General features: G+C 41.0%; 1 protein-coding gene across 1 annotated transcript; it reads right to left on the minus strand.

The window, feature by feature from the left end:
• Window positions 1-3,511: 3,511 nt before the first annotated feature.
• Window positions 3,512-58,916, minus strand: LOC127194287 (pyroglutamylated RF-amide peptide receptor-like). The gene is made up of 6 exons (XM_051151594.1): window positions 58,580-58,916; window positions 16,732-16,890; window positions 10,175-10,236; window positions 6,400-6,635; window positions 4,791-4,888; window positions 3,512-4,068 (listed from the first exon to the last, which is right to left on the minus strand). Exons 1-6 carry the CDS (start codon window positions 58,914-58,916, stop codon window positions 3,704-3,706), a joined length of 1,257 nt encoding a protein of 418 aa, XP_051007551.1. The 3' UTR covers window positions 3,512-3,703.
• Between the last annotated feature and the right edge of the window lie 13,173 nt (window positions 58,917-72,089).

Genomic DNA, 72,089 nt, shown 5'->3' on the forward strand with positions numbered 1-72,089 from the left:
AGGATGTGGGGAGAGAGGAACACTCCTTCATTGCTGGTGGGAATGCAAACTAGTACAGCCACTTTAGAAATCTATCTGGTGCTATCTCAGAAAAATGGGAATAGGACTTCCTCAAGACCCAGCTATTTCCACTCCTGGACTATACCCAGAAGATGCTCCAGCACACAACAAGAAAATTTGCTCAACCATGTTCATAGCAGCTTATTCATAATAGCCAGAACATGGAAAACAGCCTAAGTGTCCCTCAGTAGAAGAATGGATAAAGAAACTGTGGTACATATACACTATGGAATACTACTCAGCTATTAAAACAAGGAATTCCCGAAATTTGTGGATAAATGGATGAGCTAGAAATGATCATAATGAGTGAGTTAACCCAGAAGCAGAAAGACTTAAATGGTATATACTCACTTATATCTGCATACTAGCCCAAGGGGCATGTCCCACGAAAGCCTTCACTTACAGAAAACTCGGACAGAGGGGAGGACATCCTATTGGGATTCTAGATGAGAGAAGCATGGGAGAATGGCAAAGTAGAAGGATCCAGAGGGTCCTAGAAACCTACAAGTAGAACATTATGATAGGCAGATTTGGGCCCAGGGGTCCTGCTCAAACTAAGGCACCAGCCAAGGACAATACAGGAGGTAAACTTTAAACCCCTTCCCAGATCTAGCCAGTGGTCAGAATATTCTCCACAGTTGAGTGGAGAGGTGATATGACTTCTCACGTACTATGGTGCCTCACATTTGACCATGTCCCCTGGAGGGGGAGACCTGGTGGCACTCAGAAGAAGGACAGCAGGTAGCCAAGAAGAGACTTGATACCCTATGAGAATATATAGGGGGAGGTAATCCCCCTCAGGAACAGTTATAGGGGAGGGGAATAATGGGAAAATGGGGGGGGGGGGAATGGGAGGATACAAGGGATGGGATAACCATTGAGATGTAACAAGAATAAATTAATTAAAAAAAAAAGAAAAAGAAAAATTTCCATATTAGCAAAATTGTTTAAAAAATATTTCTTGGATTGGCAAGTGTACACCATCTATTAATTTTCCACTATTTTAATAAAATGACATGAACATCCTGAACCTATGATGGTTCTCCCAAATTAAACATCCCCAATAATCCAGTCGATACATAAGCTAATAGTTGTTGAGAGAAAGAATATGTGGAAAAGCATTTGATTTTCTTAGGAGTCAGACACTTTCATAGGATAGACACAACTTTAGATACTCACTACAAATACTTTAGACTTGGCTCTGCACTACTTGGAAAATGTTTTCTGCTATCATGTTTGAAGTAGAAATCATCTTCCAGACATGGCCAACAAGTGCAGGTAACCAAAGTCAGTGATTTAGAATTATTTTAATGTTTAGTGTTTAATAAGCCACTGCCATGCAACAGGATAGCAAAGCATGGACAACATAGTCCATTCCAAAACAAAGAAACCAGCCCCCCTCTCTCTCTTTGATTTGCTAATTTTCCTGTCATATTGGCTTTTCTCCTGCTCCAGCACCACACATTATTTCATTTCATCTTTTCCATGCATGCTTTTTCAAAACACTGACAGTCTGTACTGAGGAACCAGTAGCCTGGGTGGTTTTTGTTTCCAGGTCTTAAAGCTTAAACCAGAAAGCAACCTGAGTGTTCTTGGCTATTTTTTTTTTTTTTTTTTTATCAGCTGAGAAGAATTGAGGTTGGAAGCTGAAGACAAAAGAAACACTCAAACTACGAGGCTATGTCTAGGCTTTGAAAATATTAGATGCTGAAGGGGAAAGCACTGTGTTGTGATGGTGGCCTCTGAGTCTGTGACATGTGGAAGTTAGAAGACCAAAGAGGTTTGAAGGAAGAAATCTAGATAGATAAGTCTATGGAGAATCCTCACCCACCTCTTGGCGCATCCCTGGAACAGGAACGTTTCACAGGGAGAATTCAGTCATACCCTCATCAAGATATTACACCATATAAGGAAAGGTCTTTCATTCCACTATAGTTTAATCTCAAATATTTCTGTATTAAAAACATTTCTTATACATATACTATATTATATGTTGACCCCTCAGTACATGAGGCCCCTCAAACTATTCTTTATTTCTATGTGAGGGGAAAGTTGGGCAGAGTCAAGACAAGACTCAGAGTAGGAAAAGTGGAGACTGGAGACGTGCGCAGGACAATGCTTCAGAATGCAAGACTGCTTTAGCCTGTAAAATACTGTTCTGGTTGTGTCTCATTTAGTTTCCATGGTGACCTCATGAAGTAGAGCAGGTATTGACCTCACTTTGCACAGGGACAAACAGAGACTGGAAAAAGAGGTAAGAGCCCTCTCTCCCTGCAGTCACCACAGAAGTGATCACCTAGGCTACAAGGAACTCCAATCCAGGTATTGCTGGGCTGTACCCATGCTGGTTGCGTCTCTGTCTTCTCGGACTTGCTGGCTTTGGTACAGGCTTCCTTTGCAAGAGAATGGGGCATATGTTCACAAATTTTGGGAATTCCTTGTTTTTAATAGCTGAGTAGTATTCCATAGTGTAAATGTACCACAGTTTCTATATCCATTCTTCTACTGAGGGACACTTAGGCTGTTTCCATGTTCTGGCTATTATGAATAAGGCTGCTGTGAACATGGTTGAGCAAATGTTCTTGTTGTGTATCTAATGGAGTGGAGAGTGGGGACTGACTTTCAAACGAACTCTGGTGCTCCATATTTGACCACGTCCCCTGGATGGGGAGGCCTGGAAGCACTCAGAGGAAGGATAGCAGGCTACCAAGAAAAGACTTGATACCCTATGAGCATATACAGGGGGAGGAGGTCCCCTTCAGTCACAGTCATAAGGGAGGAGATTAAGGGGAAAAGGAGAGGGAGGGAGGGAGGAATGGGAGGATACAAGGGATGGAATAACAATTGAGATGTAATATGAATAAATTAATAAAATATATTTTAAAAATGGGGCATAACTTCAACAGCCATGCTGTGTGATGCTCAACTATTAAATGAATGTTGTAGGAAGAAGATGCATTGTTAACTGTCTCCTCCAATTTAGCAATGCATAGCACATCACATCACAGTGGCCACACAGATGAAAATTACTAGTCAACACACTGAATTTTATACAAGATATTTAAAACTACACACTAGGGTAGCTGCTCTTCCAGAAGACCCAGGTTCGATTCCTACGATCCACGTAGCAGCTCACAACCATCGATAACTCCAGTTCCAGGGGACTGGGTGCTCCGTGCTGGCCTTTGTGGGCACCCAGACATGCATGTGGTACAGAGGCAAGTATGCAGGTCAATCACCCACACACGTAAAATAAAAACTAATTGAAAGGAAAAAAAAACTCCACTTAGTAATCATAAGGGTGGTCCAGTAATTTTTCAAAACTGTAGCTCATATGTATTTTTCAATGGAAAATGTTTTGTCATTATCACTAGTAAGTATAGTTGTTGTAATTGTTTTGGCTTCTTGAGACAAAGTTTCTTGTAGCCCAGGTTGTCCTCAAACTCAGCTGAGGGTGACTTTAAACTCCTGATGCCCCTGCCTCCACCTTTCAAGTGCTTGGCAACGTTTTTAATATGAAAGCTCTCTGACATTTTCACAAAATAATTTTTCTTTCGCTTACAGTATGACAACAGGTACTGGTTCTGAAGACACTGTTACAATTAATGTCCATGTTTACAGCACAGTTCTCGGCAATTTATAGCTAAAGAGGACAAGATGCCACTTGAGATTTCTTCTTCTTCTTCCTCTTCTCTGGCTGTTCACACCACTTGACATGGATGTTGCTGTCCCCTAATGCTTCTCCTTTGGTCTCTACAGGGTTCTCTTCCCCAGCTAACTTTGCTCTCCTCTGCATCACCATAGCTCCTGAACTTCTCCGCCTTCGTGCTGGAGAGAGAGTTTCTTTCACTATGCAATAGCAAACCGCAGACACAAAATTTTTTTTGAAGTTTTCATTCATAAGTGCATAAACAATGGGATTACAGATGGAATTGAAAAATCCAATTATTTGCACTATTGCAAAAATCATCTTGATTGTGACTTCATCGTATTCCTTTTCAAAATTACCTGAAATAAAGTAATACTTTAGAATGCTTACTGGTTTTATTTTTTTTAACTATAAAATTCTACTGTGTGCATTTAAAAGATTTGCATTTATGCAAATGATTAGTGATATAAAACATTCTTGTGTCTACTTTGAAAAAAGCATCTGGCATCTGAATAAAAGTACTTTTGTAATATGTACTCAATCACCCATGCATTGCCTGGTGCCTAGTACATACTGTAAGGCTCAAATAATTTCAACTCAATAATACCAAGCCTCACATACCCAAAAAGCACAGATACTCTTCAAATATTCTCTTGCATTCCAGAAACAATCATACTGAGTCCCAGCGAACACATAAAGGGTCACTGCGTCTAGGCATCTGACTGGACTCCTAGGTGCATTTAATTCACAAAGTGCAAGCCTAGAAGGCTCTTAAGGTGTCTCTCCATGCTAGACAGCTTAGGGAGGGGAGGGGCAAGATAGGAGAAACTCGAAGAGCTGGTCTTTATCTTTTGTAATTATCAGTGACTTAGTCTTAGTCACGCACAGTCTCCTACCACATGATGACTTGGTGTTCTGTAACACACAAAGGCAATGTTCAATATTTGACATTTAGTTATCTAAGTGATCAGCAACTGGTGGGAAATATATGATTTTCCACGTATTCCAGTGGAAAATGAACTATGAGAGACAGAGAGAGAGAGAGAGAGAGAGAGAGAGAGAGAGAGAGAGAGAGACTCACTGTATTCAATCATCATGTGAACAATGTGGAAAGGTGCCCAGCACACAGCAAAGAGAGCCACCACTGTCACCATCATGATCACAGCTCGCTTCTTCTTCCTAGTCCCACAAAGAAACATTGCATTGGTTAACTCTGTCCTGGCAAATGTGTTAGGTCGACAGCAGATGCATAACTGTTTAAGCCTACTTAAGCCTTGACAGGAGGGAGTTCCTGAGGCTGTTTGTGGGCAGATTGTCAGCTCTCCATCTTTACAACCTTCATACCTCTCACATCCCTGTGATCCATGCTCAGCATGGGTCTGGAACTCTACAAGGATACAGACTTATGGTATGTCTTTTATTTTCCCAATAAGCTAGTGGACAGAGGCAGAAACTGGGCAAGAGAGAAGTTTAAAGCACAGTGGGGGTGGGGTTAATAAATGATGGATGCCCTTTGGATTTAAATCTAGGAGTGTTCTTCAGTGACATGGATTTCATTCACTGGCATGTGCTTAAAGCAGTCCATATCTCTGATAACTAAACATCAGTACTTATAAAATATGGTGAGCCTCAATGGGAGCAGGGACTGTCTCTGACTCTATTCACTGACTCTGGATCCCTCCCCCCTAGCTGGGCTGCCTTGTCAGGCCCCAGTGGAAGAGGACGTGCTTAGTTCTGCTCGACTTGAGGTGCCAGCTTGGGTTGGGTACCCCTTGGGGGACCCCCCTATTGTGAGAAGGAAAGGAGAAAACGGGGGCATGAGGGTAGGACTAGGAGGAGAGGCGGGAGGGAGCTGGTATCAGGCTGTAAAGAGATTAAATGAAAAAAATATGGTGAGCCTCAAGGATAGAATTAAAACTTTATAATACAGTCAACCACAGATTCAAGCTAATTTTCTTCATTCTTCAAAAACTAGATTTACTTCTGGTCAGATCTACACATTGGCTTGGTGCTTTCAGTTTCAAACATACAGACTCATCGACTGTCCTTTCAGTCTGGTAACTCTTCCCCCCCACCCCCAAGTGGTCTCCTCGGTCCTGGGGCTCCAGTGTATAGTCAGAGGAAAGTTTTCTTTATACAAACTGGGCACTAGAGGTCTCTGCGTACTTGTAGAATTAAGGAAACCCCATCAACTCACCACCAGGCAAGGTGCTGCTTGTTTGTTTTAACAGTCATTGGACAAAGATTTTGTCACGGGAACTACAAATACCTCAGTAAAGTGTGTCTTGAAATGGATGCTAATAAATAATATGAGATGGCACTGCCTTTGAGTTAAAATACAAAGTATCAATTATAGCTATCTAATATAAGAAGCATTCTGGGGTTTCAAAGGATTTTCATGCTAGCTCATGACATTATTCTTAAGTGGTGGGGATACAGGGCAATTGTCAATGTGAGCTCTTGTACTTGTGGCAAACTCAGGGTCATCTGAAGCAAAGTTTCCTGAATATTCCTAATGCTGGTGGCAGTGAGGAAGGGGGACAGGGGTCTTGACTCCACCCCACAGCATCATGGTTTCAAGTGAGGCCAGGATCTCTCGAATGAATTACAAATGATGCTCGGGCCACCGTCCCTTCCAGCACAACTAACAAGACATCTTTAAACCCTGGTGGATACCTTAAGAAACAGACCTGGCTATTTTGAACATTTCTTTTCCATGAATAGTCTGGAGCACGGAGCCATCCCCAACTCTTTTCTTGATCCAAAGCTCGTAGCCGATTTTCCCATAGAGGGCGAGCAGTAGGACGAGAGGCAGCAGGAAGAGGATGATAAGGATGAAAGTAGTGTAGATCTTCTGGTGCACGGGGCTGCTCCACTCCTCCAAGCAGCAGATGTGTTCTTTTTCGTAGAGGAAGTCATACTTAATCTTTACAGTAAGAACAATCTAGTTACAAACCCCAGAAACCAGGACCCACAGGGCAGCGCGCAGCCCAGTGCCATTGTTCCACTGGGACATCTTTAAGAGCTCCCGCACAGCTGCTGAGGAATTTCCAAACCTGAACCAGCTTCAATGGTTATCGTGTTATAAATCGTAGCTTCTCCCTGGGCCACTGAGGCTTCGAATTTTGCACTTTGTGATTTTAAACGGAATGCAGGACTGTGCCTGCTGTGTTCACTTTTTACCTTTCTCAACTTTTGTCTCCACTGGATGCACGCTTTCAGTTGGCTGAGAGAGTATACATGGAAAAAATAGTGTGCATCATATGCTAGGCAGTTTAATTATGGATTCAGCTGATGCAGTTGCTTCCTCACTTTCTGATGAAGAGGACTGGGCAAGCATCAGTCTTCTTTAAAGTAAGAGGAACCTGGCCATATTTCTACCATCATCTCATGTCAGAATCATTAGATTGTAGTGATAATGGGAAGGCAGCTAGTAGCTTTTTGGGTAGGGGAGGGGGCGTTTATAATTTTTACTCATTTATTTCTTTATTATGTGTGCCACAGCACACATGTAGAGATCAGGGGACAACTTTCAGGAGTTGTTCTCTACAACATGTGTCTCAAGAATCAAATTTAGCTTGAGGCCTGGCCCTCCGAGCCATCTCCTAGGGCCAAGGAGATGTCCTCTGAAGTGGACTCTGTGCTGAAGTGAATGAGACACTGCATTTAAACTATTACAAGGCTACAGATATTTTTATTGTATTTGCTTAATAACTGGCTTTTGTGAGTATTCCAGTGGACTCACCTTCTGAGTTCCAAATTCACTGTTCTCAACAGCGATAGGTAGCATCAAATGCTAAGAGGCTCCTTTCAGAGCCAAGTCTTATCTCTACGACAGGAATGAAAACAAGAGACCGTACTGAATCTCAGCCACTGTGGAGTTTCAGATGGCATACTTCTGCTTAGAGTCCCTGCAAATTCCATCACCGATCTTCCACACCAATTCAAAAGTTACGATAATTTGAGCTATGATCAGGTCTTACTGATGAGTAGAACTACGATTGACAGCACTTAATGACAAATAAGCTTAATGAAAGCAGATGTGAGAATGAAACTATGCCTGACTCTATGTAGGCAAAGCCCACAAGGGTCAGTGACCACAGCGGCCCTGCTGCACTGGCACATTCTAAGGCTCAGTGCTAACCTGAGTCTCCAGATGCCAGAGACAAGCAAAGGGTCCCCAAGCACATCCTAAGATGGAGTCGTGGCAACTAGTTTCAGATTCTCATTGTCACGTTTTTATGGCCATAAGGATCAAACTCCTGGCCTTGCACACATTCAGGACAAGTGCACTATGGATGGATTGAACTCCTAACCTGATTTTGTTATTTCTAAGCAGACATTCCTGTAATCTTCCACTGTTTACAACTGTGGCTGGGATTGAGCTCTGTCTATATTCCCACTTCTCTCACCATCTACTTCAACTCAGCCAGCCATATCCCTCATTCAAGCTAAGCCTTGCTGCTGAGTACAATTCAGATGACTTACTTCACTAAAGCCGCAGTGATCCAGGCATCATAAATCCACTGGGTGGGACCTCTGCTTTAACCCTGTCCTGTTCAAGGCAGTCTAGAACTAGGGAAATGTGACGGTTTTGATGAGGACTGGAGTGATGTGAATTCACATTTTTATTCACTGAGGGGAAAAATAAGGACGATTTTAATTACATCCTCCCATCTCCATCCCTGAAGATTGTGAGTCAACTCACTCCTGAGAGAGCCCAGATAAAACAGAGGAAGACAGAGCCATGTGAGCGGCTGGCTTTGATGCTGCCTGTCGTCCAGGAACAGGCTCAGGCTTCCACATTCAATTGCATTCTCTCTAATAGAGTTTCAGGATGAACGCAGTCCTGGGGTGCACATTAATATATTTATTTCAAAACTAAACTCTGACTTCTTCCTGACAAGGAACAAATCTAATGTGACTACTGTTTTAGCAATGAGCATGGCTTTGCCTATTAGATCAGACAGGCACACTTTCTTCAAATTAAATGATTTATACATGTAGAGTATATGATTAAAGATTTTATTAAAATGATAAATCCTTTTTATTTACGTGGGCAGGGAATGAGGTCCAGGAGTGAAAACTAGATTTTTGTCATTTATAAAATACCCTGCTGTAGGGATGAGTGGCACCAGAAGAAGGAACCAGCCATGGCAGCTGTTGGAGTGAGTAGTGGGATAGAGACCGGAGGTACATTCAGAATCTCAAAGGTGTTATCAGGAATACCAGGTGGAAAGAATTAGCCCTGGGCCATACCTATGCCACTACCAAAACATCTGCTCAGTCCTCTCTCCTCTCTTTATTGCCCCCTGAGAGAGATGCCAAAGTCTAGGGAGGAAGTGGCAAACCCAGGAGCCTATAACCATCTCAAGATAGAGCAAAGCCAAGATTTTAAATTACTCCAATTTTAGTATGTGTGCTGCCAGAGCAAACATCTAGTTTTAAGTGACCGTGGCACTAGCCTGGGCATCTTCTAGAAGAGTGGATACTGTTCTTTTGAAAGACAGAAGCCACAAGAATTTAATTATCTATATGACTTGAGGTATTACAGGGCCTGCTCAAAGTTTCATCCATCCGTATTTCAGATGACATTCTCATAGGTGGCAACAGAGTAAAGCTACTTTCTGCTCTCACAGAGGCTAGTTCACTAAATATATTAGGGACACACACACACATACACACAATTGGGACACCTTTTATTTTATTTATCCTTGTGTTTTATCTAGCTGGGCTAGCATTCTAACATCAGGATAGCAGCCTCACGCTTAGGCTACTCTCCTAAATGTACTTTGGAATCCTAGTTGAAAGATATGGCATGCTCAGGAAAGCTCTACATTTGCCGTCTCTACTTAACGAAGTACAAAGGAACACGTTGCTTTATAAATTACAACCCAGGCCTTGTGATGGATGACCTACTATGTTTGAAGTCTGCTGCCTCTATAACACCCACAAGCCATGCTATCACGCACCTCAGCAGACAGACTAAACTGTCGGGGTCCGCCTTCCTAACCTGTCCTTTTGTAGTAAATGCCTACAGGTGTTGGGAGATTCTCACAAAAGCTGTGGGAATTGAAGAAAGAGGGAGAGACTCGAGAGCTGGACATGTTTCTAATTCGTATTTCAGTTTGCCAACGGCTATGACAACAGGAGTATCAGCCAGCAAGAGGACAGCCTCTTACAGTTTTAAGTGACTTAAAATAAAAGTCAAAACCGTCACTGAACTCTCAAATATAACAAGACTAGGGTACTCTAGGAGGAAGACATTAAGCTAAGAAAATGGAGAAGGTCACTTTGGAACTGACTTCTTTGTAAATTTAACATTGAATATTAGCAATGCAATATCCAGTAGACTTAGATAACAGAAGAAAAATTTTAAACATGAGGTCATGTAAATTCACCACAATATTCTCAAAAGAAGGACAAATGAGGAAGGATGAGAAAGTATTTCAGGCCTGAGTCTACCTCGAGTCGCTGCACATGCCACATGGGTGATCCTATGACGATGGCCACCAGCCACACCACACCTGCAAAAATGGGACAGTTAGCAAACGTGATAAAGCTTGATAAACTGTATGTATGCCTAATTCTCTAACTATCAAGATGTCTGCTCTCCAGTGGCGTTCCTCTTCTCTGCCCGCGAGGGAGAGCAATTATTTGTGGTCATCCTAAAAGTGTGCGTGTGAGGGTGGGGACATGGGGGTGGTAGTAGGTGTGGGAGAGTGTGGAGGTGGGGGTGTATGTGCATGTGCATGTGCCCCTGTGTATGTGCGTGTGCTCCTGTGTATGTGCGTGTGCTCCTGTGTATGTGTGTGTGCTCCTGTGTATGTGCGTGTGCTCCCGTGTATGTGCGTGTGCTCCTGTGTATGTGCGTGTGCTCTTGTGTATGTGTGTGTGCTCTTGTGTATGTGTGTGTGCTCCTGTGTATGTGCATGTGCACCTGTGTATGGCATGTGCGCCTGTGTATGTGCATGTGCACCTGTGTATGTGTGTGTGTACCTGTGTATGTGTGTGTGCTCCTGTGTATGTGTGTGCTCCTGTGTATGTGTGTGTGCACCTGTGTATGTGCGTGTGCACCTGTGTGTGTGCTTGTGCACCTGTGTGTGTGTGTGTGTGTGTGTGTGTGTGTGACCCTAGAGCAGATCACCAGGTCTCCTGATCTAGCACTCTCTATGCTATTATACGGAGATAACATCTCACTGAAGCTGGAGTTCACTAGTTTCAACTACACTGGCCAAGAAACCCCAGCCATGCTCTTGTCTCCCTGGTCCCAGTGCTGGGGTTAGAGACATGTCTGGACATAGCTGTCTTTTTATGTGGGTGTAAGGTATCCAAACTCAGGTCCTTGTAATTGCACAGCAAACACCTTTTCTTACCCACTGAGCCAGCTCCCCAGATCCCCAGCTCCGCAGCTCCCCAGCTCCCCAGTTCCCCAGCTCCCCAGCTCCCCAGATCCCCAGCTCCGCAGCTCCCCAGTTCCCCTGCTCCCCAGCTCCCCACCTCCCCAGCTCCCCTGCTCCCCAGCTCCCCAGCTCCCCTGCTCCCCAGCTCCCTTGCTCCCCAGCTCCCCAGCCCCTATGGCTTTTTAGTGTTAAAGACTCTTTTATATGACTGCACTGCCTAGAAGGAAAAATCCAAATTCTATACTACAGCTTGACCACATCCTTCCAACAGAGCATGTCTTCCCACCTAGACCCACCTACAGGGGAAGGATTATGTGGTTCATTGCCATTCCTGTATCCCAGAATGCCTTGCCCTGTCCAGTGTCCATCTGTGGGATTGTTTCCAGAATAACTCAGAAGTCACGTTCCCTAAGTGACTTGAAGGTTGCCATCATTTCCAAATGAACTACTTCTTTAGTGAGTTTGTGCCTACCACGTCATGACTCCTATTCATGTCTTCTCAGCCTCCCTCAAGTCCTGCAGGGCAACAATAACCCACTTCCACTTTTTTCTTCGAGTGAGAATCTAAGAAAATTTTTAGCCCTTAGTAGGAGCTGATCCATGTTTGTTGGACTAATGAATAACTTCCTATAATTTAAATTTATTTGTGTGTATTTGTATGTTGTCTGCATGAATGTCTGTAAACCATGCACATGACTGATGCCTGAGTCCAAGAGAGGATAGCAGATGCCCTTGGACTGGCATTAAAGTCAGGTAAGCCACCATGTGGGTGCTGCGAATCAAAGTCCAATCCTCTGAAGAAAAAAACTAGCCAGTGCTCTTAACCACTGAAGTGTCTCTCCAGTCTTGAAATGAATAAATTTTAAACATATTACAGACCACCTTCTATCATTTCTTATTCAAGTCTAATACATACATATCATTTTAAAAGATTCAGTTTTATTATTTTTATTTATGTGTACGTGTGTGTACCTGTGTGAGTGAATACCTCACGTACCTATTCAGGTCCTATGGAGGCCAGAAGAGGGTGTCAGATTCCTTGTTGCTAGAGTTACAGGCTGTTGTTATTCATCTGACCTAGAACTAGGAATGGAGACCGGATCCTCTCAAAGAGTGCTATGCTGTCTTAATCTATGAGAAATCTCCTCAGCCTCCAAAGCATGTATCTTTCCATTAACCTTAAAGTTAACATTCAAGAAAATGAGTTTCATTATTGACCTTACATTATTTAGGCCTAGGTGTCATTACACATTATACTCCCCACCCCCCCACCCCCAGTATTCTATTCTCACTCCAGCTGTTTTCCTCCTACCCTCTTGGAGGGGGTATCCACAAATAGGATGCTGACCTGAAGTCCTTCAGGTATATAGAATGCAGCTGAATGATATATCTGGAGCATGTGGTAGCTTTGCTTTCTTGAGAAAGCTACAGACTGATTTCCCTAGTGGCTGCGCTTTCACATCCCACAGCAGTGATGTGCTCCTCATATTTTATCTCATATGTAGAAACAAGAAAACTGTGTGTATGTGAGAAACAGAAACACACACAGAAAAAAAAATATGGAAAGAGACAGACAGAGAGAAAAAGAGTGTGGGGGTGTAGCTATGAAAGGATCTTAACATGATCATTAAATCTTACATGCATTTTCATGCAAATGTCATTACTTAAGTTTTTATGACTAGAAAAAAATGCCACTTGTAACTGTACCATATTTTCTTTATCCTTTCATATGATGATGGGTAGCTGTGCTATTCCTATTTCCTACTTATTGTGAGTGAAAGCAATAGTTGTGGATGCATGCCTCTGGGATGTTGACTTAGAACCCTCTGGGTATATAGAATGTAGCCAAGTATCACCCATAACTGGTGCCCATGGGAGTTCTATTTACATAGCAGCTAATTTCTTTTTCTTTTGAGAAAGCTTCACACTGATTTCCCCAGTGGCTGCAGTTTCACACTCCTCAGCAGTAACGTGCTCCTTTATCCACCTCCTTGTCAGCATTTGTTGCATTTTTTTCTCCCTTTATGATGGCCATTCTGAGTGGGGTGCAATGGAATCTCATGTCATTTACAATTTCATTTTCTTCATTGCTAAGGATGGTGAGTGCCTTTTCAAGTATTCATTGGCCATTTGTGTTGCTTCTCTGGGGGAACTATTTATTGAGTTCTTTAGCCCTTTAATTGATTGACTAACTTTTCGAGTGTTTAACATTTGTAATTATTTATATGTTTTAGACATCAAAGGTGCTTGCTGTTGATCTGATAACCTGAATTTGAGCCCCAGAACTCACACAGCGGAAAAAAAGGAACTGATTCCTGCAAATGATCCTCTGACTCCACGTGTTTGTTGTGGCATGCACACACAAGCATATACATGTATTTGCATGCATGTGTGCATGCACACATGCACAAGCGCACACACACACACACACACACACACACAAATAATGTGATGAAATAAATAAATGTAAGAAATGACTTTCTCATGTACTATGGTGCCTCACATTTGACCATGTCCCCTGGAGGGGGAGACCTGGTGGCACTCAGAGGAAGGACAGCAAGTAGCCAAGAAGAGACTTGACACCCTATGAGAATATACAGGTGGAGGTAATCCCCCTCAGGAACAGTCATAGGGGAGGGGAATAATGGGAAAATGGGGAGGGGGAGGAATGGGAGGATACAAGGGATGGGATAAACATTGAGATGTAACAAGAATAAATTAAAAAAAAGAAAGAAAGAAAGAAAAGTTTAATTAAGTGGCTGTAGCTGTGTAAGTTTTATCTGAGTCTTCCATTGGTCTATCTGCCTGTTTTTCTGCTTGCACTGTGTTGTTTTCCAACCTTGTCTCTGTAATATAATTTGAAGTTAGCTATTGAGCTGCCTGTAGCACTGGGGGTTTTTGCTCAAGGTTGATTTTACTCTTCAGTGTCTTTTGTGAATGTGAATTCAAAATGTTACTGGGATTTTAATGGAAATTGTACTGTGGATCGCTTTTGATAATAGAAGCCACTTTCACAATATTAACTCTGTCAATGAATGAGCATGGGGAACTGTCCCACTTCTAGTGTCCTCTTCAATTTCTTTCTTCACAGTTCTTAAGTTCTCATTCTAGAAGTCTTTCACTTCCTTGGTTAAGCTTATTCCAAGACACATTTTTTTGAAGCTAGTGTATGAATGGGGTAGTTTCTTCTGATTTCTTTCTTGCAAAGTTTGTTATTTGTGTATAGAGAAGCTACTGGTTTTGTCATCACCTTACTCAGAATCTCAAAATAAAGTTTTCTTGAGCACTAATACATGGCACCATTTACTTACTTAGAAAACAGGTATTAACTAAAACCAATACAAATAAGCAAAGCATCAGAGCGTTCTTTCCAAATCTCTGGTCCTTCGTGAGTTTGCTGAAATGACTTTAATTATGTGCCATCGGCAATGTGAAAACAGATTAACTACTAAGGGCCATTTCGGTCTATGAATCTCAGCAGTATAAGAGGAGGACACATTTCTGGTTGTTCTTTCTCTTTTTATTTGGTTTCATTTAGAAAACAGGGTATTACTTATAGCCATGACTAGGGCTTACCAGTAGGACAAACACAGATTGACATTACCCACAGAACATCACCATCACTCAATGATCCAAGACAATTCTGAGGGCTTTTCCATCTTTCTGTGTGTCTCTGGCTCCACACCAATAAACCCAGTTGTTCTACTCTGGTTGCATAACACTATCTTATGTCCAATCATTTTTACAATCTAGCAAATTCCAGAGGGATTGAGTCAAATTGGATTAAGCTCATTATCAACCATACTGGGTCCCTGACCTTCCAGATACAGAAACCTTAGGGTAGAAGAGCACGCCATATACACTTTGTTACATTACCAGGATGAGGAAGCCTGGATCCCTTTCCCTCACATAAGCTGGGGATCTAGGCAGTTACAGGCAGAAGGTACATGGGCAGTGACTGACAGGAATGGTTCATGGTGGAAAAGTGACAGGGAAATGTCAGGAAAGAGCGCAGACCAGCCCACACAAGGAGATCCTGGTTTTCAAAAGTTGCTGTTTTCTCTGAATTATTTTAGTTGGAACAGCTTTAACTGCCTGTTACTGTCTCCGCTCTTACAACACTAAGATTCGCCCTACTTCTCTTCCTTTTTAATAGCATTCCTTCTCCACATATTCCTTACTTTAAACTCTTCCAACATCTATACATTGGTGTGGAATATTAGAACGTTGTTAATTATTAGAAGCTCAGAGATATTTGAATTATTTTTAGAGAACATATGACATAAACTTCACAATAACTAATGAATTCTTCTGCCAAACAATTTGTCCGCTCACTTCCAATTGCTTAAAAATGAATTTGGGATTGCAACGACTTCAGGGGTGCTTTCTCGAATTCTCCATTCTGATATTGGGTGCATTTCTGTAACTAAAATAACTCTGCTTATTCCTGTCACATGAACGTTAGTAAAGCTTCTCTCTTTCACTGTCACATTAACTGCTCACTGTACCTCCGGGTATTTAGCTGTCACAGATTCAAACAATAATGCACATCGAGTTCTTGTCATCAGTGAACAGCAAATCCCCCCATTCTGCTGGGCTAGGCTTTAGGACACTTCCTTGAATCTGATGTTTATCACGACACACTCCCTGGGGACGGTTATAGTAAGCTGAATGTGTAGGATATTCAAACATTGTGAGGATGAAAGAATTTGTCTTTGTCAGGCCTCTCTAGGACTCTACATAGCATCCAAGGACCCAAGGACCTTCTAGGGGCATATACTGAATATCTGACATTTCTCAGGAAAGCAGTTTGGTTTTCCAATTTCTTAAAAATCACATCCCTTGTGCTCTCTTACGAAATCCACTTGACCTTGTAAGCTTAAAACCAACCTCAGAGGAGCAGCCTCCTAGTCTAATGAATGTTACTGTGGCAATGTCCCTGATATGTTATCATTGACTAGGTGAATGCAATGTTTACAAGCTTAGGGTGTAAAGTCAAGAATACTCAAAATGATAAATTTTCTAGATTAAGATAGGAAGGACGGAACCAGTGAGGTATACTCAAAGGAAAAGCCTGGACCTCTCAAGTCACATCCTAATACTTACACGTTATGAGAAGGTACTCTTAAAGGAGCATAGATATGGTTGGTTCTGTAATTCGAAAGGGCATTAGCATAGAGTTGGCATACCTGGTGGTCTTACCTAGTGTTACATTTTGAATTTGAAATGTTCATTAAAGGTTCTCATGTTAAGGTCTCGGTTGTCAACTGATAGACTTGAGAAGTGAGGCCTCTAACTCCAAAGGCAGATTAATCCATTGATAAACTTGACTTGAATGGTCTACTAGGAGGCAGGTCTGGATGGAAGGCATAGATCACTGAGCATATGACCCTAAAAGGCATTCTTGTCCTTAGACCATTGCTTTCTGTCCCTCTGCCTCCTGTCTGTCATGAGGTTAGCCACTCTGCTTTGTCACATGCTCTGTCTCACCACACAAGGGCCCAGAAACAGCAGAGCCAACAGACCATAGACTGAACCAACCAACAACGATGAAGCCATTCTTGTTTAAGTTCTTCAACTCAGGTGCTTTGTCACAGTGACACAGAAGGACAAACATACCTAGCATTGTGAAAGCCCTTTGATTGGTGTACTGCCGCTTCATTTTAAAAGGATGGACAAGTCCCTGGTGCCTTTCCACGGCAATGCAGGTCATAGTAAGGATTTCTGTCACAATAGCAGTGCATTGAACAAATGGCACCATCTTGCAAATGAAGGCACCTATGGCAAGGAAAGAACAAAATATTTTATATATATAAATAATGATACTCTGTCTCTTTATAATTGGCAGAATTAATTAATTCTGAGCCTCTGCACAAGGCTTCATAATTATAACAGTGGTACAGATACAGAATAATTAAAGAAGTGTGTTTGGGCTTGTGCCTATTTTCTCAGTCTGAATTTAAAGTTCAAACAATTATGCATGCTAAAACAATGAGAGAACAGACCCTTACCTAGCTACTGACAAAAGGCAGGAAGGCGTTCGTGTGAGCAGGTAGAGATGGTGGGACATATCTGCAATCCTAGCACTCAGGAGTTAAATACAGAAGGGAGTTTGAGTCCAGTCTGGGTTACATAATGAAATCTAAGTCAGCCTGGGTTACATAGTGAAACCTTGACTCAAAAATAAAATAAAAGACAACAGTTACTCTTGTTCTGGGAGGTTCTGAGCTGCCCTTCCCTGAAGCTGCAGGGTCATCTGTTTCCTTCCCCCTTTAACTTCTCTGTGAAATCATAACAAGGGAACAATTGTCATCCAAGTGTCAAAGTGCAGCTTTTATTTTTTATTTACCTTTGGCTCTCTGATTAAAGCTTTATATAAGTCTTTTTAACTCTTTCGTTTCGGCTGACTGTACCTCCTCTGGTGTGGCTGGGCAACAAGCTGCACTGTAAACACACTTCATTCAGTTTGTGTGATATGTTAATATTTGAATATGTTCCGAAACATGTTAGATATTTACCTGCTTTGCCTATACCATTTGAATCGTAAGCCCTATTCTGCCATATCTGCTGTTCTTGGTGTCTGTGATGGCCAATCTTGGTTTTCTACTTGACTAAATATGGAATTAAGGAATAAGGAATTTCTGCTTAATTTGAAGTAGGAAAATCCACTTCTAGTCAAGTGCTCTTAGGTAGGAAGACACACTTTTATCTCGTCTGCTGAAAACCTACATGAGGACATGGAAGAAGGAGGCTTCTGCTCTTCGCCTGCTTTCTTTTTTCTTGAATAAGACACAAGTCCACTCCTTCACTGGCATTAGAGTCTAATCCTTCCAGCATATGCTGAAAAGCAGCTGAGACATCCAGTCTCATGGACTGAACAACTACTGGGCTCTTGGACTTTCCATTCACAGCCACCCATGGTTGGATCAGCCTGAAAGTCATGCTAATAAATTCCCTTTTGATACGTACAGGGAGATTTATTTCCATAAGTTCTGTTACTCTAGAGCACCATTTCTTAACCTGTAGATTGTGACTCCTTTAGGGTCAAGTGACCCTTTCGCAAGGGTCTCCTAAGACCGTCAAAAGGGACAAATATTTACATTCTGATTCATAACAGTAGCAAAATTACAGTTAGGAAGTAGCAATGAAAATAATTTTGTGGTTGGTGTCACCACAGCATGAGGCTCTATAGGGTCACAGCATTAGGAAGGTTGAGAACCCTTGCTCTAAAGAACCCTGACTAACACAGCATCTGTCTTTCTTGCCTCTTCCTAATTAATTGTTAGTTGTGATCAGAGAACCAGCAAGTCGTGGAGGAGACCGGAGAGGTTCTGTAGCTCAAACTCGTGCCACACTGATTCTGCTTCTTTAATGACACTGGATTCCTGTAGTCACCTTCTCAGTGAGGCCAACCCACTTTAACACCAGTATTTTAAAGATATATTTTTTTATCATTCTTTGAGAATTTCTTACAAATTCTTCTTGTCTCCTTTCATAAACACTGTGCCAAGTTGTTCAAAAACACTTCCAAGGTGCCGCCTGGCTTGCACAAACCCACCTGAGGCCTTTGCCTGACATTGCTTTCTCCGTGAAATGCTCCTTCTAAAATAGCTTCCTCACATGATTCACAGAAATCTCTCAAGCATCATTATGATGATTAATTCTGTATGTCAGGTTGACTGGAATAATGAATACCTCAAACAGCTGGTAAAGCACTATATCTGAATGTATCTATGCAAGTGTTTTTGAAAGAAATTAGCCTTTTGATATGTGAACTAAATAGAGCCAGCATCTGCTGAGTTCTTAAATAAAAAGTAAGGTGGAAGAAGGCAGACCTGCTCCCTAAGCATCAGGTAGGTTCCGAGGCCCTTGGGTTTGGACTGGAACTATACCACCAGATTTCTTGAGCTTCCAGACTACAGAAAGCAGATAATGGGACACCCCAGCCTGAACAAGAGTGTGAGCCTGCCCCTCAAAATTAAAACTCTCTTTTTATTTATATATTTATATATCCTATTCATACTGTTTCTCTGGATAACATTGGACTCATCTTCACAATGAGGCCAACCACTTCAACATCATATATATATATATATGAGAATATATATATATATATACATATATATATATATATACATATATATATATATATACACACACACACACATTTGTTTTTGTTGTTGTTTTGTTGTTGTTGTTGTTGAATATTGAGTAATTTAGGTTGCAGTTTGACAATGTGTCCATTTAGCAGAGTAACAGCAGTAAGATGACCCTGTGAGCTCTCCAACCATGGGTTTCCAGTCAGATTTGAACTCATGAGCATGAAATTCAACAGAGAATAGTTGGTTATCTGCATAATATCTGTGCCATATGCTATCATGCTGGTCACTTACAATGAAATTTTTAATGAAACTCTGTCCCACTCCAGTGCCATCTCTTCTCATTCTTTTAAAAATATTTTGTCATACATCTTTTGATGTTATATAAATGCATAGTAATAGGTGAATGATAACATATATTTTTATTAATTTGTTTATTATCTATTTAAAAACTCTGTGCTCATAATAGTTATTTGTTAATTTTATCCACTCATGTATCCCTAATATTTAGAACATCTCAATAAGTGTTCCAATTGAGGACAGTGACTAAAAAGAAGCTCTCAGTGTGCAAAGAGATCCCATTTAATTTGGGAAGGTCTAATGGAAGAATGTGGTTTTTAGTTCCGATCACTTCTAATTTTACTTTCAGAATCTCAGAACAAATCAGGAAATTTTTCCTCAAATCATGTATTTGGCTACCCACAGATTTCTGCCATTCATGGTTTTTTTCTATTTAACTCAGATGTTTTTCACTTGATACCCTTTTCAGAATGTTTGTGGTGGTTTGCATGGAAATGGCCCCCATAGGCTCATATGGAGTGGCACTATTAGGAGGCGTCATTTTGCTGGAGTAGGCCTGGCCTTGGAGGATGAATGTCACTGGGAGTAAGGCTTTGAGGTTTCAGATGCTGAAGCCAGGCCCAGGGCCACTCTCTCTTCCTGCTGATCTCAATGACCTCTCCAGTACCATCCTTCCCACCATGACAATAATGGAATAAACCTCAGAATTGTAAGGCAGCCTAAATTAACTTCTTTCCTTTCTAAGAGCTGTTGTGTTCATAGTATCTCTTCACAGGAAAAGAAGTCCTAACAAAGACATCTTTAAACTCCCTGGACAATTAAATTCAAGTTAGAGATGGCCATGGCAGAAATTGGGAGACTTTCTTGTGTCTCAAGCCTGGCCACCCTCACCTTCAGTTGTTACTAGCGTACATCAACCTTTTGTGCTAGACTTTCACATTATTGACTTCTGAGGACGCTGAAGTCAAATTGAAACAAATTACGTCTGCTGAGTGGAAACTTTCATTAATTGACTCCCCGCTGATGGTTAGTGAAGTACAGACCTGTAGAGGTAACTGTAGACATCACTCCTTTCCTCATTCTGTTTGAAACTCTAAGCGACAACCTAAAAGCCACCTCTATTCATCTCCTTGTTACCGGGTTTCAAATCCCAGTTCTGTTCTAAGGGAAGGTCCTTCATCGTCCCAGATGCTAGGTTAAACAGCAAGTGCATAAATTAATTGACTAGCAGTGCTCTGAATGTTTCTATGTTTGGGCACCCATTATCATGTTAGTGAATTAACTTACCTCCAAGCCTATTGTGAATGTTATACATGAATAGAGGACTAAACTTTTAAACCCATTTTTAAGAAAATTTTGATCAAACTTTTTTCTACTCTTTTGATCAACTTATTTATTGAAAAAAAAAATGTTGAGAGGGTTCAAGGATAAAGGAACAGCCAGAAGATAATTCTTATATTATAAACACATTAATTATCAATATCTTTTAGGAGTAAGTACCCAAATAAATCAGAATATTTGTTGCAGTGTACCTTTTAGTAAATACATTCATTTTATCTGTGATGCTAAGATTGTGTAACTAACACAATGTCCCGATACTAAAATGCACCCAGATCTTGACTTACATGACTAGCCACTCTGAGCCTCAATTTCATTCTTTATAAAAAAAAAAAAAGTGTTACAACCAAACTACTAGGTATTTTCAAAAACATGAACTGCCTACCTCTTCTTGACCTCAACCTTCTTGATATAATTATCCCAAGACTTTAGAACTTTTGCTAATATAGGAGGAGAGGGAAAAAGCTATGTCACAGGAAGAAAAATCTTTCTGAAGGACAAACAGGAAGGCATGAGAGGAGGTTAGCAGGCCTGGACTTTTGCAGAGAAAATCTAGTTTCCTGGAGCCAGGTGGAGACATGGCAGGCTACCATAGAAAACTTGCAGCTGGACATGAGCTCTGGAAGGAGAGATTTTCCTGAATTTGTAGAATAAAACAGAAGCTGTCTACTGCATTCAGAGTACACACATGCTGGGTGAGAATAGAGAGTGAGATGAAATAAGACATTGCCGGAAAGAGAAAGGGATTCTTGAACTGGGGGAAAAGAGGTAGAGTATAGAGCAGAGTTCCAAATGTGACCCCTCACGCATTGCTCAAATCCCGTGTCCACCTTGTAGATGTTACCTTTTGCCTGGAGAGATGCTCAACTCGCATGTACATGTGCCTTGAGAATGGAAGTGTCTGTATCATTATGCCTGTAGTAAAACAATTGCTTGCTGTGTGACCATTACTATGACAGATATTCTTGTTTGCTCTTCAACTTCTTTTTATTGCTTGAAATAAGACTAGTATTCATACACAGTTGTAAAAAAAAGAGGTATAGAAAACCCTTTTGTGTACTTTACATAGTTTTTTACATTGACAATATCTTACTAAACTTCAGTTCATTACAAGTAAAATCTATTGTTTTGATCAGTTGCCCCTCCCCGTGTGTGTGTGTGTGTGTGTACATGCATGTGTATGTAGGTGTTACCTGTGGAGGTTTGTGAATCAATATCTCTGTAGTGAAGACTCTGAACAGTTCCAATACCACAGCATCTTGTCTTAGGTTCTTGTCACAACTATTGTTGACGTCCTTCCTACCTTCATCACTATTTATTCTTAATTCCTGGAATTATTCATTTATAGTTCATTATATTCTCTAATTCCTGGAATATTCACTTATATTCTCCTAAACTTGACTCTTACAAAGAAATATCACAGCCAGGTATGGTGGCACATGCCTTTAATCCCAATATTCAGGGAGGCAGAGGCAGGTGGATCTGTGTGAAGTCGAGGCCATCCTAGTCTACAAAACTAGTCCAGAACAGACAGACGCATTATACAGAGAAACACTGTCTCAAAAAACAGAAACAAACAAAACAAAAATCATATACATAAGTGGAGTCATTAGTAATGACAACTTTCAGGAAATTCCCTAGACTCACAGACACCATTGCATTCTTTAATAGATTATTTTGTTGTTGTTCCTTGTTTGTTTGTTTGTTTGTTTTTTCATTACTGATTAGTGTTCCACAGTGTATCAGTGCCACAGTTTATGTAACTCTAGTCACTGCAGATCTGGGAAGATTCCAGGTTTACTACAAATAAGTCTATTTTGAAACTGGAGTGCAGATTTTGGCATGAATCCAAGTCTTCACTTATTTAAGGTCAATATCCCAAATCCATTTCTAACCTTGTTAATGACTGTACATTTCATTTTAAGAAAAGATGCTGCATCTTTTCCACAGTGGATACGTCACTGTGCATTCATTTCTTTGTTTCTTGGTTTATTTTTGAGATTGTATTTTAATTATAACATCTCTTCTTTTTCTTTCTTCTCTCAAACCCTCCCAGAAACCCTCTCTGCTCTCCTTCAAATCCATGGCCTTTCTTTTCATCAGTTGTTATTATATGAATATATATAGTTGTATAAATATACATATTCCCTAATATAACCTGTTGAGTCCATACAATGTTACTTGTATATCTGTTTTCACGGCTGACTATCTGGTACTGGACAACCAATTGATGTGATCTTGCCTAGGGAGAGCCACTTCTCCTGCTCCATGCTTTACTTAGTTGCCCATAGGTTTTTCTGTCATGTTGAAGACTTGTCAGCTTCTCCCCGTGCACATTACATGTTCATTAGTGTCCTATTTAGTTCACATTTGAGTGGTCATGTTGGTGAGATTTTTATAGGTGTAGCTTTCGATATAACTGTGTACATCATAGCAAACTCTCTAAGCCTCTGGTTCTTATACTCTTTTCACTTCCACAATGTTCTCTGAGCCTAAGGTGTGGGAGTATTTTAGATGTTTCCATTGGCATTGGGCTCCACAACACTGTGTATTGATTGGTTTTGTGTATGTCAGGGTGGTGGAGAGCCAATCCCTGACACTATTAATGATACTCTGCTATCCTTGCAGACAGAATCCCAGCATAATTGTCTTCTGAGAGGCTTCATCCAGCAACTGATAGATGTTGTCATGTGCCATGATGAGTTGGTACCCATTGCTGGGACTTCACCTTCTCTGAGGAGGAGGGGAAGGGAAACAGGGAAAGGGGGTGTGAGCGTAGGACTGGGAAGAGAGGAGGGAGGGGTCTGCAAATAGGCTGTAAAGTGATTAAATAAATAAATTAATGAAAAAAATTTTAAATCCCAAGAAATGGAGACATATATACAGACAGACAGAAAGATACACACACACACACACACACACACACACACACACACACACACACACACACAATTGGAAACCAAAATAGAGAAACAAAAGACAAGTAAAGTTAAAGAAAAAAGTCTCAAACAAAGCATTGTAAGACAAAACACTTTAATACATGCTGTTGAGTTTATTTCTGTCACTTATTACTGTTCATGAGGCCTGTCCTTAAGTGTAGTTTATACTCCCAGTGAAACTCCATTGGAAAAAACTAGTTTTCCTTTACAAGTAGTAAAGTTTTTGGGTTAGGAATGGAGACATGAGTCTACATCCCATCTCAGCACTGGGGCTCTGTGCTGTCCAGTTTTATGTCAACTTGACACAAGCTGAAGTCATCTGCAAGAAGGGAATCTCAGGTAAGAAAATGCCTTCATAAGATCTGGTTGTAGACAAGCCTATAAGTCATTCATTTTCCCAATTAGTAGTTAATGGTTTAGGGCCCAATCCACTGTAGGTGGTGCCATCCCTGGGCTGGTGGTTCTGGATTCTATAAGAAAGCAGACTGGGCAAGCCATGAGGAGCAAGCCAGTAAGCAGCACCCCTCCATGCCTCTGCATCAGCTTCTGCCTCTAGGTTCCTGCCCTGTTTAGGTTTCTGTCCTGACTTCCTGTGATGATGAACATTGTGATGGAAATGTAAGACAAACCCAAGTTATTTTTGGCCATGGTGTTTCATTGCAGCAATAGAAAACCCCAGACAGACTCACTCCGGCTTAGAAGTATGCAGGCTCCATGTGTGTTCCCCTCTGTGAATTCATGTGTGTGCCATTCCTGTTGTGTCTGGAAGGCATTATTGTCTTGCGGCCTTCCATTCCTATTGGCTTTTTACAATCTTTGTGCTTCCCTTTGACAGAGATCCCTGAGTCCTGAGAGGGAGGCACTGATGAAAATGTTCCACTTAGGGCCTGAGTGTTCCAAGGTCTCTCCCTCTCTGCACCTTGTCCAGTTGTGTGTCTCTGTATTAGTTCTTATCCACTACAGGGAAAATTTATCTGATGTTGGCTAAGAAAGCCACTAATCTATGGCTATACAGAATGTTGTCAGGAATCATTTTATTTCTTGTTACATTAGCAGAACAACAGGCACTGGTTTTTAACTAGGTCTATGCCCTAGGTAGTCTGGTTCTTGGCCAACCAAGCTGTGTCAGGGATGGGTTCCACGTCAAACAGTGGGCCTTAAATTCTATCAGACCCTTTTGTCTGTTGAAGAACATTAGGTTCCTCTGATTTCCTAGCTATTGTAAACAGAGTGCCAATAACCATGGTTGAGCAAACATCTGGACTAGGATGTCAAGTCCTTTGGCGTATGGCAAGAAGTGGTGTAGCTGGTGACTGCAAATAAGGTGGAAAAGGCCAATTATTAGATCCCAATTTGTCGATTCATTTAGTGATTTACTGACAGCACTGCCTGTACTGCTTATTTGCTAGTCATGGCTTCACTTGCTGCCTGAAACAGAAAGACCTGGAGAAATGGCTGCAACGTTGCGTCATTGCCCTTAACAACCTACTGATCGCATGTGTGCCTCTGTCACATGGAAGATTGATTTCTAGCTTCTTGTGGATTTTCCATACTGACTTGCAGAGGAGCTGCACCAGTTTGCACCCCTGCTGTCAGTGAGTATGTTTCTTATATACTACTCTTGTTTTCTTGTTTTTAACAAGTCTTTTTCAAGTACCTTCTGAAAACTGAACAAAGTAAGCTATTTGAAAATAGCTATTGTGATGGCATAGTCAATATTGCCTTCTATAAAGGAGCATGCGGAAGACATGGCTTTACTGCCTTTGGCATGGACTGCCAGTGCTAATGTGTAAACCTTGTCACTCCATTTTTTGTTTCTCTATAAATATCCTAGTGTACTACCAGGAAGCCTTTATCAATTTCTTTACTATTATAATTCTGAAATAAAGGCATGCCAAAGAATATTTCTTTTCTGTTTAATTTGGGGTTGTTTGTTTGCTTTCTCATTCTTCTTGGTCCTGGTGTTCCTTTTTAATCTGGAAATTAATTTTCTTCACATTTTCATGGCTTTCCTGTTGATCATATCCTTCTATGTCTAAAGAATAAATTCCTTTATATGGAAATTTTGCCTTTTTCTTACAATTCTTTTCTTTGTGAATACTTTCAGCAGCTGCACTTTAACTGTTAAGCACCTTCTCTTGCTCTTGAAAGTATTTTGAGGGAAGATTGCTTCTGATTTACAAAGTCACTATATTCTTAAAGCAAGTAATAGCATGTCACCTTAGCAACTTGTCTCTGAAAGTGCGACAGTCTATATGAAAGTGTGCTCTGATCTCTTAAAATGTCATATTCCTTACAGATTACACCAAGTGTCACCAAGACACAGGAAGACTTTCATTTCATATGTAACATTTTAAAAATAGTTCCCTGTATAAACTGACAACATGACCATTTCTTGGTATGGTTAAAGGGAAATTTTTTTATTATCAATATGAGAGAGAGAGAGAGAGAGAGAGAGAGAGAGAGAGAGAGAGAGAGAGAGAGAGAGATGTCCAGAAGACTGGGCATGACCAGGGCAATCTGTGGAAGAGGAAAGAATAGCAGAGCATAGAGAATAAATAAAACATAGTGAGGGAAGCAGGAACTGAGCAAGAGATAGATAGATAGATAGATTGATAGATAGATACATAGATACATAGATACATAGATAGATAATTGATAATTGATATAGATAGATAGATAGATAGATAGATAGATAGATAGATAGATAGATAGATAGATGATATCAAGGATGGCAGGCTTATAAAAAGAATGAGTAGCTGGAGAGTAGGAAGCCTAAGGGCTGGAGAGAGTTTAGGATAGGGGAGCAGGTGAGAAAGGTTAGGATACTAGCTTGGGCTTTCAAATTTGTAACAGGTATTTGTAATGCTGAGGGAGTATGGCTCCAAGCATGGGCTTCGATATGCTGATGGGCCTCACAGGTAACCATCTGTTCCTTCAGTCTTGATGAGGACCTTTAGATGGATTTTCAGGAGAAGCAGCTATCATTTCAGGCTGCAAAAGTAAGGTGCTGCACTTCATTTTAGTCTCACATTCATGCTTATATAAAATTTGCATAGTGTTACAAGAAAAATGAAGCAATTGTGGACCACCAAGCTCAGGGACAGGTTTTCCCCTCCTGCCATGTAGGCATCAAGTGCTGTCCATTGGTTTGATGCATTGCAGGTCATCACTGTGCCTAACTTTTGCAGACCGATGTTCTAAACAAAGTTGAATATCTGGTTTCCCAGCATGACACTGAACTATTCTTTAACATCTTTTCTGGCTCCTTTAAAGCCAGTCTTTTTACTAAGTATCAATTGCAGAGAACATCTCACACTGAGTCAAATGAGGTAGCACATCCTCCTGTATCATTAACCCTAAGCACAGACCTCCCTTTGAGAGCACCAGGCATGTTTTCCAAAGCAATTACTTGTGATCTTGATGTTCTTCCAACTTCATTTGGAAGACGGCTTGAGAATATTCATATATATATACATAATTTTGTTTAGAATGTTTTATTAAGTTTGAGGGCACCTTTTTCCTTTTTATTTATTGTGTATGTGGATGTGTGTATGGAAGTTATAGAAAAATTGAAGAAATCCATTCTTTCCTTCCATTCTGTGGGCCTCCAGGGATCCAACTCAGGTCACCGAACTTGGCAGAGAGAGCCTTTACGTGCTGAGCCATTTTGCTGTCTCTATTTTTTCTTATATACTCATCAAGACTGGGTGACACAGTCATCTCAGGAGACAACAAGAATCCCATGGGAAAAAATATCAAGTGAGGAGACATCTATTAAAATATCTCATTAGTTTGAGGGGGGCCTCCGGGCCCAAATCTGCCTATCATAATGTTCTACTTGTAGGTTTCTAGGACCCTCTGGATGCAGGCGGTAAACTTTAAACCCCTACCCAGATCTAGCCAATGGTCAGAACATTCTCCACAGTTGAGTGGAGAGTGAGATATGACTTTCTCATGTACTCTGGTGCCTCACATTTGACCATGTCCCCTGGAGGGGGAGACCTGGTGGCACTCAGAGGAAGGATAGCAGGTTACCAAGAAGAGACTTGATACCCTATGAGCATATACAGGGGGAGGTAATCCCCCTCAGGAACAGTCATAGGTGAGGGGAATAAGGGGAAAATAGGGGAGGAGGGAAGAATGGGAGGACACAAGGGATGGGATAACCATTGAGATGTAACAAGAATAAAGTAATAAAAAAATAAAAAGAAAAATAAATAAAATAAAATATCTCATTAAAGTAAAATTGCAAATTAATGTTTGCTTCTAAATTCCCTTCCAAAACAAACAAATGAAGCCTCTTCCTTCAGGTTTCATTTGTCTGTCTTGCTCTGCTTCACTCTGAAATTGTCTTCCTATGTTCCACAATCCCTGGTTTTCCTTATTAGACAGCGGAATGGGAAACCCGGGAGAACGATTCCAGGGATTAACATGTAAAGGGCAGCTCCAGTGAAAGGTCTGGAAGTCTTTCCTTACCTAGGCTTCATTCAACCAAAAGAATATGCTCAGAAAAACTTACATTGTACGAACTTAGGAGAAATGAGTACTAGATTCATGACCCATAACAGATCAGTACAGATCTTGACTCAGCACACTGAGGTCCTCACGTTGCCTTCTTGGATCCTGCTCTCCAGGCCCAGACAAGCCTGTACCACTCATGCATCTAAGAGTAGAGCGAGGACATGTCTCTCTGTGGCTGCTTGCTTGAGAAGCCAGTTCTACACAGATGGACCCACCATGACGACCTCACAGATTCCAGAGCTGGAGGTTTTCAGCTGGTGGGCCTGCAGTATTCTGACTCTCTCCTCAAGTTCTCCATTATAAGAAATGTCTCTGTGCTAAAAGACCAATTCACCAGAATAAAACTATCTATAATAGTAGCCTCTAATTTTTTAATTTAAAAACGAAAAATGCTATTTAAAAATAATTGAATTAGCCTTCTAGTTCCCGTTAGTGACCAGAAATTATACCATTCAAATAATGGACTAAAATGAGTCCCTGTTAAACATTAGGACAATAATACAAAAATTAGAAATAATGGTTTCATTATGTTCAGAATGTTAAAGTAGCCCATTGTGCAATAATGGGTGGGAATTACTTTTCACTTCTTTTTTTTTTTTTTTTTTTTTTTTTTTTTTTTTTTTTTTTTAAATACTGGGAAATGAACAGAAATGCTCAGAGTAAGCATTAGAAAGAATTTGTTTAGTCAGCAAAATGTAGTATAATGTGGCCATCAGAAATGCCATTAAGGTACAGGAATATATAGGGATTTTATGCAGCTCATTATGTGCCCTTACTAAATGTACAATTCTCTGTCTTGCAGAGAACATCTGACTGATGGGAACTGCAGTACTCTTATTTTGGGCTACTGTTAGCCCTGGAGAACAGCCATTTCCTGGCCACCTCAGAGTCAGAACTAACATATTGTGTCTAATAGAGAAAAAAACCTTTAACTGAACAGACCACTTGCTTCCACCCATCCAAATGCTAAAAATGTGGTCTTGGACTTCGAGCGAACGCTCCCCCCATCTTGATTGTGTCCGTCACTCTGATGTCTATACGGATACATTTTAAATTTGCCTTTATTGACTTCATCCTATAAAACTTTAAAACTTCATGAAACAAATTTCACATTGGAACATGAAATTGGGGATAACCTAAATCTTTGTCCCTGGGCCATGGTGACTCAAAATGGGTCCAGAATAAACTATCTCTTCTTCTCTGTAAGATGGGATCTGTGGTTTGGGGGTTGACAGAATTAATGTTGAAAGTAGAAGAAAGACTAAGTAAATTAAAATGCTAATGAGTCAGGTTTCTTCCTATGCACAAAGTATTTATTTTCCCCAGTGTAAATGCAGCAGGATTTCCCCCCTCCCCCTCTGGAGATGCAACTTTGAGTGAATCGAACATTTACTACAACAGACAGAATGTCCTCTATGACAGAAATAGTAAGGGTTAGGTCCCAGACTCCAAAAGGCAGTCCCACTGACTATCTCAAGATGCCAGTCTGCTTCCGCTCTTGCTGACACAGTTTTAGGTGAAGACAGAAAAGCCTACACTCAATATTCCCCCAGAAACCCATGAAACGGGCTTCTGTCTGCCAAGGCATCTGGTTTTACATACAAGCTCCACACTAACCTCCAGGCTCCTTCCATCTCTGTGGATGAGCACCTGTAAGGTATCAAAGGTTCACACTAGCCTGCAAGCTCTGCTCCTTCCCCACTATGCCAGGTTCCAGGCTGATGCAGCTCTTGGCTTCCTCCCCCAACCTCTTCTCTTTAAAACTGGCAAGGTTGTCTGATGCAGATAGCCAAAACACTAAGAATGTCACATTTATATAATTCCTGATTGCCTTGTGGTTCTTCTTGTTGTATGTAATTTATTTTATTTATATGTAATAATAGAAATGTATATGTAAAAAAAGAAATATAACTTTTAAAAATGATTTTTAAAACTGGCAAGTCTTTCCCCTGTTTCACTTCTCTTTCTGTTCCCAAATGGTAACCATGGCAGCTCTGGACTCTCTGGTAATTCTATTTCTACCACACAAGAGATAGCCATGCTGTGGTTCCCTGTTTACAATAAACCTTTTCTTTCCATGATCACATGTAGTAGTTACCCTGGTACCCAAATCACAAAAAGACCTAGCAAAGAATGAGAGTTGCAAACCAATTTCCCTTATGAACATAGACATAAAAATTGTTAATAAAATATTTGCAAACAGAATCCAAGAACATATCAAAAAACCATTTATTATGATCAAGTAGACTTCAAAGATGCAAGTATGGCCCAAAATACATACATTAATAAATGTAATCCACTATATAAACAAAGTGAAAGAAAAAACACAAACTCATCTTATTAGCTATATAAAAAATTTGACAAAATCCAAGAATCCTTCATGATAAAAGTCCTGGAAAGACTAGAAATACAAGGCATATATTAATATAATAAAAGCAGTTTACAACAAATCCACAGATGACATCAACCTAAATGGAGAGAAACTCAAACCATTTCCACTAAAATCAACAAGACAAGGTTGTCCATTCTCTTGATCCCTAATCAATATAACTCTTAGAATAATCAACATGAAATTTTTGCTAGAGCAATAAAACTGAAAGAGATCAAGAAAATACAAACTGGAAAGGAAGAAGTCAAAATATCTTTATTTTACAGATATAATTGTATACATAACTAACCCTAAAATTTTACTTGGAAACTCCTACAACTGATAAACACTTTGACCAAAATAGCTAGGTACGAAATTAATTCACAAAAATCAGTAGCCTTCTTATATATTACAAATGGACTGAGAGAGAAATCATGGAAACCATACCTTTAACAACAGCATCAAATAATATATAATATCTTAGGATGACTCTAACCAAACAAAAGACCTGTATGATAAAAACTTCAAATGTTTGAAGAAAACAATTGAAGACAATATCAGAACATGAAAAGATCTCCCATGGTCATGGATCTATAGGATTAACATAGTAAAAATAGCCATCTTTTTATTCAAAAAAATTTTTTTTAATTTTTGCTAATTTATATTTAGGTCTATGGTACGTTTTTTCTTTCTGTTTTTTTTTTTTTTTATTCAGATTACATTCAAATTGTTATCCCCTCACTTGTATCTTCCCATTCACCCCCTCCCTCCCTCTTTAATCCTATTCCCCTCCCCTAGACCTATGACAGAAAGAGACCTCCTCTCCCACCATATGGCCACAGCTTATCAGGTCTCATCCAGATAACCAGCTTCCACTTCCTCTGTGTGTCATTGGGCCTCCCCACAAAGGGGAAGTGATCAAATTGGGGGCACCAGAGTTCATGTCAGAGTCAGTCCCTGCTCTCCTCACAACCATGGAGAATGAGCTGTCCATTGGCTAGATCTGAGCAGGTGGTCTAGGTTTGCTGCATGCATTGCCATTGGTTGGTACAACAGTTTGTGCAGGCCCCCTGGGTCCAGATCTGCCAGCCTTGATAGTCTCTTTGTGAGGCTCCTAAACCTTCTGGGTTCTTCTATGCTCCATTCTTCCATACCACTCTCACCTGGAGTCCATTCCCAGCATCTGTCCTGATAATCTTACCAAAAGCAATCTACAGATTCAATGCAATCCCCATCAAAGTTCCAACACAATTCTTTACTGACCTTGAAAGAGCAATTCTTCTGAATCTGAGAATTGCTCTTTCAAGGTCTGTACACCACAACTCTTAGTGTTGATGAGAAAGTCTTCAACAGAAGACTTCATACCTTCACTCATTTCAGGGGAATTTGATGTATCAACAATCATACAAATACTCATTCCAGTAATCTGATGACTTAATATCTGAAATAGAAATAAAGATGATCAGAAAGACTTTGTAATTCCAATGGATGAATTTGGTGCATGACTCTTTGCCTGGAACATTCTGGGTGTTGAGTTAGTTCGAGTTTCACTACTTTGTCACAGAATTCCCCCAGTAGCTACCAAAGGTTTATATTATCACCCTGAACTGTAAATTGCAATGTTGTTTAATTTATTTGTTATACTTAGTTTCATTCCTTGGTTTTTGTTCACTTTTAATTTCTTATTAAATTGATTTTATATGTTAAAAAAAAGAAAGAGCAATTCTTAACTTCATATGGAAAAAAAAACTCAGGATATTAAACAATATTGAACAATAAAAGAACTTCAGGGGGCATCACCACCCCTGATATCAAATTGTACTACAGACCTATAGAAATAAAAATGAGATAATATTGGTATAAAATCAGATACATTGATCAATGAAATCAAATCAAAGACCTAGTCATAAATCCACACATCTACAGATATCAGATTTTTTATAAAGAAGACAGAAATACTCACTGGGCTGGGCGGGGGCAGGGGAGGGGGAGACAGCATCTTCAAAAAAAATGGTAGTAGTCAAATTGGATGGCTGCATTGAGAAGAATATGAATAGACTCATACTTATCACCTTGTACAAAACTCAGTCCCAATGGATCAAAGACCTCACAATAAAACCAGATATACTGAATATGATAGAATAAAAAGTGGGGGAAATCTTTGAACACATTAGCACAAGAAAGCCTTTATGAACAGAATGCCATTAGCACAGGCATTAAGATTAAAAATTTACAAAAGACCTCATAAAACTGAAAAGCTTCTGTGCAGCAATGGACACCATCATTCTGACAAAGCAGTAGGCTACTAAATGGGAAATGATTTTTACCAATTACACATCCAATAGAGGGCTAATATCTAAAATAGGTAAGGAACTAAAAGAAAATTGGACATCAAGAAGATAAGTAACCCAACTTAAAAATGTAGTACAGATCTAAAGACAGTACTGTCAAAAGAAAAACTCCAAGTGGCTAAGAAGTGCTTAGAGCATCCTTACTCAGGGAAATGCAAACCAAAAGTACTTTTCTATTTCATCTTATACCAATCAGAATGATCAAATTCAATTAAAACAAATGACAGCTCATGGTGGCGAGTACATGGAGTAAAGGGGACCCTGTACAAACTTGTACAGTCACTATGAAAATCAGTTCCCAGAAAATGGTTCCCAGAAAGACCAGAATCGCTCTACCTTGATATCCTGCTGTATCACTCCTGGAGACATACCCAAAAGACTTTACTTCCTACTTCAGAGACACTTACCTAATCATGCTCAGTACTGGTCTCTTCATAATAAACTAAAATTGGAAACAGTCTAGGTATCCATCGGCAGATGTATAAATAAAGAAATTGTGGTGCATTTACACAATGAAATATTACTCAACTGTTAAAACAAATAAAATCATAGAATTTGCATGTAAATCAATAAAGCTAGAAAAAAATCATTCTGAGTGCAGCAAGACAAACCCCAAAAGACAAATATCTATTAGCTTATATTTGGATGTTAGCTGTTAAGTCATTGATAAGCAGGCTACAATTCAGATAATCAGAGAGGTTAGCTAATGGACTGTGTGTGTGTGTGTGTGTGTGTGTGTGTGTGTGTGTGTGTGTGTGTGTGTGTTGGATCACCCTAGGAAGGAGAAATAATATAGATACTTTTGAATGAATGGGGGGAGGAGACTGGAATGGAAGGATTAAACAGGAACAGGTAGATTAAAAGGGACCAATACAGGAAGTGACAGCTAAAATGAAGGGCCAATTGAGAGCTTATACAGCCCTAACATACAGACATTTCCTAAAACACATATATTTATGAAAGTGATCTAAACTGAATTGCAAAGTAACAGAGGAGATGGAGCTGAAACTAGACATCTCTTATCACCAAATGAAGCCTCCCAGTTCTGGGAATGAGTTACACATAATCAAGTAGTTGGCCAAAAGGGCCCCATTGCCAAGACTATAGGTTGCCCTCCACTGATGGTTAGAACCTATTGATGAAGACAACACCTGCACAAGTGACGGAACATGGAGAAGTTGAGCTGATGCTGCCTAGAGCCTTCACTCCTAATGACTAGTTTCCATGGCATTGGAAGGGCCCCTGTATCCTACCGAAGGAGAAAGGTAAATGCCAAACCCAGATACAAACACTATTCTATAGCGGTGACCTGCCTACAAGATGCACGAGTGTCCTACTATGACACAAAGCTTGTGGGACTAACAAACCAATATCTGATTTGATTTAAGGCTCACTCTTATGGGATAGAACCCATACCCAACACTGCCCAGACACCAAGAACCTGAGACTAGATAGGTGAAGGACCTAGGAGAAACCCAAATATTACTGTTCTGTTAAAAGAACAAGTTACTCCTAATCACTTTATGCTGTATTCATAGATAAGTGTGTTGTTCAACCATCATCAGAGATGCTTCCTTTTCTAATAAATAGAAATAGAGACGTGGGGAACTTGAAACCCTCATCCTAAGTGGAATATCTCCATCGATTTCTTCCCCTCACATCTCAGAGGACTCTGTGGAAGATGAGGCTAAAAAAATGTAAGCACAAGAAATGATTGAAAACACCAAGCAAACAAAGCCACCTAAATACATCAGGACCAATACACATACAAACTCACAGAGACTGTGTTACCATGCACAGGACCTGCACGGGTTTGCTTCAGAAGAGATCCCAGCACTGAGAGGAAAGGTGGACACAAGCCCACATTGTTAACCCAGGAGCTATCTCCAATTAATAGCCACTCACCAATTAGAAATTGTTTTTCTCCAACAAAGTCTTACTGGTGCAGCCCCATTTCTGCTTCTTCAACCTGGACTGGAGGGAAGAGAGCTTAGCTGGGGTGAGTGTGCATTGCAGAATCTCAGGTGGCAGTGAATGCAACCGTCTAGGGAGACAGCTTTAATGTCTGGGGAGGAGACTGGAGTATTTATGAAGCAGGTTTATGTCATGGAGAGGTGTCCAGGGTCTCTGAGGCAAGGCTTGTATACCTGTGCACAATTGGTCAGGTTATGGGTGTTGGAAGACACTTCATCTGCATGCTCAGAGCCTGTCAGGGGAGGAGAGAAGATAGCTTGATAACTGTCAAGGTAATAAATTCTTAATAGGGTTGATAGCTGGGCAGCCAACTTCATGGTGTCAGGTTGGGAGAGAGGAGGAAGCCAAGTCCTGCATCTGAGGTATCTGGAGTTGAAGTTCTCGTTTACTCTTCGTCTTTAATCCTAGGCCATTAAGGCCCCACAAACTGGGTTTTGTAATGTCTCACTATACAAACCAGATCCCCTACCCAATAGCTGATGGCCAACACAAAATAAACTCAGTGGTAATTTTGGAGGTTGTCTCATAAGCTTTAAGGTTTTTTTTTTTCTTACCCTATACAATTTTCGCTTATACATTATAATTTCCAGTTTTGTGGTTTTAGAGGAGGTGTGTGTGTGCCAGTGTGTGTGTCTCTATTTCTCTAGATGTTTCTTGTGCTTTTTCTTTGGCTCTTTGCTTTACTGTTTGTTTGGTTTTGTCCTACCCAAGTTTGTTTGCCTTTATTTTATCTATTTTTATTTTCATTACTATTATTATTTTAGATGTCTGTTTTCTAATGAGACCGAAAAAAAAAAGGATGTGGAGTTTGCACTGTTTAATCAGCTGCCTATAGGTAGGTACAAATTGTGACTCAAGTGCTGGTCTTAGGTAGGTGAGAGTGGCAGCATGTGCTGCCTCTACTGTTGGAGTTGATGTCCATGCCTGGGATGTTAGAACCCTGAGACCAACACTCTTGTGGCTAAAAGTCTACGTTGCAGCTAGTAATAACACTGGGTGTTGCAGCTTACCTGCATGTTTAGCTGTTGTTAATTCCTAGGTTCTTGATAACCACCTATGTCACAGATTTCAGCCAGCTGACTGAGAGAGACCCTTGACCTGCAGACTTGACGGTTTTCTTGAAGCCCCCCCGCCCCTTGTGAACAGGCCTGTGGATTCTCTTCCCCAGTACTTTGTGGTTTTTACTCCTCTTTAGACTCAGCTCTACACCCTCATGTCTCTACTCCTGCTGCTATACTTCCGGTCCAGAGCCTGCTCCTGATCTTCTCTGGCTGCTGACTCTTTTTCTGCCCATACAACCAAAAAGCAGGCAAGAAAATACCAATTGGGGGAAGCCTTTTGTTGGACCTATTATTTCAACACCCAGAAAGACAGCACACAAGCATGCCTGCTAGCTGTTCCTCAGAGCTAATATTCTGAAGCAAGTATTTTAGCAAAAAAATAAACATCTAAAATATCATGCTAAGAACATAGATTGTTTATATAAAAACATCATTCACTGGAATCATAAAACATATTAAGCTAAAAATTTTACATTGGATATACAGTTTAACAAGAATTTTTTCTAGAACAAATTCTAAAAAGAAAATATATTTCTGTTAAAAATAGTTTAAATATATTAATTACATGTAATGACACAGCCCATTGTGATGTTTTTGTTCCTGTATACAGTGTATTTTGACATGTTCACCACCCTAGCCATATTAACTTCTCTCATCTACTTTCCATTCCTTTCCTCTCCCCAACAACCACCTCCTCCATTTCACAGGGTTTTATTTATTGCTGAGGTTTTATTTTTCTGTGTTTCATTGGGATTATTTATAGATATAGAGGAATTTTAATCCAACAACGTAGCTGCTCTAGCAAGGGATTACATTTAAGGAACTTCTAGGTCTGTGTGACCTGGCTGAAATACAGGCACACCCTTAGTACACACCTTTAATCCCAACAATTAAAGTAATATTAGTTTATAGAAGGAAGCAGCCAGTTTTGAAAGCGATGTGCAACTGAGGGGCATACAAAGTGATAGATCAGAGAAAGATTTGACAGAATGAGAAGAGATAGAATGTGCTCAGCTCTCATGAGAACAGCACAGGTAAGGGGAGGCTACCTAAGAGTAGAGCGGGAAGAGAAAAGGGGGAGACATAGCAGCAGCCGTAGTATGTGTGGCAGCTTTGCTAGGACAGTTTCACAGAAACAGGTTGCAGAGAAAAGGAGCCAGAGATTAAGAAGGAGCCAGAAGATTAGAACATATTGCCAGAGTTAATTTAAGGCCAAGCAGAGCAAATCAGTCAGAAGCTGAGAGAGAATCCGTATTAAATCCATTAGTTTGGAGAGGAGCCTTGGCCAGAACAGCTCAGTTGAACCATCTGGCAAGAGCTCAGGAAGAGCTAGAAAAGGTGAGCTTATTCAGCAGTAAGCCTTAGAGGCTGAAACATTCTAGGCCTAGGTTGGCAGATGGAAGCTGAAAGCTGAAGCCTGCAAGGTTCAGGTTACAGAAGTTTAGGTATAGAACCATAGGGAGGCCAAAAGCTTCTAGGCCTAAGCCTAGGGATAAAGTGAACAGAAGAAGAAATGCTGTGGCCTCAGCCTGAGCCACGTATTCGCACAGCATGGGTATGGTTCTTATACCATCCCCTCATCTGAAGAAATAAAGAAAAGATTTACATCTGGCCCCCAACATTTACAATAGGAGCATGAATTTTTGTTTTCAGGAGTATAGGCAACTTCAAGGTAGTGAAGCCACTGAAGAAAATGTCTGTTCCTCTGCCAGTAACCAGTAGCTGCCTACTGATGCTCAGGGAGGGTGGTTCTTATGAGCCCATCATCCTCCGTAGCAAGATCTTGATGGGCCCAATCTGGAGCAGGACTTATATTTTCAAGAGTCAATTTGCATCCAGAAGACAGCATTCCACAGCATTCTACCACTTCACCCAGCTCTTACATTTATTCTATCCTCTCTTCCATGGTCTCTCACTCATGGCTACGTATTCAACAATCACTTATGTTCAGCACTGCGACAAGTTATGACCTCTTCAAGTACCACTTCCCACTGCAATAAGAAGCTTCTCCAACCAATGCTGGCAGCAGTCCTAATCTATGAGCACAAAAGTAACTACTTAGGAGGCAACTTGATAGATATATCATGCACATTGTACAAATCAGCAGCAATGGCTTCCACACTAGGGTCTGTGGGATTTTGACCAGGTTTGTAGAACCATACATGAAATCTTTCCTTTGGAGCAGCCTCCCATCCAATTTAGAAAGTGGTCTGTTACCCTCTAAGGGTTGTCACTATTGTTGAGTGGACCTAGCATGCCTGACTGCTTAGCAGTATAGTGTGCAGGGACCACAGCTGCAAAAGACTGCTGATGATAGTTATCCTGCATAGCACTTATGGGCAATATGGAGGCTCAGCAGAAAGAATGAAAATTCCATCCAGTTTCGGTTTGGCCTCTTCCTGTTCTGCAAACAGAGTGTGTAGTATCTTCAGCAATGAAATCTTACTGCCCAGTTCTGGTAAATCAACAGCAGGGTCAGTTGCCTGTAATGTTTGTAGGGCTTTAGAAGCATCATTTAATGTTTATCAGTAGTATCCATGCTTTGTGGGGTGTTTGTTTGTTTGTTTGTTTTGTGTTTCATTATTTTCCTTTTAAGCACAACTGACATACCATATAATTAAAATCTCTCACTGTATTTCTTTTTGTCAATTTCACCATTGGGTTCTTTCTTGGAACTATGCTTTTATGTTTGGCACGTTCATCAGCATGTTTATTTGTAGCCCAATGGAACCCACACCTAAATTCAAATGTTCATTAAAGATAGCTGTATTACAAGACCAAAGTGCCTTGATAGACTGATAGCATGAGAGGGAACCTGTGGCGTTATTAGAGAGCTGTGTATGTACACCCGACAGCTCCAGGACCACGCCCTCAGTTCTCAAATCTATGTCAGAGTCTGTCTTATATTTCAGTGGACTTTACTATCACCCTGGCTCCCAGTGATCCCATGGTAGAATATATCTTGATATTGTAGGCAGTAACTCAGCACTGGTTATTACAGTCTGCTGAATACTGTGTGGTCTCTGTGGTTTGATGTCTTGAGTAATGCCATCTTGTCTTACAGATTCTGTTGAATGGAGACCCACTGACTCTCAGCTCCTCAGACATACTTGTAACACCCTTAGACCAAACAGAGTGAGATTTTCAATCCCTGGATAGGCAATGTCTGTTCTCAGAATCCTGGAGAAATTATAGAACATAGATCTTCAGCCTTCAGGATTAAGGGACCAAAGTCTCAAAAGGGAAACTGAGGCATGATTAAAAAAAACTAGGTGAAGTTATAGGTACATGGGTAGAAAATGAGCCCCTCAAAACAGCTGAGGATCAAGAACTTCAGCACAATTAACAGTATTTTCTGTAAAATCTGCCTTATAGAAGCAGGAGAAAATTAACACTACTAAAATAAAAAGGAGTTATGCTTAAATATTAAAATTGAATGCCCTTCTTCTTCTCCTTTTCCAGCTGAGAACCTCCAATTTTCTTGGCATTTCACATTAAGTCCCCTGTGCAACCTTTATGATCCATGGTTTTAATATCACATTACAGTCTTGTCTATGACACCTCCAAAGCCACCCTTCAATATCAGTATTGAAAGGGGGAAAAGAGATGAAGTGGTGTCCTTCAGAGACCCTTTGAGCAGCATACTCCTCAAAGCCCACAAATAACAATGGTTAAGTAAGGTAGATGCCCTTGAGAAGCCCACATACATGGTCTTGGGGACATCTTGTACTTTTCCCAAGAGCCTCTCTTTCTGTTTAGACCCTTATGCTTAACTTGATTTTGAACTTTACCCCCAGTTAAACTGTAAATCTGTGTCATATCAATTCTTCCTGAAATTCCTTTTTGTGCTCAAGTGAAGATGAAGGCTTAACTGAGTGAACATTGCTAAAGGAACTCCTGGAAGCTGTTGGCAGCAGTTCTGGGCTGTGGCTCCTGCTACACCACCACTGACACGTTTAATTTGCTACAGTCCGCGGCATTTGCTAACTCCCTTTAGGAGTTTGATTATGACCATGGTATACGGTACAAATAGGAGTGCTTTCCAGATTTACGTCACTCTAACAGATGCCTCAGATCATTAACAGCTAAAGAAAAAGGTTGGTTTTGACTCATTTTGAAGTTCCCAGTCCATGAAGAATTGCCAGTTTGATTTTTGGGGCAAGGCAGCCCATCATAGTGGGAATACATTGTAGAATAAATCTATTTGACCTCATGCCTGGAAATGAACTACAGAGTAAGAAAGAGCTGAGCTCTCATTATCCCCTTATAAGTCGTGGCTCAATGGCTCAAGACCCCCCGCCAGCTCAAACCTCAGAAAGTTTCTAATATCTCCCAATAGTGACACCCTGAGGACCAAGCCTTTAACACATGAGCAGAGTTTTGGGGAGTATTTGAGGTTCAAATTATAGCAAGTATGTAGCAATATGTATTTGTAGTTAAAAGTTAACATACCTATGCTCTTTGATGCTACATGCTTCATTGTACTTCAGGGCTTTTTTAATGGCTAATGCTTACCAAAACACTTGCTAACACATTGCTAGGTTATAACTCCTAGCTGCAACTCTAAATTTGTTGATTCAAATTAGAGTTGCCTCTATCAAAACTTCTTCAAAAGAATGGACTCTGACAGTACCACTTGGACACAAATCTGAGCACCTGCATGAAGGCCATAGAAGGGAGAAAATGCGTTCTGCCTCTCTATTTATAATTATAAGAAATGGCAATTCTCCAAAGGGGGGAAAAAAACCAAGCTGTAATTTGTTCCCTCTGAACCTCATGTTTAAGTTCATGAAGTAGTGAGGAGATGGGACAAATCTGACTGTAGTAGGTAGAAGCAGGGCACCCCAAGGTGCTTACAATTCCATAAGCCATCAGGGTGAAGCCTTCTTGGCTGAATAGTGGTAGCTTGAGAGAAAGAAAGATCACAGAACATACACTTGTGTGCATGTGCACGCATGCACACACACACACACACACACACACACACACAAACAAAACAAAACCAACCAATCCCTGACTCTCGTGATATCAAACCCAACCTCATCTGGAGAATTTATCAGGAAAAACTCCATTACTAAATGTAGATCCTTGAGCCTCCAAAATAGTGAGTCAAATAAAACACTTGTTGTTATAAAACACCACCGAGACACAGGCATTTAATTGTAGCAACGAAAAATGAAGAAATACACCATAGTAAAAAGTTTCATAATGACTACCTTTTCTGTGAGGATGTTTTACCTATTGTTAGGGTTTAAATGTGAAAAAGTTCTCCAGATACATATGTCTGCTCATTTGGTTTGCATTGTTGAGAAGGTTGTGGACTCTGGGATTTAGGGCCTAATCGGTAGACAAAGCATATGAGGGATATGCGTGAAGGCTATAAGCCATCCCATGAGCTCTCTACTTCACAATATGCATACGTGTGAGCAGGATACCCTGCATACTCCAACCACCATAGACCAAAGCACCAACCACCATCTTCACTTAAGATGATAGAACGCAACTGAACCGAAACTAACCTTTTCTCCATGAATTTGCTTATTTGTCACAGTAATCTGAAAGCCAACTAATACACTCCCTTAATTTTTATCACCCAAATGTCAGTCAGGCATCAAAAGTCAAACAGACAGACATTAAATGTATTAAATGTTACACCAACCCTTGGAGTCATGATGTATAACAGCAGATACTAAATGCAAAAAAAAAAAAAAAAAAAAAAAAGTGCGAGTTACTTCAGTAACCATGCTTTAGGGTGAGTAGTGCTGAAGCAGATTCATTAAGACACACTGATTTGCCAAGAGGAATCCCCTAGTGGTTGCCTGTACATTGGAAAAAATAAGCTATCCCAAAGTCTTCTGAAGCAAAGTGAAACATGTGCTCTAAAATTTGACCATGCACACTCGTCATGATGTCTGAGATTGTGTTTCCAACAATGTCCTAGGTGAAAACGGCACCAAAGTTCTAGACCCATGAAACTGGAGACTTCTTACTTGCTCCTAGGAAGCATCTTCTAAGCCCAAGTGTTTTTGTAGCCAAAGGATCTGGGCCACCAATTAGCACTGCGGCCTCTTGACCCATCCCCGTTTTGTGACAGAGATCAAATGGTTTCATCAAAAGGCAACTTCTTTTTCCTTAGTGTCTTTTCTCCTTTGACTCCCACTTCAAACACGTGCTCCCCTTTCAGGCTACTTGATGAGGATAAAGCAAATGCAGGTCTTCTGAGGGAAGAGTGAAGAAAGGTATGCAGCTATGTCATACAGACTTTCCCTCCTGGGCCCCAGCAGTCCTCTCGCCTTAACCTGCAGAGCAGCTCAGCACATTCTGCACTGGGAGCTAAAAATCCGCCTTAGAGAAGTAACAATACTTGACATGAGGTACTGTTATGTCCATTCTAAGACCACAGCGCTCGTTTCAAGGGAAATAGAGTTTAGCCATGGCCCAGGAACACAGGTGTGGGCTACTCCAAATCCTATGTGCCAACATGAAATCAGTTTCATGAAGTTTTTATAGTTTTACATAACAAAGAAAATCATACATACATTGGGGCAGGTTTAAAATACACTGACAAGTATACCAGAGAGGCAGTCACAGCAACATAGGGGAAGCTTTTCCATGGCACAGCATGCTATCTGAGTTGGGGGAAGTCATCTGTTAAATTAATAGATTCGAAAGGTTTTAATCTATTAGTCACGAGACATTAGTTCAGACACTGAGGTGGACAAGGAGTGGCTGGGCATACCAGTGAGGAATTTTTATTGAATTCGATCATTAGAGGTAGGAAGATTTCCACTTTAATGTGGGCCACTCTTTCTCCTAGAAGCCTACCTAAAATCCATGGGAGAGGGAAGTGTTTGCTTTTACCTGCTTGCCCTCAGTCTCACTGGTAAATCATGTATCCTGCTCTCAAGATATTCCTTCACTAGTATTAGAGCCTAAGTGTCCCTCAGTAGAAGAGTGGATAAAGAAACTGTGGTACATATACACTATGGAATACTACTCAGCTATTAAAAACAAGGAATTCCCGAAATTTGTGGATAAATGGATTGAGCTAGAAATGATCATAATGAGTGAGTTAACCCAGAAGCAGAAAGAATCAAATGGTATATACTCACTTATATCTGCATACTAGCCCAAGGGGCATGTCCCACGAAAGCCTTCACTTACCAGGAAACTGGGACAGAGGGAAAGGCATCCTATTGGGACTCTAAATGAGAGACGCATGGGAGAATAGCAAAATAAAAGGATACAGAGGGTCCTAGAAATCTACAAGTAGAACATTATGATAGGCAGATTTGGGCCCAGGGGTCCCGCTCAAACTAAGGCACCAGCCAAGGACAATACAGGAGGTAAACTTTAAACCCCTTCCCAGATCTAGAGCCAAATTCTTTGGGATTCCAATATGTTATGCACTGAACAACTGTTGGATTCTTGGACACCCCATTGGGAGACAGCCATTGTTGGAGTATGTGAGCCACAGCCTATAAGACATTCTATTAAATATCATAGACACAGACACACAGACACAGACACACACAGACACACAGACACACACACACAGACACACACACACACACACACACACACACACACACACACAGGTTTATGTCATTCTATCTGTCTGCTCTTCTCTAGGAAACCCTGACTGATACAGCTATCAAAGAAGATTGATTTGAATCGACTTACACAATAGGGTAGAACATTCCAGCAATGGCCGTTTCAGTGCTTCCAAGTCAGAGAACTAAGCTTCCAAGGCAGGAAGTGGGACACCATAGAAGTCCTGATCTGACATTGAAAGCCTGAAGGCTCTGCAGAGAGTTGCTGCATATGTGCTGAAGGGTCAAAGGCACAGTCCGACCTCAGGAGGGAGCAGCAGGGACAGCCAGAGTCAGTCAGAACATGGAAGGCTTACACTGCATCCAGGCAGTTTATCCACTTTTAGGGTCCCTGTTTGGATTCAGAAGAGGTCTGGTCTCTGCCCTGCATGTCAATCCTTTGGAAATATCTCCACAGACACACAGACTTGATGTGAAGCTTGGTCCCATCAAATTGAAAACTCAGTTCACCCATCACAGATTCGTCTTTCTTGACAACAAATAAGAGATGAAGTCATAAGGATATAGATAAAAACCATGGGTAGGAATGATACCTAAAAGATTTGAGAAAATAGTCATATAAAGACAAATAAAGTGTATTAATGCATGTGGTAGCTAATCTTTATGCTAATTGCCTGGATTAAGAAGTGGCTAGGAGATTATCAAGGCACACTCTGGTGATCTTTGAGAGCCTTCCTAGAGAAGATTATTTCAAAGGCTACATGGGACCTGATGTGGCCAGTACCATTGCATAAACTGGAGCCAGAAAGGGGACTAGAACTGCCTGCCACAGTATAGGCTCTCCCTTTCTCTACATTCTAGCCAGCATGAAACCAGCTGAGCTGCTCTGAGCTGCTCTGATGTTCTTTCTCGAAGGTAGGCTGATAGCTTGAAAATAATGAAGCAAAGCTGTCTTTGCCTTTAAGCTATTTCCTGTGGGTATTTGCTCACAGCAATATCAATGTCTAACAGCTAGCTTCCTTGTGTCTGCCTCCCTCCATCCTTAACTCAAGTAAAAGCTTGATGGTGATTTCCTTCTGCTGCTGATTTAATTAACCAGATGGGTAGAGTTAGTGGTGGCTGATGTGAGGAAGGCAGGAAGGGATATTTGAAAGAATGAAACTGGAGGTGGAGAGGTCAAGAATAAAGAGAAAGATAAAGAGGGGAATGGGGCGGGGGCGGAGGGGGGAAGCTTGTACTACAGCGGAGGAGAGAAATCAGATGTCAAGGAAGTCCAAAGGATGACCTGGTGAGCTTGTTTATTAAAATAGGATGGGAAGCAGAGTTAGCTGTAAGTGGGCGGGGCTTGAGGTCCTCAGGCCCCAGTCAGGATACCAGCTCTGTGCTGCTATTACAGGCCTGAAAAGACACAGGAATCCTTGAAAAGTGAAGCTGTGAGGTCGTCTCGAATATATTCAAGTAAGAAAAAGAGGTTTTAAGGTTTTTGGTGAGCTACTAATTAAAGTCCCTGTGAATTTCCTCTCAGTAAATAAGGAAACAGTAAAATTCATTTACATACAGTTGTTCATTGAACCACATTTAGTTGAATTTTGCATTGTACTTTAGCAAATTCTTGAGGGCAAGGATTTACTCACCCTTCCATGAATAGAGAGGAAAGCAGAAGCTAGGAGATTTAACAAGGCAGAATAAATCAAAAGGGTAGAAATTGGTGATAAAAAAATAATCGACTTTAATAAGTAGTCCTTTGTTTGCTGTAGAGAAGGGCAAAAGCCGCGTTCAGGGCTGAGCCTGGAGATGGTGAATTCCTTTTGCTGAGCTTCACGGAGCTGTTGCTCCTAGTCTACTTCAGTTTCCATGACAGCTGCCTACCTTCTGCCTTACATTCAAAAGCCATTAGCCTCCTTCATCACTGCTACAGAACAAGCCACCCTATAACATCAATTACTTGAAGTAAATTGAATCTTTGGTCCTTGCATCTAAATAAAGCCTGCACAAGATACAGAAAAAGTAGGTGCAATTTCATAAGCCATCACAGAAATAGATACTGACCCCACCTCACCCCACCCGAAGCTTCAAACACAACTACAATGGAAGATGATCTTCATTAATTCATTCATACAAGTGTTTAGAATCCGTGCTAAGAACTGTTCAACAGGCTGTGTTAGGTTAAACAGACCTGTTTCTTATACCTTAGGGGGTGGGATGAAAACCAGATCAGCAAAAGACCACGAAGTCATATGATTACCCAGATGTGTAATTTTCTCAATGTGAAAAATATAAATTTAATTCGAATTTCTAATGTGTTCACTAAATCAACCAGCTAATCTTCACAACACATTACACTTTTTAATATAAATTTAACTGAATGTATATCTTTTTTGGTGTTTCATTTTATTTCGTTAAATACAGATTGAGGTTTTTTTTTTTAAACATTGGCCTTTCCTAATGTTTAAGGCTTTGTTACTTTACCATTAAAAAAAGTCTGATACCCCCCTCATGTTTTTTCCTCAGAACCTGCTGGTGAAGTCACTGCTTGAATTGGGCTCATAATGATTCTCTTATTAGTCTTTAATGTAATAGAATACTTGCTATTAAAATAAATTCTTCATTGTTTCTAGATGTTGCCACAAAGAAACATCTAAAAACTGAGCCTGTACTATCTACTTAACAGCACCAAGGCACCTCTGTGCCTGAGTTGACACAGGGCTCTATGAACATGTGCAAATGCTGGGATTCCTGGCTGAGCAGGGCCAAGGAAAGTTAATTAACAGAAAGAGGTTTGCTTTTTAAAAAAAAAAAAATGTTTTTAAGAATATAAAATTGTTTTCCTTTTAGAACCTCACTCTGAGAGGGCATAACTCTTACACACAGGTGTTGGAGCAGGTGATGGGGCACGATTCCCTAAGGTGAGAGAATTTTCTAGTGCAACCACTATGGTCAAGACCTCACACTAAAGCAGGTCAACTCCTGGAATCAGCACTCCCCCCCCCCCCCCCGAGTGCATACAGATCATTCACTATAGGACAGAGGAATAGGAGGCTACACATCCCATCCTCTGTTCCGTAGATTTGGCTGCCTTTCTCATGAAGAGGGATCTCTGAATCTGCAGCGGAGACATGACTTGCTATGTCACAGGATGTCACTGTGCCACTCCTCATCCCAAGAGGCAAGACACTGTGAATGCCTGTTCACTGCTCTGCTTTAAGGAGCCCCATTAGAGGAACTATAGAGTCTCCTGATGAAGGAAAGCCCCTGGGCCAGAGAGGGTTTGTCCCTTCCTTGAGACATCTAAATTAAGGTACGCCCAGTAGGTCACTAGTTGAATGTAGTCTCAAGAGTGATTCCAGAGAGAACAGTGAAAGAGCCCGTCATTTGATCCACGATCAAAGTGCTGCCCCTCAGAATGTAAGCAATGGTTTCTCTAAATCACCCTACTTCTGAGTGGCACAGAATAAGGCAGTACACTTGAGTGCCCCCTTTCTCATCTCCGAAATGAAGATAATGTGCCTAGTACATGGTAAGCTCTCTGTCAAACACAGCAGACCTTACTCTCCTTTCCAAGCCAAAAATTAGACAGCAAGGACATTCACAGAAACAATAACGATGTACGTTCAGAATAAAATGAGATGTAGTATGTGTTATGAAGTTGTGAGGAACGGGAGGTGGACAATGCAGTCATAGGTGACTTGGTAAAAACTTTCTTCATTTAAAAGCAGGGTCTCTTTATGTGCCAGTATTATCCTGGGAAGTCACTTGAGCCTTACAGGTTTCATCAAAGCAGTGTGAACCCCAACAAAGGCTTCATAGCCCTACCCCATTACCCATCCCTAGAGATTTGTTTCCGCCTCTGCAGTATGTGAAAGCAGCACTATTCTCTACTTTCTAGGTAAAAAGGACCAGTATGGATCCTAATATTTCTATAGTAGAAGACATGATTGTTATATAACTATTCAGTAAGTTAAAAAATTATCTTTAAATGTCATTCTGTAAGTCTCTGAGGTTTTTGAAGACCTTATTAAACTATTTTACCTCGTATATCTATAGAATCCTATCTATCTATTAGACCTCGAATATATATTCTTGTGATAAAATTAGACTAGCTTTCAACATGAGCATGATTTGCATCCATATGTAAATTTTGATACCATTGAATTAAAAAATAACCTTATTTGTGAGTGACAAGTAGGGCCTTGAGATGAGGAGTAGAGTCAATAATCTACCTTTTGTTCTATCCTCCCTCTATATTTCTGTATCTCCCTTTCTTTCTTTTCAGTTCCTATCTCCTTACCTATAAAAGAAAGATAAAGGAAAAAAGATATGTTCTGGAGTCAAATTTAGTTTCCTCTCTGTAAAAGACCAATAATACTTATAACCAACTCCCAATGAAAATAAGCATTTGTAGACCAAGAGAGTAAACAGATAGCTAAATAAGGTCTTCAAAAACCTCAGAGACCTACAGAATATGGCATTTAAAGATGTTTTTATTTATTCTAAAGATTATTTGACAACAAGACAAGTTAACTCCTAGCAACATCCAGCCTGTCTCAAAGAAGACGAGCATCAAAGAACTTCCTAATGGAGTTGGCCTCAAATGTGGCAAACAAGCCAATGGGAAAAATGTCCTCGTTTCCACCACAGACAGAATTCTGCCTAAAAATGGGCAAGTTAGATGCATGCTGAGTCGATGGCCAAACTCTGCCAAGATAGGGTAAGCAAGTCCTTAATAGTTCCTGCCTCGCAAATATGTCTGTCAGAGATATTGGTCCAGAAGGCTGAAGATGATGCTCCAGCATTATAGAGAGTGTTGGGCCACTGTTCTGGCAGTAAACTGTCTCAGTCATTTTTTCATTTTGGAAGCTGCTAGCCTGAACTCCAGGTTCACTCAAGTATTTAAGTTTTATCCCTTCTCAAGTCTCTGATGGGTTTGAAGACCAGCTACTTTAGTCTTTCAATTAAGCTTAGTAGTTTAGGGGTTAAGATGTTTTTAGATCAAGATAGATGTTTTAAGTTGATAGAGATGAGATATGATAGATCTTAATCTCCATTCAGAAATTTAGACCCAACAAGCTAGGAAAGATATTTACTTAAAGTTTGCCAAATACAAATAGCCTAATAACTATAAATGCAACATTTATGTAATTCCTGATTGTCTTGTGGTTCTTCCTGCTGTATGTAGTCTATTTTACCCATGTGTGATAGTATAAATGTATATGTCAAAAACATAATAAAAAGGAGAAAAATTATCTGTAAATTGATAGAATTAAAGGACCTGCTTTGTACAAATAGAGAATGTATATATTTAAGATGTTATAGCATAGTGACAGTTTTTAAACTTCTTGTTACTTTCTTTTTTAGGTTTATTTTCATTTTTGATGTGTATAGGTCTTTTGCCTGCATCTTTGTGCAAATGCATTCGCATTCATGCAGTACTGAGGAAAGTCAAAAGAGGGTGTTGACTCCCTTAGAACCGGAGTTACCCCAATGTCTGCTGGCAATTGATCTGGGTTATTCTGGAAACCAGTGCTCTTAACTACAGAGCTATTTCTTCAGCCACTTTGGTGGTGTTGTTCTTTGTTTGTTTGTTTGTTTGTTTGAGACAGTGTGTCAGACTGGCCTAGAACACTCGGTGTTGCTGAGAATGACCCTGGCCTTTGAATCCTTCTTTCACACCTCCCAAGTGCTGGGATCATGGGCGTGTACCCCTGTACCCCGCTTATATGGTGCTGTGGTGTAATCCAGGGCCTTATAAGCATTCTGGAAAAAGGTTCTACCAACTGAGCTACATTTTCTCCCCCAGTTATTAATGATTTTTCTTTGATGAAAATATATTCTACACACAAATATACTAAATACTTAAAAAGCAACACTTTGAATTTGTACCAATTACAGTCTCCTTTCAGTGAGGTCTAGATAAGTGCTCAACCCTTTTATTCTCACATCGGTCCTTCTAAGTGTTTCCCAAGGGTACAGGTGAAAAAACTGTATTAAAGTGTGTGTGTGTGTGTGTGTGTGTGTGTGTGTGTGTGTGTGTACCCCAATGTCAAACATTGTGTTTGTCAAGTTATAGCATTAGCTGATTCTAAATGCATTTAAGTTTCACAAGGAATATTTTAAAATAGTGATATCTTTTCAGGCTATACTGGAGATTTTTTCCTCTCTTGGTTCCTTCCTTATTTATTTAGACAACATCTCACCCAATAGCCCAAAAAGCATTAATCTTGCTGCCTCAACCACCCAAGTACTTGAATTGTAAGCATGAACCACCATACCTGGCTTTGAAAGAGATAGGTGAAAAATAAAAATAACCTTTTTAAGACTTGTTTTTATTTTTAATGATGTGTCTGTGTACCACGTGTGTGCATGTACTAGAGTTACAGGTGATTGTGAGCTGCCTCACATGGTTGCTTGGAACCCATTTCCTGTCCTCTGTAGGAATAACAAGTGAGCCTAACCACTGAGCAATCTCTCCATTTCCAAGGTGTAAATATTACATGCATGTTAATGTCAAGCTAGAAACCCTAAGAACTGGATACATATTAATATTTTTTGCTAAAATTCAGCAATTTGTACAACCTAGAACTTTGCCATATAATTCTACTGCTTCTTCTAACACTGCAGGGACAGCATTGGGCATTTCTTTATAACTCTTCTCTGCACTGTCCTCTAATGGGGCTGACTTAAGGCCAGGCATGTATGATGCAATCTAGTAAATACAGCAATTAATAAATGGGAAGACAGAATTGGCAACCAAGGCTGTATGATTCCACAAGACACTTTTATTTTTCTACCCTGCACTGCCTTTGTCTTTCTCCCAGGCGAAGCACAGACTCACTGTCTTTTCAGACTTCCATTATATGAATGGCTTAAAGTCTAATTGGTACGCATATGAATTTCTTAGAAACTCAGTAATAGGAAGAATGAGTGAGGTCTGTTTTAATTTGAGTTCTTTGAAATCCCATAAAACAGTAAGCTTTTACCTGTGTACTTCAGTACTAGTCACTGGAAAACTGTAGTTTTCAGATGCAAACAGAAGTGAGCTTAGCTTCTGCTGAATCTTTCTCAGCACCAGAGGCTAAGAGGAAACTCTATCCCTCTAACCTACGATGATGCCCCAGCAAGAACTGGCACTCAGAAAAACTAACAGTATGGGAGTTGGTCCACCACAGAGAACATAAACACAAAAGGGGGTGGCAGAGAGTGATGTCCATCCCAGGCTAGGAGAGGTTGACGTGGGTTCATCTTGATCTCAAAAAGCCTACTTTGGGACTTTGGCTATGAAGAAGAACATCAAAGAAACCACAGGCAGAGGATGTCTGGTCTGAAGATCTTAGAGACCCATCAATTGAATTCAGCCCCCACAGATGCTTGTGAGCAATGGTATGAAACACATTGGACAGCCCTGCTCATTCTTGTCCTCCAGAAAAACTTCCTTCCAGCAGTCAAGCATTCCCCAGCAGGCTTGCAACTAACGGGGTCACAAGTGTCTCTGCTGCAGCTGTTAGCTCAGCTTGCCACACTTGTCATATATGTAGTCAGTTAAGGTGATCAACCCACATCCTTGACACCATATGACTCCACCCAGATTCAGGGAGTTTATTACCCACACAGAAAGACTAAGCAAGATCTACATGGTACCAGAAATTTGTGGCCCCAGTCCCAGAAAAAGACAGGAAACCTGAAGGTCAAGTTGACCAATAACATAGTCAATGAGTCACTCTGCTGGAGGAGAGCACTCAGAGACGAGTATTAAATGCCATAGTTCAGCCTGTGTTGAGGTGAGACATTCTAAGACCAACTGAAACCAAAGTCAGGAGATGGTTGGAAATATTTTCCCATGAGGAAGGGGTAAGAAACTCTCCTGAGCAGTGAGGTACCTCTAGGAATCCTGTGGACTCAGGTTGCGTGCTGAAGCCTACATAGTCTGGGTGAAGACTTTTAAATCGCCCAGTGTGCCATAGCAGAGATCCCCAGCCTAATCTACATATCCCCCCCTCAAGTTATTCAATTAGGAGTGAGTCAAGCCCTCCCCCACACGCTCTCCTCCAGCTTAACAACCATCACACGGCACAGGGTAATGTCTGAAAAGAGAGTTCCATAGTTTGGGCCACACATTAAGGATACAAGGAAAATTTTCAGGCTTTGTCATTACTGTTTTGGCCTATAATGTAACTCTAACTACAATTGACAGAAGCAGAAAGGCTCTCCTGAATAAAAACCTCTGGCTGCTACTGCGACCCTTTCATCTCTCAGGAAAACTTAGTGTACCAAACTGATGGTGGCAAAGAGCAGCCAGAGGCTTACCACATAGCCCAGCTCCTCACTTCACCTCAACAGCAACTCCTGCTGCTGTCCTTTATTTTTTATACTTCTCTTTTTAAGGAGATTGTTTTCAACAGCTGTTTTCAATCATTCCTGTTAATATATTTCAAAAGAAAAACCCACGGCAGTCCTGATTTTACAACAGTTTCACCATGTGTAAATTTCTAAAGTATCAAAGAAAAGGGGAACTTATAACTAACATAACTGCTGTTTTATAATCCCTAACTGAGTAATAAGGCTGGAGGAGTGCCAGGCTATCATTCTGAAAGGGCATTACAAATTAATACCATTTTCTAAAAACTAGCCTGATACAATAAGCATGGTGCACACTTTTTCTTTTCCTCTCTCCTGTCTCCCTCCCTTTTAGTCAAAGCCCATTACATATCTCACATAAAGTCACGTGCATAGCTCTGCTTATTAACAGGAGATGCAGGTGCTGTTCTAGTGACGTGTGAGAGGCATCCCCCCTGCATCATCCACCTACAACACTCCCTGTGGCAGTGAGTAAAACAGACTGGAAACCTTTGGTGTGGGGTGTGCTAATTACAATGAGGCCATGTTCTCTAGAAAGGCGATTATTAATTACTCTACTCTGTATGTCTTGAATTTCAACCCATTTCTATGAGCACATATGTGTGTGTGCTCATGTGTATGCTTGCACAGGCACTGAGGTGTATATGGCATGTGGTGTGAATATATTATGTACATGTGGTGTGTGTACGCATGTGGATACAAGAGTATGCTCACCTGTGTGTGGATGTAGGGGCCAGAGGTTGATCCTAAGTCATCTTGAAAGGCCCCCAAAAGAGGTTAAGGCTTCAATAAAGATATACCAGGCTGCGTGTAATGCAACTGCCACCAGTCTTTGCTGGACTCCTTTTACGTATTACCCTCTGCATTTTGTAAGCATTTTTAAATTCTATTCCCCAAAAAATTAAAAACAAAACCTAGCTGGTACATGTGGCCCGGACCGCACTACTTAAAGCATTGCATTCATCATTTCTTTATTTTAACCTTGTTGGTACTATAGGCATTTCCGCTGCCTCCACGGTTCTCGGCCTTAGCTCTTGTCATAAGGCTTCCTGATCACCAGAACACTGAAAGCATAACAGCAGTCTTCACACTCGCGCCGGTGAATTCCATACCTGTATGGGCTTGAATTGGGTATCTATACCTTGGAAAACTCAAAGGGTTCCTTCTGTTGTTAAGATTGAGAACCATTCCTTGCGGGAGAATTTTCAGGTCAGCCACGAGGAAATGCAATTTGCTATCTCTTCTTTCTCTATGAGCACCTTTCAAAAAGAAGCCGTCTGTGATGTACACTCTCGCGCTTGCCACCATCACTTGGGATATCTTTGGAACCTCTTCTTTTTTGAAACTGCTTTTAGCTAATTTTCCATCCACAATTAGAAAAATTACTGTCACTGTCCACACAAGCCTGTGGGAGGAGTCACTGGGTTCTGTGTGTTCAAAAGACTGCTCTGTCCTCACTGCACCCATGGTGCAAGAAATGGGCACAGGTCACTGCAGGCTTCTTCCAAACACTCCTGTCTCCACTTATTAATGCCAGACTCTGGAATTGGAACTGATTTTCCACTTCCTTCTGGAAGACCTTCAGAACAGTCCCACTGTGCCGTAAGCACATCTTTCTCCTGGAGCCACCCTTGTCCCCAGTCTCAACCCATCAGGCTCAACCCAACAGGCTGAGTCCTGTTCCTTGCCATCCAACACCATGCTGGGACCCTGAACGCCACTAATCACCTCAGCTCTTCCCTCAACGCTCCTTTCCTCTTCTTAATGTCCCACAAGAACACTGTTTCCTCACACCTACAGCACACCTGAAAAAAAAAGTGCTGAATACCTGTGTGATTGAGACTGCAGTGATTAGAGTTGAGACTGGGCAGAAGCGCGAGATAAGATGAGGGCATTCGGATTCTGAGAGGATGCTGAGAGGATGTGCTATGGTAAAAGCAGCATGCGCTGGCAGATCAGGTGCGAGACCACTCCTTCAAGGAATAATTAGCACGGAGCTTAGAGTCTGCTAGAAGTGAGACCTGACAGTACTCTCTACACAGAAAGGAATCATGATAGAAGCGATTGCGCACTGCTTCCGTGCTCGCGCATCAAGACGGGACTGTTAAAAGTTAAAAGAGTATAGAAATGCAAAGGGAATAAAAGGAACATAGGTGTTAATGAGGACTAGAGAAAGGTGCTCAGGAGAATTGGTCGGAGCAAAATCCATTATTCTGAACTTAGCTAGAAACAAAACACATTTGGTCAGCGAAGCGAGGGGGATGCTTAACACACCATAAAGAAAGATAAAAGGTGAAGGAAGGAAGAGCTGGTGTGAAGAGTCTGGAAAGAAGGACGCGCAGCCCTGGCATCTGGCTACACAGACCCAAAGGAAAGCAGACAGAGCCGCATCTCTGTCCACCCCCGTGCTACATGCAGTGGAAGGTACCCTAAGGCAGAGAAGCCCCACTCCTGCTAGCCCTGAGAATTCCTAGGGTACAATGACTGAGCCAAGACAACAGCAAAAGGGACATGGTTTGAGAAAAAGCATTGCCCACCAGCTTACCTCCTGTCAAACACTGAATGTAACTGCTGCAAGTCAGGGGCATCTCCTAAGGAATGAGATTTAGGCAAATGAACTCATTTTTAACGGACTCACACAGCAAAAGAAGCAGCACAAAGTCTTTGCTCAAGGGTAGGATGGAAGAGGCTGGCTGCTGTTTTCATTTGCTTGGCTTTTTGTTTTGCAGGCGTAATTTGTAGCTGTTGATTTTCGTGGTGTAAACACTCCCACTAGGGATAATTTTAGGCCCATAACAAGACATTCTGACACAATCCCTGCATAGAGCTATTCAGCACCACCAGCTCCAGAAGTCAGCGCAAGCTGGATCTGAGTTGAGAGCTATGGTCCAGACTTGGGCTCACACAGCAGTTTCTAAGAGCCCTTCAGGAGAGTCTCTATGCAGGCAGGTCTGAGAAGAGCTGCTTACAGTGGTGCATACTAAGCTTCCAGTCACACAAACATCAGCTGAGGATCTTGGTAAACTGCTCACTCAGCAGGCGCTTCCGTTCCTAGGAAGGGAGATGTGCTACTTAGTTCTTTGTCACTTTGACACAAGCTAAAGTTGTCTGGGAGGAAGAAACCTTGATTATGAGATGGCTTCCATCAGATTGCCTGCAGGCGAGTCAGCAGGACATTTTCATGATTAATGACTGCTGTGAGGGCTCAGTGTCACCCCTGGGAATATGATTTTAGGTGGTCTAAGCAAGCCTATCTTGAGTTCTTGTCCTGACTCCCTTTTATGGTGGCTTGAGATCCAGATGTGTGAGACAAACTGATTCCTCTCCAAGTTGCTTTTGGTCATAATGTTTTATCCCAGCCATGGAAAGGAAATTAGGACAGGAGAGAATGAACTTCAGAGAATGGCAGCCATTCACAGACTAGTGCTGGCAAAGTCGTTAGAAGAGAAATGTTTAGAAAATGCATAAACTTAAAGCTCATAGGTTATATATGACAAGGCTAAACAAGTGCTTTATTTTACTCAAATGCATTTTACTCCTTAAGTCTGAGTTAGATGCCGGTATCATTAAAAACAAAAACTGTGTTCATAGCTTCTCTTGGGAAAGGAGAGGAGAAGAGAAACGGAAATAGTGATTACACTAGAAAAAACGTGACAGCCCCGCCCACAGCTCTGGAGGAGGCTGTTTGCCCTTCCAGGAGGCAGCTTCCCTCCTGTCACTGCCTGTCCCACCTTATCCCTGGTGGCATTTGAGGGATGTTTATATTTTACACTTTTACATAACATTCTCCTCCTCACTTACAATAGCCTTCTTTCTCCTATTTCCTACGATTTCCCACATATCAGCTGTGTATTCCTGAAACACCTTACACAGTGGTCTTAAAACATCAGACCTTTCTCTCCCCAGACTCTGAACTGACCATGCTCCTACAGCACAGCCCTTCCTCCTCTTTGGAAAATGACCAAAATCATTCTTCAAGACCCAGCTCAAACAACGTAGCCTCGGAAAGCCTTCCCAATTTTCCCATGCTCCAAGAGCAGAATGGATCTTCTTCTAAATATTAAATACTGTCTTGAGCTATTTGGGGTATATTCTATTCTCTGAGGCCCCACAAGGATATGGCTAAGCATTATTTGTTTTTACAATCTCAAGGAAAAAGTAGTTTGCCACATAGCAGATTCTTAATCACCTTAGCAAATTAATAAATTAAGAATTATGTTTTCAAACTATGGCACCAGCCAAGGACAATATGTGAAGTAAGCTTCGAACCCCTACCCAGATCTGGCCAATGGACAGGATATTCTCCACAGTTGAGTGAAGAGTGGGGTCTGACTTTCACACAAACTCTGGTGCTCCATATTTGACCATGTCCCCTGGATGGGGAGGCCTGGTGGCACTCAGAGGAAGGATAGCAGGCTACCAAGAAGAGACTTGATACCCTATGAGCATATATAGGGGGAGGAGGTCCCCCTCAGTCACAGTCATAGGGGAGGGGAGTAGAGGGAAAGTGGAAGAGAGGGAGGAACGGGAGGATACAAGGGATGGGATAACAATTGAGATGTAATATGAATAAATTAATAAAATATATTTTAAAACAATAAAAAAGAATTATGTTTTACCTCTCATTTGCTTGGATTGTCTTTTGCCAACTTATCAAATGAATTCTGCAATGCTATCCTAACCTATATGCAAGTTACTTCTCTTCCATATCCTTTTACAGCTTCTCTGTAGACATTTCTTCTCTTTCGTTTTGTTGTTGGTCATTCAATATATGGAATATTATTCATCCCATAAGTACTGACCTAGATAAATAAGGACAGGCCACCTATCATTGAACACCTCTTAATACCATCTACTTCCATGACATGACATGTTTCTGGTTTTTGAGACAGTTTCACAGTGCTACCAGAAACATGAAATCCTCCTGCCTCTCCACCTCCCTTGGACAGCAATTACAGATATGTGCTACTATACTTGGAACAATCACCATTTCCAAACCACACTTTATTTTTACACCATAAAATATGGTATAGTATTTTACCATATAAAATATAAGAATGGCAGATGATGATCCTTGCTTAATAGTTGGAGGCTAAATAAAGCTAGGGTGACATATCTCCCCAGAGTAGGAAGGAAGGGGAGCAGAAGGCTTGAGAGAACCCCCAGGCTACCCAAGACCTCTTTGAGAAGACCTATGACCTTTCTGAGTATTATCCCTCAGCATGACTTACAGCAGAGGATCTGCCTCACTCTACTTGCAAACTTCTCCCAATTTTAATGTTATTTAAAAACTGGGACCCAGACATGCTCAGTTAGCTTGTGTTAGAGCCAAAGTAGTAAACCTGGTCCTTCCATAGCCAGCAAAGATCTTCATTGCTTGTGCTCACTGTCACAATGATGATATAACCACCCAGTAGAAAAATAGATATTTCTAAATATGTGTATGAACATGGAAAGTCGTGACTCTATGACTTCTCCTCAAAAAGCAAGTTCTATTTGATAATCCAGAATTCTCCCATTAAGTTGATGGAATTAGCTGTAATGGGTTAACTCTAGAATGTCCAAATGCAGTTATTTAATCAGAGAGAGAATGCAAAAGCTTCTAATTTATAATCAGTTTACAATGACCTATACTCTGGATCACTTTCAAATCAATGCTATGCACTCAACATCTCATGCTTTTCAGAAAATCCATCATACGTGAAATGACAGTCAGCAATTTAGTATCCTTATTTCCAACAATTAATGCAACTCAAGTTTATAAAAAAAAAAACTGATGTTGAAAGTATTCACTGGTGATCCCCCCAATGGTAGGTAAGGTGGGATTAAAAAAAAAAAAGCCTCCACATATTTAAAGAAATTAGCCTAGGGGCAGAAACAGCACACCCACAGGATACAGCACTCATGAAGGCAAGAGTAGAATTAGTGCTTCCTGTCCAAGGAGCCCTGGAAGAGATCACTGCTGAAGGGCTTCGAGGCCCAGGAACCCAGTGCCCTACTGTTTCTCTATTCCACCCACTGCTCCTCACTTGTCACTCCAGTTTTTGTCATTTCTTTGCCATCCCTACCCCTTGTTCTAATGAAGGGCAATTTTACCTGTGAAGAGTGAATATGCTTACTAAACCAAGACATTTTTTTCTGCAATATATATGTGCTGTGAAAGGTGTCAAATCCGTGTATTAGTTAATACATGCAAACACCTGTCTGTGAACCACATAAGCAACTGGGAAGGAAGCCTGGAAGTTGAGGGAAAAGAGAGGACAACTTACCTTTCCAATTTTTTTTTTTATTTGAAAGATTATTTTAAAAATTTTAATGGTTTATTTTAAAGTTTGTGGGAGAAACCTGGTAGATACGGAAAGGAGCTGAAATGAGTGAGGAATCGCCATTTCCCTCGACTGTACTTAAATCTTATTGCACCCAATATATCTACAGAGCAAGGACGGATGCTGGACCCAAGCAGAAGTGGCAAAGAAAATAAAACAAAGAAACAAACGCGCCCTCAGCAAGTAGGTACTGCGGAGAAGTTCCAAGAATTCAGGGGGTCTCTTCATGGAGAAACAAAAGGCGACCAGAAAGGAGACAGGGAGAGGCAGAGACCTCCTTACCGCCCAACCAGGTATCTGAGACATTCTGGAGCATGGTGACCGGGATGCAGAAGAAGACGATGAGCAAGTCGCTGAGCGCCAGAGAGCAGATGAAGATATTGGTGACCGTGCGCATGGCCTTGCTGCGGGTCACCACATAGACCACCAGGGCATTGCCGAAGAGTGCCAGGGCGAAGATAAGCAGGCCGGCGAGCAGGAGGGCCAGCCTGGCGCGCGCCGGCAGCTGCGGGGTGAGCACCAGCGGCCGCAGCCCATAGCGCGCGATGAACTGCGCGCGTGTCAGGTTGTGCAGCCGCAGCAAAGCCGAGAGCTGCTCCGCGGTCAAGTTCCACGGCATGCCGTGCTCCGGAGCCGCCGCTTCCTCGCGCGGGGCTGCCCGAGGCCAGGGAGACGCAGGAGAGAAGCCTCACCGCGGTGGGAGCCGCAAGAGAGAAGCTAGCAGTGCCCAAAGCAAAGTCAGAGCCGCCAGCCAAACTGTTCGCAGCTCTGAGAAAGTTCCCAGCCAGGCGCTGCGATCCTCAGAAACCTCGCAGCGCCAAGTGAGGCTCAGTGCCCAGTCTTCTGGACCCTAGTGGAACTGAACCCCGCCCCTCGGCCCCTGGAGGGCCGCCTCACCCAACAATCAGCATTCAGCATCAGGTCTTGCCAGGAGCCACCCAGCTCTATTGCCCCAGCCCAGGCTATTGATGCTAAAACAAAAACTGCTGTTGAGGTTATGAAAAGCCTTTTGGTTCTCCTCTTGTGAAATCATGTATGGACCATAACTACCCATAGCAAAGTGGGGTTTGCGCGTTTTTCGTATTGAGATAATAATTACAGAAGAGAAGCTGCAGTCATAATAAGAGGGTCTCACCCACACTCAGTTTTCACTGTTGTGTTTTAACTGTGTATACTACAATACAAACCCAGACATTTGACATAGCTAAACGTGTGTGTGTGTGTGTGTGTGTGTGTGTGTGTGTGTGTGTGTGTGTGTGTAACAAACGGGGGAGGGTGTTGAGATGGAGAGGGAAGAGACAGGCACACAAGCAGGCAGGCAGGCAGGTGGGCAGATGGGCAGGTGGGCTGATGGGCAGGTGGGCAGATGGGCGACAGACACTGGCTTTGTCCTGGTTGCAGGATCAGATTCCTGGAACTGGCACCTGAGTCAAGATACGAAACTTTATCACCATCCAGATCTCACTCTGGGGCTTCTTCGTGGTCACACTTCTCCCTCCATCACCTCTAACTTCTAGCCATCTCTGCAAGAACATAGTATCAACAGAATCTCACAACGTATACTGTGTGTGTGTGTGTGTGAGAGAGAGAGAGAGAGAGAGAGAGAGAGAGAGAGAGAGAGAGAGAGAGAGAGAGAGAGAGAGACTTCGATCTCCTTCCCCTTGACCCAATATGTGGTGAGGTTTATTTCAGACATGGACCAGTTTCTTTATCTATTTACTCACTGTAAAGCAGTTGGGTTTCTCTGGCTTTAGCCTATTAGTGGTGAAACTGCTATGAAGAATACAATCTGGGTTTTGTATGGATATAGTTTGCACATCTATTATGGGAAACACTAAGAAGTTTGTCTAGTCTGTGGTGTGGTCCTGGCTTGTTTGTTTGTTTGTATCACCTCGACACAAAGTAGAGATATTAGAGAAAAGGAAACCACAGTTAAAAAAAAAAAAAAAGTGCTTCCATCAGCTGGTCTGCAAGCCCCAGGAGTATTGTCTTAATTACTGACTGATTATGAAGGTCCCAGCTCACTGTGTACACAGGGTCACCACAGGTAGGTGATTCTGGAGGGTATAAACAAGCAGACTGAACAAGCCATGAGAGAGCAAGCCAGTAAGCAGTACCGCAGTCTGCCCTTGTATCAGTTCCTGCCCTCGGCTCCCTCCTTGAGTTCCTGCCCTGACTTCCCTCAGTGATGGAGTGTGACCTGAGAGTTGTAAACTGATATATACTCCTTTCTCCCCAAGTTGCCTTTGATCACAATTTCTGGGAGCAATCACGTACTGGATTGGCAAAAAGCAGACAAGTAATCAGCCTACTCATTTTTACATGGCTTAAGAATGGGTATTAGCTCTGGTTTAGGCAAAGCCCCAAGGATTTTGCCTCAGATCTGCTTATTGTTGCTATACTGCCTTCTTATGCCTGTTTCATGTGCCTGGCATACTGCAGTTGAGCATGAATAGACCCTCACTGCCCATAGCATAATATTCCTCCATAGGTGCTACTCTCTATGTTGGGCAGACTTCCTACAGATGACTTTAAAATTCCTGTCAGTGGTTTCTGAATTGATTCGGGTAATTTAAAAACCCTCCTGCAAAACAGCAAAAACTGTTAGGAGCTCTATGACCCTCCCTGTGAATTACACAAAGCAGAAAAACAAGACTGAAAAAAAATAATAATCAAAGAAATACTAGGTTTAGTCCAAGGATGAGGTCCAGGCGTACACTATGATAAGAAAGACCATATGACTATAGAAACAAAAAAATGCATATCTATACAAAACAGACACCTATTCCTTAGAAAAGCCTTGACATAAAAATCCTCTTTCTTTGAACATATACATTTGAAATGAGAAAAAGATAAACCTTCTACTTTCAACTCATAATGAGCATATAGATAAAACCACTGCTTTAAACTTATAATAAACAAAAGTATCTAGTTAGATATAGTCCTAATGAAAGGACTTAAAAATCAGTAGTCCTACTGTAACCTCCTTTTAATGTAATGCTGTATCTATTTTTGAATGAGAGGTTTTTCATAGATATTATAAAAACCCAGGATAGAAATAAAGTTGTTGTTGGTTGATTGTTTTTTTTCATTTACTATCCATAAAATATGTATCTGTCTGTCTGATTGTCTAAATCTTTATGTATACTTATGAATGATCTGTGGGATGATCTGTTTGTGTGCATGTATGGTTTTCTCTTTCCTTCTTTACGCTGCAACCAGTGGCCCCAAATAGCAAGGCTACCAGCCTGAGAGTTTACAAGAGAGAGATTCTGAGATAAAGTTAAGAGCACTGGCTGTTCTTCCAAAGGTCTGAGTTCAATTCCCAGCAACTTCATGATGGTTCACAGCCATCTGTAATGAGATCTGGTGCCCTCTTCTGGCTGCCATGGCCACCAAAAAAATAATTCTAAAATCATTTAGGAAATGGCCCCAGAGTTGGGAAGGATACAGCATATTTTGCCTTGAAAAGCTAGATCTAGTTCCAAAGCTTTTCAGTAAGGGGTGGGTGTCTGGGACTGGCATTCTAGTGCCCACCCTCACACAGAGCCTTCAGACAGTATGCTCGCTCATTCAAAAGTTAAGGAACCAGAGTTCCCAGCTGCCTCTGCTGACTAGAGAACCAAGTGTACCAAATTGAGCCAAGGGTACAAATCTCATTTCTTTTTATGACCTTTTAGCTTTTTCCAAATATAACTCTTGAACATTTCTTCTACAGTGATTTAGAATGACCTGTTATTGTAGTAATTTTATCTTCACCTGTTAAAAAAATTCAAGACCTGTAAGAGGAAATGGGGAAAAAAATCTATTGACCACCCCCCCATTCTTATTTCTACTGTTCCCTACTGTTATGCCAGGATTTCCTATTGAACAAGCCCTTTCCTTTTAAAATTTACACACACTCACACACACACTGCACATACATGCACACACAAACACGTGTGAATATACACACATGCACACATACATACATTCCCACGCAAATATGAACACACACATGAAATGGAAGTTTCTGGTTTCTTTGAAGACTCAGTTGTGACACATGGTGTTTTGCTGGGAGCTGTCCTGCGAGAGAATGTGTGATATTTGAAAGGAGTAACTAGAAACCCCGTCAACAGTGGGACAACACACTTCGCATTGATACACTGCTGTTCCCTGCAACTCTTTGCTGGTCTTTGTTGGTGTTCGCTGGTCTTCACTTCACAGAGAGAAATGTCCCAGAGAACTTCTCATGGGACTCAGGTTGCTGGCCGCTTCTGCTGACTTGTTCTGATTCGGCTGAGCCTCGCTGTTTCTGCTGGATTGTGCCACCACTATTGATTTCTGTTTCTGTTTGGTGTTGGCTATTGGACTAGACTGCTGCTATCCTGACAACACACCATGGAATTGGCCCAAGGAACTACATCTAAACAGGTGCATAACCCCTTTTTCCTTCCTCTGGTCCATGGATTAAAAGTGAGGTTGAAGTGCTTAATAACCCTAAATAAAGTAACTTTTGAAAAATCTAAGCCTACACACATGTGTTGTAGAAAAAGATATCAGACATTCAAGAGATTCTTTCCCAACCCTTTCCTAAATAGTCAACATAGAAACCTTTTAAAATTGTAAAGGCACAGTAACTGGGCAGGTATCACCCCCTCTAAGCTATTTTGCTATTTCCCAGCTACACACCCTAAGTTACCATAATGATTTCTGCCTGGTTCACTTCTATTTCATCAGTCTGTCCTCATGGTCCTTGCTGTCCCATGGTGACTTCCTTCTCTCTGGCTCCCTCTCCTCCTGCTATATCTTCTGCCTCTTCTCTCCTCTTCTCCTGGCCTTGGGGTCCTTCTAAGACCCAAAGCCCAGAAAGCTAAGCCTAATCTACCTCTCTTCTGCCCAGTCACTGGCTTCAGCATCTTCATTAACCAATTAACTTTGAAATAGGTAAAGCAAAACTCACACAACAAACACAGGTGTATGTGAGAAAATGCTTGTCAGAGAGGCAACCAGATCTTGGGGACCTAGTAGTTAACAATTAAATACATTAACATCAACCCACGAGACACACACATACACACACACATACACGGAGATTATAGGACAACTTTCAGGAGTCTATTCTCTCCTTGTTCATCCACCTTGTAGAATCTGGGAGATCAAATCTTCCGGATGAGCCATGCTGTCAGCCCTAGATAATTCCTTTTTTTAATTATTATTTTCTTTGTGTTTAAGAGACATTCTTCTGATATGTTAAGAATGCTAAAATCAGAGACCAGAGGAGAAGGGAGAAGAAGGAGGTTGTGCCATCATGGGTTAGGTGGAGGAGAAGCCATGGAGATTTGGCCCAAATGAAGAATATTAGCAAACAAAGAATTGGAAAATGAAAACGGCAGTTCTAATGACTTGCCTTGTGCTCACAGCTCACTGTGTATCAGTAGCAAGATTCCCTGGCAGGGTTATCCTCTGCTATCCAAACTGGAAGCCATGCCAGAGGTTGTATGAACTCTTAAAAATCTGTAGGAAACTACCAAGGAACAGGAGAACTACCAAGGTCCCACCATTTCCTGCCTACAACAGAAACTGGCCTTTCTTTGACTGGGAGTCCTCCTGCTCCTGTTACCCCCAGTAGGCAGGGCATGTGGGGGTGGGATCGCTGCCCAGACAAACTTCTTTTCCTCTGCGGTGTCTTCACCACAGTCAGACTAGACTCCCAGCTTACAGCTTCTACACAATCTCTTCTTCCTATACACACTCCAATAAAAAGCTTACATGGAAAAAAAAAAAAAAAAAGAATGCTGAAATCAAAATACCTTCATTTCTCTTTACTAAGGAATGCCCCAATTTCCATATTTGTTTCTGAAGGACATTTTCTGTAGCTATGTCTGGGTTGGAAAATTTTTATTTTTATTTTCCAGCATTTGAACAAAGACTTTCTTTCTTTATTCTGTTTTCTGTGGTTTCTAAGGAGAAATCTATTGTTACTTAGATTATTTTTCCTGCAGTCATTTTTACTGTTATTTTAAGACTTTATTGTCTTTGTCCTTCAGAATTTTGTAGGTGTTCCCAGACTTGGGATGATAGCCTGTGCCCCAACAAACTAGGTTCATCCACCTGCCCTAGATAAGACAATTATCCAAATAATAGGGAAAAGCAGAAAAAGATTTATTTAGTGGGGTCCAGTTTGGAAGAAGGAAAATGAGATCCCAGACTATGCTCAGAGTCCTGGCTTGATGTTCAAGACAGAATAGTGCCTACATAAGTGGCCTCTAGTCCATGCATGGCGCTGCCCACCGCTGGTAGCTTGGTCTCTTGTCAAAGGTGGTCATTGAGTTGTCAGTCTCTGGATAGGCCAGGATTTGGGTTTTCTTTTCTCCCAGCATGAGATTCCTGGGAGAAATCTTAGTTTCTTGAGACCCATCGTTTCTGTAATCTGACAGCCACATTGAGGGACACAAGAGTCTCTGTAAAATACCTCCATCTCTAGCTGTGCGAGTTACAGCGTGTGTGTCTTCACGTTGACTCTTGTGTTTTGCTTTTTTGTTTGTTTGTTTGGTTGGTTGATTGGTTTGGTTTGGTTTGGGTTTTGGGTTTTGGCTGTCCTGGACTCACTGTGTAGAGCAGGCTGGCCTCGAACTCATAGTGATCTGCCTGCCTTGCCTCCTGCGTGCTGGGATTAAAGGTATGTGCCACCATGCCCGGCTCTTCATGTTGACTCTTTAGGTTATTTTATTTGGGGTATCCCTGAGCCTATTGAATCCAGAACACCCCATCTTTTACTGTATCTGTGGTATTTTAGCCTTTATTTCTTCATATTCTTTAAATTTTTTTTAGATTTATAGATTTTATGTGTATGAATGTTTTGCCTACGTGTGTGTATGTGAACCATTTATGTACCTAGCACCTATGGAGGTCATGAGAAGGAATAGGATCCCCTGACACTGAAGTTAGGGCTGACTATGACCCACCGCGTGGGCGCTGGCAAAGCAAACCCTTGTCCTCTGCAAGAGTAATGAGTTTTCTTAACTGCTGAGCTGTCTCTCGAGCCCCCCACATTCCTTTTTTAAGCTCTGCTCTCTATCTCCTCCTCTTCTGGAATTTGATTGCTAGAGGGAGGGCTACAGTTTCTTTTCTCGTTTCTTACCTTCTCGAAGGAAACAATTCAGTTGAGAGACAAACAAAATAAACAGAAGTTCATTCACCAACGTTGTGATATGCTCCAGGCAGCTGAGCCAGGATGGGCAAAGGTGAGAACTCTCAGATGGCAATTGCTAAAATAGGGTGGTTTTTTTTGTTTTTTTGTTTTGTTTTTTTAAGGAATATTGATGCAATAGCTTATTCATGGGAGTACCCTCCCCCCATCATGGGCTAGTTCTCCCCTTTCAGAGTTCTTTTACCTAAGAACTCACTTGAAAAGCTTACAAGGAAGATAAGTACTCACAATGCAAATGAAATTCTAAATAAAGCTGACTAACAGGTATGGTAGCACTCACCTCTGAGTCCAGCACAAGGGCAGAAGCTGGTAGATCTCAGTATGAGGCCAGCCTGGTCTACACAGTGAGTTCCAGGACAGCCAAGACTAGCTTCAAAGAGAAACTTTGCCTCAAAAAAATCAAAATAAATAAATACATAAATAAAGCAAGTTAGTTTTTCTGAGTGTGCAAAGCCTTTGTTAGTGTCCATGTGTGCTATCCTAAGAAAATTCCCTTAGCACTTGAGTTAGATGTTGTGAAGAGGATTTAACTCCAGCTAATTTGCCCACAAGGAGGCGTCCTGGCCATGAGGAAACACAGCGGCAAAGATGGAACTTCTGTTTCCTTGGTTTCATGGGTAGAAATAGCCCTTTGCCTACCTAGTCTCATAGGCATAAAAGTCAAATCATGTTATTCCTAGTGGTATCTAAGACTCCATCCACCTTTGGAAGTGTGGGGCCCAATTTCTCTCTGTTCTTTCATAAAACTCAATTTTCATCATCTATTAAAAATGTTTACAGTTGTATTAGGACAAACCTTGGTCATTGATATACACTGCTTCTACACACTAGTTCCTCATTTGTGAAAGAGCCCCAAAGCAGAAATAGGTTCCTATTTGAACTTTAGAGGAAATGTTCACCAGCCTCTAAGCCCATCAGTATGGCATATTGGTTACATAGCCATAGCAATAATCGTAGCTCATTGAGTAAGTACAGATGTGTCCTAAGAATCTAAATGAAGACAAAACCATAAATGCTTCATACAAAAAGCAGAGTATGAGTGAGCCTAGGAGGGAGGCCATATCGAGTAAGAGAAAGGATATTCACTTCCCATAGAATTTTTTCTCTGTTCTGAATTCTGACCAGCATGAAAAGAGTTGGTGATAAAACCGTGGCTTGCCAGCTGATAGGATATTATCAGGCTTCGACAGCATGGGGGATGGGACCCTCCTTCATAATCAAGGGCTGACACAGCCAGATCTAATTATTAGTCAGAGTAATGGGGCCTTAATTCTTTCTGGCCCTAGGGGGAGCAAAATGTGACATCTTGGACTGCCTGGAGCATCACTGGTAGGAAAATAAACAAAAGCAAAAAGCAACAGCAACAACAACAACAACAACAAAACTACGTGATTCCAGAAGCCTCAGGCCTTACAAGATGTCTACCAGGAAGCTTTCTGGTAAGTTACCCTCCTGTAGGAGTAAGCCAAATGGGCCTGTCAATCAACAAGACAAAGTCCCTCAGAAAAGGCTGCTCGGATGAAAGAATTAAGAAATTTCAGAATTTTCCTATCTGTATCTATAACACAGACTAGCACAGTGTTCCTTTGGGCAGTATCCAGCGTCACTGAGCTGTGCTCGGCACTGCATCGCAATAGGCTCTGCTTACCATTGCACCTATAACTCTGTTCCTTGTATATTCTTCATGAAAAGTGAACGAGTAAGGAGCATACGCTCCATGAAGAGTGGACGAGCAAGGAGCCGAGAAGAGTGCAGAATGAGACCCCAGCAAGACCCGTTAGAGCCTCAGCCTTGTTCTGGCCGTAGTTTTTCTGTATTGATCATGCTATAGACTCCCTTTCTTTGGGTTGAGCCCATGGAGCTTTCTGTCCTTTTATGCTTCTACTATTCTTTGTGTATGCACTTGTAGACTTGGCTATGAGATCTCTCTATCAATTTTTTGGCTTCATGTGCCTCAGACTTGTCTCAGGTCACACTGATGTACTTCAGCCCCGCTCAGACTTCTGTCTCCTGATACCTCCGTGCCAACCCAGAACAAGTGCCCTCTTCCAGCAGGGAGGCTTCACTCATGAAGTGGTTACTGAGTGAGTCTGGATCCTGAAAGGGAACAGATGTTCCCCTGTGGCCATTAACCAAGATGTGCAAGTGTTATTTTGGGTTTTGAAGACATGACTCCTCCGCATGTCTCCATAGTTTAACTGGAAAAACCCACACTATGTCTCAGCAAGGAGAGCACACTTTATATGTGTATTGGCAAAGAAACTGAGCAGATAAGGTGTCCAATACCCTTTCCAAACTCACAAATAAAAGGGATGTACCACAACACTTCGCTGGGTTTACTTGCAGAATTTGGCTCTCAGAAGTCAAGGTAAGTTCACTATTGGGCAAAGTACACTTTATGTGGATCCCAGGCTGTACTTGTAGAAGCTGGCTCCGGTCAGTCAAGAACATTCCAGAATCATGCACAGTTTATTATATGTGACTCTCAGACTTCCAGGTGACAGGACACCCAATCATTCATTTCTTTTTAGTTTTTAAATTTTAGTTACTTTAATTTTATGTGAAGTAGTGTTTTGCCTGTATTTATGTCTGTGTGAAGGTGTTGTATCCCCTGGAATTGTAGTTACAGACAGTTCATGAGCTACCATGTGGGTGCTAGTAATTGAACCCACAACCCCTGGAAGAGAAGGCAATGCTCTTAACCACTGAATCATCTCTTCAGCTCCCATTTGTATTTTTTATAAGACTCAGGTAAAAGGCATGCCTTCTCCATGGGTACCTTATAGTCTTTCTCTCCTCGATTGCTTTCTCTCCCCCTTGATAGCCATTGATTTGCCATTCATAAGTATCCTCCATGATTAGGAAAAAATTGAAACTTAAAAAAAAAACTGGTAAACTAATCAGAGAAGTTGATATTTTATCTCATTTGTTAGTTACTGAACAAATGACATCAAGTAAGATAAAAGTCCCTGATGCATACAGAAAATGCTGCCAGGTAATGCTGGTTATGTCTCAGAGAAAACATGGTAAAGTGGAGTTTAATGTGATTCTGTAGCTCGATGGAAAAAACAAAACATGGTCAGACCTGCCCCATGTGTAGGTGTCTTCCAGCTTTAAACTCAAATTACGCCAAAAATTTTGTAAAGAGAAGGCAGAAAGAAACCAACAAATCAAGTATTAGAAATAGATCAAACAATTATATCTTATATAGATGCATTTCTGGTTTAAAAAATTGCTTTTTCTTTGCCATAAAATATATTTTACATGGGAAAATATAGTTTTGTTCTACAAGTTAAGGGGTACTTCAAAATGGAAATAAAGATTAGGACAAAGTCACAAGGTCAAAATACATTTTTTTTTTAAAGTTTGTGTCCCATGTCTTTAAACCCAGCCTTCAAAGGGTAGACAGGCAGATCTCTGTGAGTTTGAAGCCAGTTTGGTCTACAAAACAAGTTCCAGGACAGCCAGGGCTGTTACACAGAGAAAATGTGTTCAAAATCAAAGCAAAACAAAACAAAAAGTTATGAAAGATGATACAAATACAAAGTTGGTATGGATTGTTATAAGTCTGCAGTTAAAAATTCCTCATATCAATATGGGAACATTTGATTCAATATAACAAAATTACTTACAATATTTTTCCAAAATATCAATCCAGTTTTACTAACATTTGCAAAAAGCAAACCAAACAAAAAATCCTTAATGTAAAAAAAAAAAAAAAAAAAAACCTCATTGATTTTGTATTGATGTTACTTTTTTAAACTGAGTTTGAAGGGCTTTTAAGTACCAGAAATCTTAGTCTTAACAGAGTTCAGACATAGTTTTAAAAATATTTGCAGGTTGAGAGATGGCACAGCAGTTAAGAGTGCTTACGGAGGACTTGGGTTCATTTTCCAGCACCCACAATATCTCACAGCTTTCTGCAACTCCAGTACAAGGGCAAACTCCTCTGGCATCTTTGGACACTAGGCATGCATACAGTACACATAGATACATGCAGGCAAAACACTCATACATAGAAAACAAAAATAAATATTTTCCTTGAAAAAGCCACTTGTTTTTGTCAAGCTTTTTGCTAAATGCTAATATAACTAGAATTAAGAGCCATAGTTCCCTTAGGGACTGGAGAAAATGGCCGTATGGATTTTCAGAAACCATACTTGGAGAACAAAACCTGTTCTGAAGATAAAGGAGCTAAAAAGACAAGCAATATTTTGGACTCTGGTCCTGTTGCCAATTCTAGAGGATAACAAGACCCATATAAGTGGTTCTAGAAGCCAGTAAGTTGTCATCCTTTTGGTAGGAAAGGCCCTGGAGACACCAGAGGTTGGAATCTAACCAGTGTACATTCTACAGAAGTGATGATCATTACAAAAGGGAATGCCTCGGTACTACCAAGTGAAGCCATAAGGTCTGTACAATACTGAACAACAGACTACAAAACTGGTAGGTTAGAAATGTAAATGATCCTACAAGGTTCTTTATAAATAGCTAAAAATAACCCCTAAATTCCAGCCACCTACATGGTCTTAAACACCCAATAGTAGACAATAGCCTCAGCCTGAAGGAGTTGGTAATAACACAAAACCACATAAACAAATAAATAGGTATATAATATTAAAAGGACTCTATAGTGATTTGAATGAGAATGATACCATGGACATATATCTGAGTGCTGAGTTGATGGAGCTGTTTAGGAAGGATTAGAAGGTGTGGCCTTGTTGGAGTGAGTGTGTCACTGGGGTCCAGCTTTGAGGTTTCTAAAGCCTACAATATTTCCCAGGTAGCGCTCTCTCTCTCTCTCTCTCTCTCTCCCCTCTCCTCTCATCTCCCTCTCCTCTCCTCTCTCTCGCTCCTCTCCTCTCTCATCCTCCCTCGCTCAATCTCCCTCTCTCTCCTCTCCCTCCTCTCCCTCTCCTCTCCCTGTATGCTCTCAGGTACTGCTCCAGTGTCTGCCTTCCTCCCTGCATGCCTGCCTACCTGCTGAGATGCTCCTTGACATAATGGTCATGGACTCTGATTAACCCTCTGAAACTGTATGTCCCAATATACTCTTCCTTCTGTAATTTGCCTTGATCATGGTATCTGCACCACAACTAGAAAGTAACTATGACGGAATCTAAGTATTATGCTAGCTATTATAGAAATTTTAAAAGTAATTAATAGACTTCTACAGCATCTAGCAATACTTGTGGTGGCTTAGCAGCAATCACAAAAAGGCCAGACTCAGAATCTTAGCCTAACCAGTTCCTCACATTGTAACCTTCAGCCTATTTAAATAAAATCTTACAAGGTCTTGTACCATAAAGTAACCCTAAGAACTAAGAACTAAAAGCATGATTACTTTAGCTGTTCTTCCTTAAACTGCTGAAGCTATTCAGGCTAGACTTCACATTAGCATTCCTTCATTTTGTCTCCAAAGATCTCATCAAAGTGATAATGGACCTTCTTTGATTTCCCGGATCAGATAACTCAGGCTACAGCTAAATCTCTGGAAATTAGATATTATCTTCATTCCTTCTGGAGATCTCAGTCCTCCTGAGAGATGAAATCTGCTAATCAGGTCTAAGCTTATCCATTATGTGTGAAATGTTCAAAGAACTAGTAAAAGATGAGAAAATATATGATATTTATCTCCTTGAAAAACATGCATTGGCCATATGTGGCTTGAAAATATTCACCAATTGTCACTATTGTAGGAAAGGAAAATATCTATATGTGGTAACTGGTAAATTAAAGTATATAAATAATTTCAGCAAAAATTTCTAGAAAAGTCTTCAAATCTTTGAATATTAGTCATATTATCATATAAAAAGGTATATTGCCTATACCTTTAGGCTTGCATCTTACATTATAAATTGAAGTTTATTTTAATTGTTTTGCCTTTACTCATTGGTTTTTGAAATCTTTGCAGGCAGCAACCAGTCTTGCATCATTAAGGAATCAGTTTGCATCTTCTATTGGCTATGGTCAGTGATCTTTCATTCTTTCAAATACATTTTAGACTGAAATATGGAAAAGAAAGTTTCATGCATGACTTCTGCAATGCATGAGCTGAATAATGATAAAACCTTGCCATCTTAGTCACACTAACAATCCTTGCTATTGAGCATACATTGTGTAATGTTAGAGGAAGCAGGGGTTGCTTAACTTGAGTCATAGGTGGAAACCAGTGTGCTCACTGCGACATACACCCTCAAAGTCCTTTAAGCTATTCTGGCAGCGCATGCTTCCTGTCTGAGGTGTTCTGCCTGTTAATGGAACTGAAGTATTTCTAAGGAATTTTCACTAAACTGAAGGCAAAGATTGTTTTGCTAACAACCTTATGGTATCTAGAGAACCTGGATAAATGTCGCTCAGCCAAAGAACTCATCTTATCTCACCTTAGAGTCCACATTGGCTTTCACTTGGCTCTCAGCCTAATACCTCTTGAGGTGCTTTATGGATGTTCTTTTATAAACACAGGACTGTTTCCAAATATAGGCAATCCATCTTTAAGCCAATTTGCCTCTCGATTCATTGGATTCCAACAGGCTGTCAAAATCTATACTGACAGAGACTGCTTAACTCACCTGGTAAGCATGAACATTCTTTTTCTAC

This window comes from Acomys russatus, chromosome 10, assembly GCF_903995435.1.
Source record: "Acomys russatus chromosome 10, mAcoRus1.1, whole genome shotgun sequence".
Classification (NCBI taxonomy): Eukaryota; Metazoa; Chordata; class Mammalia; order Rodentia; family Muridae; genus Acomys; species Acomys russatus.

What these genes read in the sequence shown, in the direction of transcription:
- LOC127194287 (XM_051151594.1), bottom strand. Translation starts at nt 58,916, where the DNA reads ATGCCGTGGAACTTGACCGCGGAGCAGCTCTCGGCTTTGCTGCGGCTG. An exon ending in GGCATGTGCAGCGACTCGAG is followed by an intron (nt 6,636 to 10,174) that starts GTAGACTCAGGC and finishes CTTACTGTAAAG; the next exon opens with ATTAAGTATGACTTCCTCTA. An exon ending in GAAATGTTCAAAATAGCCAG is followed by an intron (nt 4,889 to 6,399) that starts GTCTGTTTCTTA and finishes TTGTGGGACTAG; the next exon opens with GAAGAAGAAGCGAGCTGTGA.